The following is a 69922-nucleotide window of genomic DNA, read 5'->3' as shown; positions in this document are numbered from 1 at the left end:
AACTAGGGAATTATTTAAATGGTGCCAAGACTCAAGTGTGTCATTGCTGTGGTCCCCAATTTCTGCTTTTCATAGATCAGAAAAGGAAAGAAACTAAAGTGGTTGTTAAGCCCCAGATTGAAGGAAATTAATAGGTTGCACAAGCTTTATCTTAATAAATATTTTATTCCCCTCCCTCACACCATGTAGGCCAAGTTTGAATTTCATCATGGTGACTATGAAAAACAGTTTCTGCATGTTCTGAGCCGAAAGGACAAGACTGGAATTGTTGTCAACAACCCTAACCAGTCAGTGTTTCTCTTCATTGACAGACAGCACTTGCAGGTAAGCTTCTTTTGTCCTCATCTTAACAAGTGTGTTTTAATCATAAAAAGCTTTTTCTACTTGGGAACATCAGTAATTTTGTTGGAAAATACTCAAGTAGAAAAATGGATCATGCATTTATGATTGCGTTTTGGCAGTTTCAGAGGAAAGTTACGCTATAAATAGGATTCATACATGCAAAAGCTAACTATGGGCCACAGATGCATTCACATAGAATTAATGTTTTTGTATTAAAAATTAAATAAGTTCTAAAATAGACCTAGAAGCATTCTGGAAAAATTAAAACATTGTTTTGATTTGGGTGATAATATAGAAATTATTCAAGTGAAGAATGAACAGAATAGCAAAAACATTTTATTCATTAGAGGTTGCAGACTAATTTTAAGTTCAGGCTGTTTACATGTATGAAACAGTGAATTTTAAACGTCTGTGGGGTCTGCCTGTTAGTCCTGAGTTAACTTTTAGGTTTAATAGCTTTTCTTTGGGTTTTCTTTGCCTCTAGACTCCAAAAAACAAAGCTACAATCTTCAAGTTATGCAGCATCTGCCTGTACCTGCCACAGGAGCAGCTCACTCACTGGACGGTTGGTACCATAGAGGATCACCTCTGTCCTTACATGCCAGAGTAAGATACTGGCCAGCAAAATGGGGAAGATCACAGAGTGCAGCAGTGGATTTTCACTTTCCTCACCACTTTATTCTTTCAGAATTTAGAAGAAAATGGACTCATGTTCAGAACACTATACATTGTGAAACTTGATCATCCTGGATTTTTTTAATCATTTGTATCTCAGAACTTCGCAATTTTTTTTTTAGATGTTTTCTGCATGGACCTTGTGAAAGAAAGGATGCTCTGCACACTTCTGCACTGCATCAGCATCTTGCTAAAATGTGAAATGAAGGGACTCTACATTGAAACAAATGTATCCGAAAGCACAAGGTGATCATTTGTGGTGGTGTTCCCATTTGTGCTGGTCATGCCCCCTAACATCTATAATGTTAACCATCAGTATTTGGAGGGTGAGAAGTGAATGTAACGGGTATAAAAGCCTTATAGCTTTGCTATTAATGATTGTATCGAAGAGCACTATCACTCGTTTTAATGAACGAAAAAGTGGCTATTACAGTAGGACGTAAATGTGGGAAAGAAATCTTTCTTTAAAAAAAATGCATCTCATTTAATGTGTAGGCATTTTTTGCCTCTTTTATTTTGCTTGGCCATGTCTAAGTTTACTGGCACTTTTGTTTTGAATCTCTTTCCCCAAGTTGCTGTATAACTGTATGAAGGTATTCTTTTGAGTTGGATGCGTTTATACAGATGAGGCAGACCTGGAGTCTGAAGTTGCTAAAGCAGCTCAAAAAAAGGTAAAATAATAGCTGCAGAAACAATGTTGGTAGAGGATTATTTTTTTCTTGAGAGTTGAGACTTGTAAACTTGCAGGTGAACTGTGCAGGAAATACTGGTTTCTAAAACATTTCTTATGGAAAACCCATTGAGGTTTTTTTTTCCTTTTGAAATAGACATTATAAACCAATGTAAAATAGTGTTTGGAGTGTCAAAAGTTGGTTCTGGCAGGACATTTTAAGATTGTGCAATTATAAAAGGAAGACTACTGTATAGTTTTGATGACAAAGAAGGCTCTGCTTAAGGGTTGAGTACTTTACTGGAATAAAACTGCATAAGCCTGCTCCCTTTGGATAAAACTAGTGCTTACCTGTTTAAAACTTGTATTTAGCTTTTGTTTGGAATTGGAAAAAAATTGGAATTTAAATAAATTAGGTAAAAGATGACTGGTTTTATTTATGAAAATCCTATGAATTGAATTTCAGTAGTGTCTTACATCTTAAGTGTCCCCCATTGCAAACACTGAAAATGTACAGAATGTAAATGTTTACGAAGATTAGCAAAGATTAGTGGCAAAGGTGTTCTATGTGGGTTCTATGTTTTGAAAGTACCTGCCAGAAATAATGGAATTACTGGCATACTGTTGTATTGGTACATGAGTATTTTTACTTCCTCAGTTATAAGTTCCTACAAGTTAATCTGAAGCACCCTAGAAGAACACCACATGGAAGCTCCAACTTCACTTTCATAGATGCCATAAATTACAAAGAAATATCTTGAAAATGCTGCTCTACAGAATGCTAAGACTTTCTAAAATATTTAGTAACCACCACACCTCCTAAAATCACTGAAAATTTCCCAACTTTAAGTGCTTCTTCTTTGAATGACGTGTAAGATATAATACCAAGGGTCCACACGAAGCTTGAGATAGGAAACAAATTCCAGGCTCCTGAAACTTGAACATTCAAGACCCTACAAAACCTAAATGCCACCCTTTGTTCTTAATTTGTCATTTTGGACATCATCTCACAGCAATGAGAATAGGGCCGTAGTTACCTTGGTTAGGAAAGCAAATGATATAGTTCTTGCATTAGGAATTTTGTTTTTTTTCATTCTGATTTCTCTTAGAAGAAACCTCAAGATGTGTGCCCGCATGGCTGTGTACAGTGTTTTTCGACTGTCAGCAGTGATATGATCCTTAAGTTTAATTTTCTGTATTACAGGAAACAACCCATTCAGTTTAATCACTTTAGTTTTGTATGGGATGCGTAAGACAGGCTGCTCGTTTGTTTCTTGTGACAGTGATCCCAGAGTTCAATAATACCATGCTTTCTTGGGAGAACACAGTTGGAATTAGATGAAACAGAAAATTGGAATACTAATTTTGCTAAATGTCCATTCTACCCAGCTAACAAACATGCTTTTGCTGTGCTATCAGATTGAGTTGATAGCCATCTGTATTGTCTAAGTAGTGGGGGAGAAAAGGTAAAGGGGACCAACGGGCTTCAGAGCATGAGAATCTTGGGGAGTGTGAGTTTGTTCTTGTGTTGTCAGCTTTGAAGTGTCTCTCCCCTTAAACAGAATGGCTTTCAAGGGAAGAGATTAAACTCTTGTTCCCCTCTTCCTCAGTGGAGCTTTCAGTTTGGTCTTAGAATATTCTTCTGATAAGTTACTTCAGCAGAATGCCGTTCAGAAGTGAATGGAAGCAGTTCATAATATCTAGCTTTTGGTTTCAGGCCCTCTTTATATCAGCTTAGTGGCTTTCTGGTAGGCTTTCTTCAAAGTGTAGGTTTTATCTCAAAACTAATGTTTCCAAAGCACAGGTTGTCATGGTGTGCACCTAATTTGGTGTTCAGTGGAGCTGTTTGTAAATATAGAAAGGGCTCTTGTATAAGAAGAATAGTTACTACCTGCTGTCAACTGCTTGTGTGGCTACTTTGGATATGCTAATACCAATAATTGAAATACACTCAATATTGCACCTGAATATGGAGTTTTAAGAGGCTGTTTTCTTGAGGATTTGTCCTGAGAACTTGGTAAGTGCCAGTGGGGCACGGATAAATTAAGTAGATAGAAGCCCGTTAGATTTCTTGCATCTCAATGAATTGTCTCGTGAAGGGAAGCTTGTGTCAGGTGCTTCCTGCATGATGAGGAGAAGCTTCTTAAATGTCATAGTCGGTAAATGTTTCTCACTTTTCAAGCTTCTTCAGCTGCTCAAGAGTTGCCAAAATATGGTAAGGCAGAACTGCTGTCAAAGCATTGCCAAAATGTAATAGGCCTGTAACTAGTTTGCAGTCGATGCCCATTGTCACGTCTGTCTCAAACAAAACAAATTCTTTCTCAAAAACTATTTTGTTACACTAAAATTGATCTGTTAAGTGATAGATCAGATAGTAGAAATACATTGAGATTATTCAGCCTTTCTCTTTAAATTTTTTTTTTTCATCACAAAACGTTAAGCCTATTAGAAACAAAACTGGTGGGGTGGAAAAATGGTAATTTTACAAATTTTAATATTTTAGGTGCTTAAAAAATTGACATTTCTGAAAGACCTATGTGATTTGTACTTAGAAAATACAAAACAGAGAATCACTCTTCACTGGGGGTAGGTGGCCATGGTCCTTGTGAATTACCATGTCTTTATTTGGCACACTAAGATGCACTGTATTAGTTTTGAAATAACTTTAAAACCCGACAGGAGTGCCATAAATTCTTGCTCCTTGCACACAGTCCCAGCTTGTGAACTCTGCAAGCATCCTTTCCTACCCACTCCTGTTCTGCTACTGAGAGAACCCTGCTTTTTCTTGCACTTGTCATGTACTGAGTCATTAGATTACTTGCAGTTATTGAACACCAGGTCGTGTTAAATCTGGATCTCTGGGGGTTGAACAGTGAGAAGAGTCACTGAAGGGTTTTTTGTCTCTTAATGAAGAGATTAGTCTAATGGACTGTTGGAGGCTTCATTTAAGATTACATTAAGGTTCCCGCCATTGAGCATGATAGTTGTTAAAGTCAAGAGTTACTAGAGCATATTTACATGCACTAAGCAGATGGACATGCAGTGTGAGTTTACTTAATTGCTATTTACTTTTATCAGCCGGATTTTTCATTTTTGCACTTATTGCAGAAGCAAATTCACAAGCTGTTTAAGCCTACAGATTCTGGAACAGCCCTTAGGAGTGAAGTAACAAGATAAAACTATTAAAACCCTTTACATGAGGGGGAAAAAAAGGAGCATGGATGTTTGAAGAATGGTACTAGTCTGAGCGGTGTTTATTCTAGAATTCATTCTGTGAATTTTTTCATTTTAGTAATCTTTGCTTATAAGCGACTCTTTCCCAAACCATAAGGCCAATGTTGTAATTTATCCCTTAATATCATTAGCACCCAGAAATGACATTTCTGTGTACAAGTTTTGCCTTCATTTGCACCTGTACTACTTTATGGCCTGCTGTTGTTGTGAGTGCAAGGCTTCAGCTTGTAGGTAGTCTGTACCTGCTAGGCTGTTGCACTTCAGAGGTTGAGACAAGAGCAAGCCTCTACTCTACAACTGGAAGTCCCCTTAGCTTTCCCTGCTGTCATGCACCAGAGCTGGGTGCTTTGTATTACTTTGGTGTTTAAGTCTTCCTTGATGTGGTGGTCTTGGAGTAGAGATGAACCCTGCTGTGAGGAATACCATGGAGGAGGCCACAGTTCTGTCTGCAGCAGTAGGTGCTGTTTCCTGATTTGTGCACCACAGCTGGGAGGGAGCTCATGAGCCTGTCTGGGCAGTGCAGATGCTGTGGAGGGCTGTGTCAGCTCTACAGGTTAACTGAAGCTAAGTGTAATTTCTCTTCTGCATGGCTGACTGAAATGTTTTTCAGGGCTGAAGATATCCATGACCTACTTCTGCTTGGAAAGGATTTACATATGCAAAGGTCCCTTAATTTGAGCACAATTACAGTATACTAGAGCACCCATTCAGCAAACTGCTTTTCTGAACTCCTGAAATCTATTCAAACAGCTACTGCTTTTAAGCAAAAGAAATCAAAGATCTAGAATTTTGCTACAGTGGTACAGCCGCAGGTACTGTCTTGGTGAACAAAAGTAGGGTTTCTGTTGTTGGGTGGGGTTTGTTCGTTTTCCTGAACGGATAGCAAATGTGTCTTTTTTGATGAAAGCTTGCATGTAATTTAACTCTGTTTTAGGCGAGGACTGTACATGCTGCTGTGTCCACAACCACAGCAGCTTGAGACTGGGATCTGGTGGCAGCAGTCATTCAGTGAATGCATTACAGATTCACAAAGGTCATAACTGTCATCATGTTGTCCCTGAGCTCAAGTAGCAAAATAGGAATCTAAGTGCTTTTTTCTTCATTCCCATGGACAATGAGGTAAGGGAGAGGTTTGGGGGTTTCTTTCTACTGGCTAAATGGCCTCTGTAGATAGAGAATTGTAAAATGGTCAGTGATATAATGCAGTTGGAAATTCTTCTGTATCCCGTGGCAGTGGCTCAGAGCCAGTCAATGAAGCTGAACAGATTTGAACTGCTGTTCAGAATAGTTATTTAACTGCCTAATTCTCCTCACATCCCTTCCCTCCCTGCCCCATCCCCTTTAGGTGGTAATGTTTGTCAATTTGAGAATTGTAAACCAACCAGCTAGCTCATCATTAAATTGGCAGATTAACCAGCAGCTCAGCTGTGAGACCCCTGTGATGGGGTGGCTTGACCTGAAGGCGTAAGAAGGAGTCCTGATAGTTTAATGCCTATTTCAGCAGTGATGCCCTTCCTTACCCATTCCTCCCCTCAGTTAATCACTGACAAATTGAGTCTTCCTGAGAGCTGGAATTCTTAATGACTAAACCCCTGCTCACTGCACCTTAATCTGTTGTTGGTATTTGCCCTGATTAGTATTTGGACTCCTGGTTTTAAATACCAGAGGAAAGAAGTCTTTTCTGATACCTCACTTTCTTAAGGCATCTGTAATGTACAGCTGTACATGGTGCAAGCCCCTGGGTGTCAGTCTGAATGCATTCGTGCAAAAGTCATGATGTGAAACCAGCATCAAACGCTTGGCTGGCCAACATATTGTATGAAGTGGGAAGCTGAAGTTATTTTCACTGAGAAAGACAAACTGTTCCACAACATATGGCATACCACTACGTGGCCCTCCATGAGGACAGACGTCTAGACATCAAGTATGGTGTAGGTGTTTGGTATGTTTTAAAAAAAAAACAATGACCCAAACCACAACAAAATACAATATGGGAGGGCTGGTCTCACTTGAAGCTCTAAAATACAGAACTTGCAGTTGTCTGTCAGTTACTGGATATGTAATCTGGTATACTACTAAGACTCACAAGATGATCTCATGAAGTCACTGTATTTGCTTGCTTGTAAGAGAACTGTGCCTAAATCTGCAGTGATGGAACCAGGTCAACTCCACAGGAGATCTGTTTGTTCTGATGCCAGGTGGAGCCAAGTACGATTTGTCCTTATCATGGTAATTTTTTTCCATTGCTTTCTTCAAGACTCAGCTAAGGCAAGATACAGAATTTTCAGTGTGTATGTCGGAGTGAAATCAGCAGAGAATACTTCCAAGTATTAGGTCTGATGTTTGACAGTTTACTCCCAAAGCAAGGCAGCCTCAATGGTGACAATTCCTTCTAAGCTCATCTCTGTGCCTAAGTTGTGAAATAAATTACAAGGTCAACATGCTGGTGGTAGAGGGATAACAGACAAGGATGTCTTAAAATAATCAGTTTAATTAACTTCTTCTAAAATAACTGGCCTGCATATTAATGATGTCCCTCATTAATTAGGCAGCACTAAAATACTATGTTGAATAGTCTGTTGTAAGGGAGAAGAGAAATTCACTTGTTTTTTCAGGGTTTTTTTTCCCATTTCCCTCTTGAACTGAAACAGTCCTTGCCAGGCTCGACTGGGAACAGGAGAGTACTGTTATGTGTTGAGGTTTGCCACTCTCAATTTGCCTGGATGCTTTTCAGTTGTAATTATGTAGATATGATGAATGGTAAGTGATAGAATGAGACCACTTAACTATGGTAAGTTCCTGAGGCAGCCAGTGTTGATTGAAGGAAGTCATGTGAAGTTGCAGTGGGACAGTTAGACAAGGACAGAATCGCCCAAGCACATAGAGCTGAGAGCACTCTCAGTCTTTTGCCACATATTGAATTCGGCACCTCCTTTGTTCTCACCCTCTGCCTTTTATTTCAGGTAATAGTCAAAATCAGTCTTGTGTTCCAGTGAATTGGGGGGGCGGTCATAGCAATTGAGGGAGCAGTTTTAATGTTCACTTTCATTTCCTTACACTCTACATGAGTAGCCTATGGCAGAAAACTGGTAAACTTAAGAATGAGAAAAAAGATGACTGGAGATGCCAGAACATGTTTATAGGAAGATAACCAGATCAGCAATTGCCAAATTCACTAGGTGCGTCCACTTGCTGTGATGAATTCTCTCTGACTGCTCATCCTAGTAATTGTAGAGGAACTGGAGATGCTTGAGACTCGTAACAAAGCTCCAGGCAGAGGGAGCAGTAAAGTGAGAATTTAATACAGTGAAGTATCTAGTTCTGCTGAGTGAAGATTTAAAACAAAAAAGGTTGCTCCTGTAGGAAACATCTTTCCAGAATTACTTTAGCAAAGCATTATGCTCCTTTAAAGAGGATTCAGGGGTGATTCTGAGCATGAGTAACTGCAAGTGCTGAGGAAAAAACAATTTATGAATGTACTGCTGAAGAGAAGATGCTGCTATTAAAAGTTCAACTAGCCACAGGCATGGAAGCAATGTTTGCTTCTGAGACAGCATCAGAGAAAAAGCTTCTGTTGGAAATGTATATACCATGAACAACTGTTCTATTTTTCCTGTGCAGGAAAAATACATGCTGATAGCCTGAGTCCACTGTAGCTATTTTTTTAGAGAACTTCCACTGAAGGGTTAGTTATCAGCTATAACACTCGTTTAAAAGTAATTTTGGAAAGATTGGTAACACATTAGTAAACTTGTCCAACTTTATACTGAAAATCAGTCTGCATGAACAGGTCACCTAACTCATTGAAAATTATTTCTTTAGGTTGAGGAATGCACAGAAAAAAAAACCCAGCTGCACATTTCATCAAAAAAGTCAAATGACTAAAGACAAAAAGTCGAATTCCATGACATGTGCTCTTTACTAGTGTAGATTAGCTTTTTCAAATCTCCCGCTAGGGAAGAAAAATGTGCCCTGCATATGTAGCATTGCTGTCTTTATTGCAGTTTGATAGCCTTGCCATGTATAGTTTGTCATCAGTTAGAAGAAAGCAGTTAAGGCTGTCCAGGACAGTGCATGAGGTGCCCAGTCTTCAGCTATGAACAGCAGCTTAACTACCACATTCAGCCTGAGTCAGACAGCCTACAGCCTCAGCCTGATCAAAGGTCACCAGATTTATTTTGATACATCTCTAACGTGCAGCTGATGAGTTTTAAACAAATATAATCAGAACTTCAGGTAGGTAGAGGTGAAAAGCCCATATGATATAACTGCATTTTCACATTCAGGAATCAGAGGGAGATGATGACATGACTCAAATGAGGTGAGTGTGTACAAAGGTTCCACTACATCCTCTCAAGCACATCATGTTGGCAAACTTTTACTCAGTGCAAAGAGGTTACTAGCCCATGAAATAATCTTTAAAAAGGTAGTTTCAGGAAGCTTTATTGAACACTTTTGAATTTGTTACAGCATCAGTAAATTAACATTTTGCATTAGCCTGCTTTACAGTTTCAAACCAGTTTTGCACTATAAGAACTCTGTACTATCATCTTACAGAACAAGTACAGTTTATAAGCATATATAGTTGTGCTTGTGTGTGACTGTGACAGGTCAGAAGACAGGGCTGCTTTGTCACATGACACCACAGGTAAAGAGAACTGATCTCTCAAAACTCTGTCATGCTGGTAAACCATATGGCTGTTCCAAAGGCTCTTCCCTTCTGCTACCTTGACCAAAAAAAAAGCCAGATGCATCCCTATGCTATCACACTCTGTTGTTCATCCCAAAATAGGCACTAGTTTTAGCCTTGTGGCAATTCTGGTGGTAATTTAAAAATTTGTTCATGATGGAAGTGAGACAAATTCACTTTCTACAGAAAGTAAATAAGTATCTTATTTAAATGAGAAAATAATTCTGTACGGCATTCTGAAGTCCAACATTATTATTTACATTACTTTCTTATATTAATGTTCTAGGAACTTTGTGTGTCTGCCTTGTGCAATTAACTTTCCTGTTGCCTTATTTGTTAAATCCACGGTGGCAAACGCGAGACTTCTTCCTTGCTTCAAAATCTGAGCTGTAATCAATATCTCTTCTCCAATCTTAGCAGCAGAAGTGTATCTTGAAGGAAATAAAAAATGAACTATTAAAAGAGGCTGTATAGAGGACAAATCCAAGAATATTCCTGCATTTTAGATTATTACGAAGGGAATTAGCAAAAGTGGGCAATAAAGACACGTGGCTCTAACTGCCTGCTTGCAAATCCCCACTTCTTAAAGTATTTGAGCTCCTCTAAGTACTGCCAGTGGAAGTAAGTATAAGAGTTCTCTGAAAAAATGGAGGCTAGAAAGAAACCCATTGGCTTGGTTCTGAAGAAAAGTCCATTTTGGAACTGAAACAATCAGTATCCAAGACCTCAGTTAAAAGTTCAGCGCCAAGTCCTATTCCAACCACTGCTGGCTCCCTACAGCCTTTCTGAACTAGTCTGGCTGGTTCAGCTGCAAAATGTTGATACAAAAGCTCCAGAAGGTCATTTCTGTATGGAACCTAAGCATAGGTTAACTGCTTCCCATACCCCGGTTAAAGGGAAGTCATGGAAATCTGGGCAGCCCTCAAATGCTGTTTCCATTCATTAGATAACTCTTTGTTTTTATTTACATGAGCAGGAGGGTGTGCTTTTAAAACACACTTCAGAGAATAGGAAGAAATTCCTCCACAAAAAGCCTGGAAAGGATTAGGAGGAACATGATCCAATCTCCAATCATGACCTGAGGTAAGGGAACAATATTCAAATGTTAGAACTACAGAGCAGAATGTAGAATTGCTGGATATAAATCTTATTGAGATAAATTTCATCAACTAGTCTATTTTTGTACATGACACCATGTCACAAGTATGTCAGTCATGCCTAATGCTGATGTAACACAAGGTCTGTTGGTTGACAAGGGCAGAGTTTCAGCCTTGTCTCTTTCCCAGAGGCTGCTGCTGATCCTCTTGTGGTTACGGAAAAAAAAAATGTTTCTCTGTTTCTCTCTGTTCTTTCCATTACTAAAATAGCTATCTCATGACAACTTTTTTAAAATCTCCTTTCCCAAAACGGAAAAAAGTTGTCTTAAAGCAACCTTCAATATCCAATATTACTTGTTCAATGAAAGCAGTAGTCCAGATTAAACAAAGCTATTAATACTGCTTCACATAACATTGCCTAAAGGTGATTTTGGATCACCTCCAAGAGACAGCACCTTCCTAAGATTTTATCCCTTATGTAAATGGGTGGGCATACTTGATAGTGTAAATAATTCAGATGTCAGATACAGGGAAAACCCCATAATCATAGGGGAATTTCAGGTTTTAATTTCCAGTAAGATCCTAGTCATCACAGTGGTAGTATAAAGCTTAAATAGATGCTTCAGTCCCATCTGCCAGTGGACAAATCAGAAGGTGCTGGGGGAGAAAGCAGAGAACCTTCTAAAGATACAGATCACTCCCCACACAGTTTTAAGGCTTTTTTTTTTTTTTAAGGACAGTTTTGAAGAGGGGTTACTTTTCTAAGATTTTTAATGCTCTAGTTATTCCAAGTAGGATTACTTTAGTTCCAATCAGTCATAATATCTTCATTAAAAGTAATGAAGCAAAGCTGACAAGCTATAATAGCATGATCAAAGAAAGTTTCAGAACAACTATTTTTTAAAGACACTGTGCTTTAAATCTGCATTACAGGAAGAACTGTTCTCAGTATAAAACTACCTTGAAATGACCTAGAGCAAAGGAATCTTCCTCCACTGATAAATTCTGATTCAATCTGTAATTTACCCTCTGTATGAGCACACAAAGGAGCTGAACTGTTTCCTGTTTTAATATTTTTTCTGGTTTAACATTTTATGGACTAATACTAAAAGAGCGTTTATAGAAAGCTGCTCACCCTAGATCTTGGTTTTTGAGGAGGCATTAATGTATCTACACAAGCAAAGTCTGAAGCTGAACCAATTTCTTAAGACTACAGTTGACAACATATCAACATACCTTTACATTCTATGAATGAATGGACACTGTCTCTGAAACACGTGTAATAAAAGCTTAAAAAAGTCCAACTCAACATTTGCAACCAAATGCCAATGTCTCCAAATACACATCTGCTTCCCCTTTATTTATCAAAACAGGACTTCTAAAACCAAAGAAACCACCGGTTTCAAGTGGGTGCCACAGTACAGAAATTAGGTACAGTGGAGTCAATATGGGAAGAAAAGTTAGTATGTTTTAGTAAACATGGTGAATGATACCTACGAGATGTTCATGTCCACACTGACTCCAGGTGCTGCTCTTTCCGTGTACAGCAATGCTGCTGTTGACACCACATCCACGAGTGTGGCTGTCAAACCTCCATGTAATGTGCCAAATCTGTTCGTATGTTCCTCCTCTACTTTCATTTCACAAACAATGTTTCCAGGAGTTGCAGAAACAAGTTTCATCTGTATGACCAAAAAAGGAATAAAAAACTTACTGATCATAGTACCAACACCCAATATCGCCCTGAATCCAAATGAAGGTAGATCTTGTTTAATTCTGGACTCATGAGACAAAAGATGAAAAATACAGTAATTCAACTGTCACATTAGGTATTTCCATAAATTTTGAGCAGAAGACTATTGCCTTAGAAAAATGTGTATTTCTAGTGCACACAGCTTAATAAAACTTCAATACTTTCTATGCTGTCAGGGATCCTTAGGAGGCAACATTCTTCTTAAGTTTTCCTTTAGCTTTAATCTATGAGTGAAAGGCCAGATTAGAGGGAACACGAAACTGCTCTATCTCTGTGTACCACACTTGTGAAGCTGTATTTGTTGGCTCAGAAAATAGGAACAAGACCACCAGTAATTCATTAATCATTATATTAGAGCAATCTCAGAATCAGTATTTTGAAATGAGCACTGGAAATACTAATCAGATGGGCCTCTCTGATCTGAAATTCATACTCTTGCGTAGAAGTATGTATCACAGTGTTACAGCATCATTATTTGCATATACAGTTTTATTCCACCTCATAGGTGTTAAATACACCTATGGTACCATGCTTTCCCCTGTAACCAATACATGAAGCTGCAATTCAGCATTTTAAAATCTCAATTCAAGTTTCCTCAGTTAGTAGCACTATCTTCAAAGTCTGAAAGCAGATGAAAAACTGGGCTAAGTTCAGCATATATATTTATTCCTACAACTTTAGACTATTAAAAGTGAAATGGGGACATATTTATTATAATTCCTACTAATTTGAATTTTTTTAAAAGCTTTTAATTAAACTTCCATATTTCCATACTGTTATCAGCTGAGTTGATCTAAATATTTTTTAATCTTAAAAGGTATTAAGATTGAAATGTCTCCAGTTTCATTATTCCTTATTTATAATGCAGCATAAGAGCTCAGTGTCAGCCAGTGTCCCATTCTGATAAGCCAAAGTTTATTCAAATTTTGCAGAGAAATGATACATCATCAATGATGATGTAGTACACAGTTCTACGAATGGAAAAAGCTGGGATTAAACAGAGGGGAAATCACTGAGGCAATGTTCTAATATAGAAATAGCACCTTGAGCAGTGAAAATCCCAAGTCCTACACCAGGCGTGCAGTGCTGCACGCACTGGAGGCCTAGACTTCTGATAGAATTCCTAATGAGGACTTCACTGACGCTTGACACTGGGAGCAGATGGCTTACACTTCTGTCAGGGAGTGGTGCTCCAATCCACCTGTGAGGCAAGGAAAGCATCCAGTTCCATTTGCCATTGCTCTGATCTGGCACTAGGTGCCTGCTGTCATTGACAAAAATAGTTCAGTACTTGAGTGCTTCCAGGACCTACACAGCTATAACTGCTGGTCTGTACTTCTCACAGCCCTCCTGTGCTTGTCCTCCCACTTGTCTGCCTCAGGAACCAGCATACTGCTTCAGCTTCCAGCCACTATTGCCATGCACTACTTTGCAAAAAGGGCTTTAAAACTCAGTTCTGAGCCCTAGGTAGATACCACACTGGAGTTAAACCAGAAACTAAGTCTAATGTTGGAGCTGAACCAGTTTCAGACTAAAATCTGTCTTCTCCAGGATAGGAAAAATCTTGGCCCATTTAGTTACGGTAAGAAAGACTTCAGGTACCTCCCAGAAAAACAGCAGCTACTTTCAATTCAAACACAATTGTACTTTGATTCTTACTATGATCAGGTTAATGTCATCGTAATTCTAGAAGATTGCAGGAAAAGTCTAAAAGTATTCCAGAGCAAGGAAGGAAGCCTGTCTCCCAAGGCTCACTGTCCTTTATGAGCTGAAATGCTGCATTTGCTCTCCACTTCATAGGATTTTAATGTAAAGGACAGTAAAGATATCACAGGAAAGAGGTGACTAAAAATAACTGGACTCTTTATAAATAAATGAGCTTCTTAAACATAAAGCTTTATACATTTTTTTATAAACTTCATACTCCCCAATATGTCTTGGAGAAACACGACAGTAAGAATTGCTTTGCAAATAGTTGGTTTCTACTGGATGTATCAGACCATGGAGCTGTCAACAAAAGCACTGCTTCCACGATTACATTTGCTCCTCTACAAGGCAAATCATATGAATTTTTACATGGTTGGTTTTCTTAGATATATTTACAGCATCACAGTTACAGTTAGACAAATAAATAGAAATTCAACGGAGAATTGTAGCATTGCAAAATTTAATGAAAACACTGAAGCTGCTCCACAGGACTGCCATACACAGCAGCTACACTACCAAACACTACACAGTTTAAGACAACACAGTAACTTCAACCTTTTTGAGCATAATGTACATGTAATACACATAATTGTACATATGATGTACAATTAATGTACATATAATACACGTAATTGTGTCTATAAGGAGGAGTAAGTCATTACAGCAGCATCAGTCAAATACATTTCTTTATACCAGAAGGTATTATTGTAGGGCCTTGTGTAGAAACTCGGAAAGCACTGAGGTGCTTGTGTTTTCAGCCTGACTTCAGGGTTAGGTGTGAGATGTCATAATTAGCACCCTTTTTAAACAGAGAAGAGTAATCATTTATTTAATAATTTCACAGTTCTGGAGGAAGAATACCAGCTACTGAATGACTCCTGAAGGTTATTCAGCACAGTCCTCACCTTCAGAGAGCTGCTGGAAGGCAGCTGGAGTATCTAACGAGAGTTACTGAAGAACAACTGTGTTTTCTATCCCGTGTTACCACCACGGCACGCGCCCCGTTCCGAGACCTCGAATCCGGGGAAAACACCGCCTGGCCTGCAACACCGGGCTACTGCCGTGCCCCCAGCCCCCCTCCCCCCAACCCAATCCAGCCCGACATTCCAGGAGAGGAGAGAGCGGCGTTTAAACGAGCAGCCCGGCGGGACGCGCTCCCTGCCTCCCGAGTGCCCGTACCTTGCGGAGCACCCGGTCGAAGCCCTGCGACTCCAGCATGTACTTCATGGCCTCCCTCAGGGTTTCCACCGTGAACCCCATGTTGCCGCCCGGCCGATCGCTGCCCGCCCGCGCCCCGGAACGGCAACGCCGGCGGGCGGTGCTTTCCACCGCCTTCCGCCATGGAGGAGACGGCGGCGGCAGAGGGGCGGCGGGAGGAGCTGGTCAAGGCAGCCCGGGACCCACCGCCGGCGGCGCGGGAGGAGGGTGAGGATGAGGAGGAGCTGCACGTCGCCAAACGGAGGAAGGTGCTGTGCTCCGAGTTCGCCGCCATCACCAGCAGCGACGTGGCGGTGGCGCACAGCTTCTTGGCCGGCAGCGACTGGCACATGGAGGTACGGCCGGGAGCGGCGGGGCCTCTGGGATGCCCGGCGGCGGCCCCTCGCTGCCACTGGCCCCTGTGTTTCAGAGGGCGCTGAACGCCTACTTCGAATCGCCGCTGGAGACGGAGGGGGCGGCAGACGGGGCGGCCTCCGCGGGCTCCGGCACCTGGTAGGTGAGATCGGGGCAAGGGGGGATGTGAGAGGAGTAGGTGGGTCCGAGGTGGGGGCAGCGGTGCTTCCCCGTGCCTCCCCGGTGGAGGCAGGTTCCCCTCCGCGGGAAGGCGCTGGGACCCCCTCTCCTGGGGAGGGCCATCCTCGGGTCGTGGCCTAGCCTGGCGAGCATGGCATCGCACTTTGGCTGACGTTCCACAGGTAGTTCTGTGCCTTTTCCGCACTGTTCTCGTCGTTTCCCGACGTTTCTCTGGCCTTGAGAGGCTGCCAGACTTGGGGGATGCACTTTCTCTCTGTGGATGCTTCAGCCACCTTCCGCTAGGCTCGTGGATTGCGAGCCTTTTGGAGAAGGGACAGGCTCATTTTCTTCTCATTGCCTTGTGCAGCAATACATATGCAGATTTTACTGTACACACACACATTTGTATACGTTGAAACAATGCACGTATACATTGCATATATGTATTATACTAGATGTATGGATATTTATATCTTTAAATAAAATCGACATGTGCATGCACACCTTGTTAAATGTACCTGTGGAAGTTAAGATGTAAGATCTGTGTCTTCCATACACAGTCTCACAGCACTTTACCAGGCCATACAAAAGATATCAAACTGCAAGTGAAATTGAATTTTTACACATCCCTACCTGTCATGGTTTAACCCCAGATGCCAACTAAGTGGCATACACCCATTCACTTGGACACCCTCAGTGGGGTGGGAAGGAGAATTGGGAAAAAAAAAAGGTAAAACCAATGTGTTGCAATAAAAACAGTTTTATGGTTGAAATAAAATAAAATAAATAATATAATATTAATTGTAATGAAAAGGGAGACAACCAAAAGAGAGAGAGAAATAAAACCCAAGAAAGACAAGTAAGGCAAAATACAGTTGCTCAGCCACCCACTGACTGATACCCAGCCCATCTCCAAGCAGCAGTTGGCCCCCCCTGGCCAATTCCCACCAGTTGATACACTGAACATGATGCTCTGTGGAGTGGAATATCACTTTGGCCAGTTTAGGTTAGCTGTCTTGGCCATGTTTTCCCCCAGCTTCTTATGCACCTGCTCGCTGGCAGAGCACGGGAAGCCGAACGGTCCTCGTCTTGGGGAAAGTGCTAGCTAGCAACAACCACAACATCAGTGTGTTATCAGTGTTATTCTGTACTGGATTTGCGTGGCAAGGTTTTGATTGTGGGGGGCTGCAGGAGTGGCTTCTATGAGAAGGTGCCCGAAGCTTCCCCTACATCTGACAGAGCCAATGCCAGCTAACTCCAAGATGAACCTGCCATGGAACAAGCCCAAGCCCATCAGTGATGGTGGTAGCGCCTCTGGCATAATGTATTTAAGAAGGTTAAAAAGCTGCTGCACGACAGTAATTGCAGCAGAAGAGAGAACTGAGAATATGTGAGAGAAACAGCGCTTCAGACTGTTCAGTGAAGAAGGAGGGACAGGAGGTGCTCCAGGCATTGGAGCAGAGATTCCCCTGCAGCCCATGGTGAAGACCATGATGATGCAGCTGTGCCTCTGTAGCCCGTGGAGGATCACGGTGGAGCAGAGATCCACCTGCAGCCCTGGAAGGACCCTACGCTGGAGCAGATGGATGCCTGAAGGAGGCTGTGACCCCAATGGAAACCTGTGCTGGAGCAGGCTCCTGGCAGCACCTGTGCACCCATGGAGAGAGGAGACCATGCTGAAGCAGGTTTGCTGGCAGGACTTATGACCCTGTGGGGAGTCCACTGGGGAGCAGCCTGTTCCTGAAGGATATGGGGAAAGAGTGGGAGCAGGAGGAAAGAGTTGAACTACTCAAGTGCTTTGGATTACATTGGTTGTCATCTGATTAATTTAAATCAGAATGATAAATGTTATTTTGTGTCTGTAAGGAGGAGGAAGAACCACTTACTTCACCTGCGTACTACAGCTCTGTATGACTGGAGTCTGTATGTTTTAATTACTGCGGTTTTAAATTATATCGAGATCAATACATGGTTTAGAAGATAAGGGAGGTGATTGCAGAAAGAACAGTATTATGCATGTTGACAAACAAGTAAACTCTCTCTTTAGTATTGACCTCACAGCAGATGCAACTACTAGTAATGCCGGTGTCAATAGTGCGGACCCAGAGCAAAAAGAAGATGACAGTAACTTCTCACTGATAACCTGGAACATTGATGGGCTGGATCTAGGAAATCTGAAAGAACGAGCTAGAGGGGTCTGTACATACCTGGCATTGTAAGTATAGCTTCGTCTTTGTATTGTCATGTACCTGGATTTAAAGGGAAAGAAAAAGCTTCTTGATTTAGGTATTTACAAATCTTCATGCCCAAATTATCTTAATGTTAGATGCACAGTACAATCACTTTATAAACCCTAAGTAGCTGAAAGTTGGTATACTGACTGGAAGAGGTATGAACCTATGCAGATCCCAAAGGTTAAGCGTTCTGCAATGGCTACTTTAAAAATCTGTTAATGAACAATATTGTTCAAGTTGAAGTCACACATCAGGAACATACTTCATACTTGCGTCCTGTGCATAAGAAGAGTAAAACTGCGAGAGGCTTTCTTGTCATGTTCCAGTAGTATGAACAACTTCACACGAGAGCAAACTGTTTGAAACAACAAAGATTTTTGTAGTGAAATTTTTTCTCTTGCTAGACAATGTTTAGTTGTCTATCAAAAAAGCAAATATGCAAGATAAGAGCAATAGAATCTGTGATTATCTTTTATAGTTCTATCAGTGAAAGCCTACCTTGAATATATTTATGAGCAATTTAAAAGTTCATTGAGTTATCTTAGTACAGTAACTTATCAGTGTAAATGAAATTATTTAAACATGTAATTTCCTCTCAAAAGAGCAGAAATCCCTTAACTAAATCAAGTGAAAATTGATTTAGTTAACTGGGGTGACAGTATTTTTCTTCTGTAAGTAAGGCCTTAGGTTTGTCCTTCACCTGCTTAGAGGAGGACTATTCGGCAGCGTAGCAAAAATAGGGACAGCTGTAAAGTCATGTCTAAATCAGCATTTTCAGGACTGCTGCCCCATGTGAACTGTTACTGATAGCACAGCTCTAAGAAATAAAAGAACTTGTCATCATTGAGACTGGGACAAAATGAATTGAAGGTTACCTGAGGGGATCTGTTGTAAGGGAGTAAGGTGGTGGTTGCAATCTTACGGAGAAAATGTCCCAGAGCTGCTTTGCAGCAGCTTGAGTTGAATTCCTCATGTATATAGCATATGAAGCCCGTGCAAACATTTGCGAAGTCATGGTATATAATGGTGATGTGTCTACATGCTGCTAAATATGATGGAAATTTTTTTTTCTTTATTTAAAGAACAGATTCTTACAATATCTAGGAAAATGAGGGCAAGGTGCACCTGAAATCCCTGACCCTGTTCTATTTGGCCTCACAGTGTAGCAGTACTACCTTTTAGTAATTAATTGAAAATCTTGCCTTGCTGATTTCAGATACAATCCAGATGTTGTGTTTTTACAAGAGGTCATCCCACCACATCTCTGTCTTCTACAGATGAAAGCAGGCAGTTACACTATTATTCCAGGTAAGAAAAAACCCCTCAGTTTCTAAAGACAAAAACCAGAAAATGAAGTTTGGTTTTATTCTGTCTCCCTTGCCAAACCCTCCAATGATTTGTAGGAATATAAAGAATGAAGTGAAGAAGGAAGTACTTAAATTATTTTCTGTGTTTTCATACCAGCATATAGCTTGATGCAAATTACACATGTCTAAAGCTTGCTTGCCTGGTGGTTTCCTTTATATTTTTTTCTGCATTTTAAAGCCTGGTAGCAAGTGTAGCCAAAAAGTACCATAGATAACTAATTTCGTAAAAATGTACATTTAAAAAATCCGAAAAATTCAGACCACTATTATGCAACATTTCACTAGTGACTTTGTACAAATTAATGTTGATTCTCACAAGTCGTGGTAATAAAGTCTGTTTCAGAATGTTAACTTATTTATGATACAGCATAAGATATCCTCGAACATTCCTTTCCCTGGTTCTCTTTAGGTAACATGGATGAGTATTTCACTGTCATAATGTTAAAGAAATCAAGAGTGAAGCTACTGAAACATGAGATAATACCTTTTCCAACAACTGCCATGAAGAGGAACCTTTTGGTTGTGCATGTGAGTGAGTCAGTATGTACTAAACAGCTGTACTTCTGCCTTCCAAACAAAAAATCCCAGGAAATGCTGGACTGGCTTTTTCTCTATGACAGTCTCAAACAGCAGAAAAACTGCTTCTCCAAACGTACGAACCCAGTTGCATTTGATACCAGCAAACTTAAATCTTTTATCAAAGTTACTTACTGTACTTTGATTTCAAGTCTCATAATCTCTGAAAATAAAACTAAAAGCCTGTGTTCCTCCTGTAAGCCACTTTTCTTCAATGTGAAACTAATATTAACCAGAGCTCTGTCATTCAGTAATTTGCTTTGTGATTAGATTTTGTCTTTGAACTTCTTATCGTGGTTTGGATAGTAACATTGCCTCTTTGTTTCACACATAGGTGAGCATATCTGGTAATAAACTCTGCCTTATGACCTCTCATCTGGAGAGCACTAAAGATCACTCTAAGGAACGTACAAAGCAGCTGCAAATAGTGTTAAACAAAATGCAGGAGGAGTCTGAGTCCACCACTGTTATATTTGGAGGGGATACAAACCTCAGAGACAGCGAGGTAAGTAGAAATAAACAACCATGTTATTTAGAGAAGGTATTCTGACAAAATCTTCTAATCTTCTCAGGCTTTTCTGTTGTCCTGATGAGAAATTAGCTGCTTAAGCAGAACAGAGACATTCAACACTTATTCTTAAAAAGTGAAAGGGTGGCTAAGTGGAGATAAGCACTGCTGTGCTGAGGCATTGTTATGGCTGAGGTGATTTATATGGACAATAACAAAATGCTTTATTGACAATATTTACATCTGAGCAGATGCAGGGAGAGTTGATGAAGTTTTGACTTCGAAAACATCTCATTTTGAGAACCTAATCTTTACTTGCCCAACTTGCTGATTCTCAGCTTGTAGAACCAATGAAAGAAAAGGGTGCTCTGGAGAAATAGATCTTGGGATTTTAATCCCCAATAATCAAGACATTCAAAATTAGAGGTAATTTTTGGCTTTTGATACTAGAGGTCGAATTTGTGCGTTATTAGTAGAACGTCAGAGTTTCATCTCTCCCTGTCATGAAATTCCATTGCAGTGAATTGGAGTGACATTGGTTTAGAGAACAGAGTGTTGACCCCTATACCTCAACAATTCAGAGCTGAACATTTATTTTGTAACATGTTTTGGTCTTAGACAGTACTACAAGAATTGGTCAGGCTTTAGAGTATCCTGAGAAATACTACAGTTTAGAAACATCTCCAAGATCTTTGTTCTTAACAACTTAATGTTTTGCAGAAAAAAACAATGCTGTGACAACTCAGTTCTATTTTTGAAGGTAAAACTTGTGAATTCAGTATGTTGTGGGTTTGTTTTTTTTTTCCCCTCTTCTACCTTCAGGTTGCTAAACTTGGTGACTTACCTAAAAACATTACGGATATCTGGGAGTTTTTGGGTAAACCACAACACTGCCGCTATACTTGGGACACCCACTCCAATACCAACTTAAATGCACCGTACAAGTGCAAGATGAGATTTGACCGTGTTTACTTTCGGCCTGCAGCGGAAGGGGGAAATATTATTCCTCGAAGTATGGACTTAATTGGCTTGGAAAAACTAGACTGTGGCAGATTCCCTAGTGATCACTGGGGTGTTCTGTGTAATTTTGATGTGATATTATAAAAACGTAAAAAGGCTTGCATCGTTAGTTTTTATGTGACTTATTCTTGTTTTTACAAAATTTTACCTTCTCAGTTTAAGTAGAGTGTATTTAAATTTTCAGCTCTAACATATGCTCTACTCTTGACTTTGGCAGGAATGGCTTAATTTCAGGCTAGGGTTCCCTCTTCCTTATTGTTTGCATCTGCTCTTGAATCACGTTTTTAAATATTTATTTTTAAGAATATCCGCAAATACTAAACCAAATTCTAGTTTTAAAATGGGAGGAGAAACCTGTAAATACAAACATACTTGGTGGTTTAAAAAGCACTTTTATTTTGGCATGTATTATGATCTTATAATAAAACCTACTTTTTTATTTTAAAGCTACTTTTATTGTGCCTACTGTGTTTATTTTATAACCATTTCCATCATCCTTTACAACCTTGTCTTTTGTAGGGTGTTTTGTATTAGCTTCTGAAGTTTGTGTTGAATTTACATACCCCTTCAGGCAAGACAATAAGGGAGCCGAGGAAAGAATGAGTAGATTCTCACAGAATAAGGGTTTCTTAAGTAGGAATTAAACTACTGTTGAACAGATTTAAGAACAATATGCCTTCTATTTGACAAGAAAAGATTATAGGCAGTTGCATGGAAGTTGTTCACTTGGGATAGTATATACCTTCCGTTATGTTTATTGATGTGGATATAAGTTGCAGATTAAAACGTGTTGTCTTTCAGTGTACTTCTAGAAGCTCTTGTAAACTGCTGTGCAAAGCCTGAGCAGCAAGGTCTCACTGACTTTGCAAAAGATCAAACAGAATTTCTTACTCTAGGAACTGTGTAATCATTCTTGTAGAATGGAAGGGACCTACAAGGACCATCTACTCCAGCTGCCTGACCAATTCAGGGCAGACCAAAAGTTAAAGCACGTTGTGAGGGCACTGTCCAAATGCCTCTTAAACACTGATAAGCTTGGGGCATTGACCACCTCTCTAGGAAGCTTGTTCCGGTGTTTGACCACCCTCTTGGTAAAGAAGTGCTTCCTAATGTTCAGTCTAAATCTCTCCTCAAAAGGTTAACCTTAACCAGCTCCTCCCTTTATCACAGGAACAGGGAGGCCTGAGGTAGGTGTGGTTTTCCTTTGATTCAGCAGGAGGCCCAGGTGACCGTACTAAACAAGCAAATAAACCTCAGGACATTAATTCATCTCCAGAGAAATCAGCTGCGGAAGTCTCTTGTTCTGCTTTTGCTTCTTTAAACATCAAAACCCAAATTCCTTTTACGAAAGGTAAAAAGAACAGCCTGTTTTGGGAAGGATGTCCAAATCCTTGTATCCTGATTGCTCTCAACATATTCCATTATTTTATAATAATTCAGCTTCCAAAAAAGGAGGGAGGAGTCACTGATATATTTTTTAACTCACGTCGAGCCTATGATCTCTTCTTTCTATTCCCAAATAAACAGTTATATAAGAAAGTGAAAAATATCTACAACTGCCAGGATTTTCCTTTTAGGCTTAAAATGGGGCTGGCACAGGTCACACATTCTGACTTGCTCCATGATCTCTTCTTCCTCACCAAGAGCCTTTGAATAAATGTCATGGGGTTTGTTTCCAGGACTTAAATCTCCTCCTCCTCCTCTCTGGTAGTTATAGCCAAAGGATTTGTGGGGAAGGTGAAGGCGTGGAATAACAGTGACTTTTCTAAAGGTGTTGGAGAAGGGGAAAGCACAATAAACTTATGTTTCGTCACAATAAACGCCAGATTATGTGGCTTCTGTATTAGGGCTGCTTTTGTTTTTGGGGCTGCATCTTCTGGACTATTTTGGGAGACATGAAAACTCCTAATGTTCTAGAATAGGCTTTTAACTTGGGGAAGAAAGAACAGAAAGAAGGAGAAAAGATTCAAAAAAAGAAAATATTCATAACAGTGTGTGTCTTAGCTTAGATGCCTAAACTCCAGACCCATTTTTAGCATTGACTGATCCCTCCTCTGATGAACAGTCTTTCTTAAACTTTGGAATAGATAATGAGGGGCTACGTAAGATTTTTAATAGGAACAAGCAAAGACATAACACTTTGTAAGGGCCAATTCATTTTTGTAATTATAAACGGTGGGTAAGAGTAAGACTATAGTCAGTGCAATTAGTGGTTAGTCATGCTTTCAGATGAGGAAATTATGCCTACGTCTTTTAAAACTCTTACTGAGTTTTTCTACGGAAAAAGTGATAATACTTAAATAAATTTAAGAAGACATAAATGCTACATGTTTTACCAACTACTGGATATGAAGCAATACATCTTTAATTAAATGTACTTTAACCACTTAATAAGCATCCAAATTGCTGACAATCAAGAGCACTCAGAGTCCTTAAATTAATTTGTCTCTTAATTTAATCAGTGATGTAAAAGGTAAAATATCTGCTGAATACAGCAACTAAAACCTAAAGGGGTAGAAACAGCAAAATTAAACCAAGCAAAAGATGTCTTGGCCTGCAATTTGTAATTTGATTTATTTTCCTTATTCAGTAGCATAATCTTATGGCACCTATATAGCCCAAAGGACTTATACAAACATGTGAATGTGAGAAAGTGCAATTGTTCTCTCATGTACTGTTGGAGGCATTATTTTATTAATTCTTTGATTCAGGTATCAAGAGAAGCAATTTTTCCTGAGAATCCAGCCAGTCTTACACATTTTTACATCAAAAGAGCTTGAATTTGCTAAAAGAGAAGAGATATACCTAGAATAAAACAAAGAAATGTTAAACATCTAGGGAGGCAAATAGATGGATTGCAGAAAAAAAAAAAAGGGAAAAAATAGCAGCAGACAAAACCACAGTAACAGCAGAAAACTCCCTAATCATTATTGAAACTGGATATGTAAAGAATATCTATGCTCTTGACTGTAGGGAGTAATCTGAAACTCTAACTAATAAAAAATTGTTTTACAAAGAGGAAGTGTATGGAAGATTAAAACAATAAACATCACACATCATATGCTGGTTTCAAAGTTAAGTTCATGCAATAACAGACAAGACATATTCAAAATTACTAGATCAAAATACAAACATGATAATCTATATTATGTCAACACCCGCAGACCTTATTGTTATGGATGCTGTATAAAATAAAAGACAAGAATATTTACACAGAAACAGATGGGCTGTGTTTTGATGAGCTAATAGCATGGTTTTCAGTTGTTTCAGCTCAGTATAGTTGAAAAACTCCATAAAGGTCATGTTTTCACTTCTGCATATCTTAACAGGTTTTCCCCCAGAGGCAGCCAATCCTGTACAAAATCCTGCTGATGACACAGTGCCTGTGGGTGCTGTATTGGAATACCGAGGGCAGGTTAACCCCATACAGGGGCTACAGAGTGAGTTCACTTAACTTCATTAGAGTAAATTTTCCAGGTTTTTGTTCACTAAGAGTATAATAAATACTAATTAATGAAGCTTCAAAAATAGCATGTTTTTATTTCTTGGAGACAAGGCTTGTTGTGTGACATGAGCTCAGAGGAAACAAGAGTCCCAGTGACTGAGAAGCCATCAGTGTAACACTGCTGTTTTGGTAATGGCTGAGAGGTGAGGAGGCTTAAACAGGAGGCACAGTAGGCAGAAATGCTGCTTAATTACAACGACTGAAATGAAAGTTATACTGTATCTGCAACAACCCACAGAAAAATCACTAGTGTTATCTTACGTATTTATGCTCATATGACAAGAAATTGGCCTACTAACATATTGTAGATCTACAGTTTTGACCAAGGAAAAGGGTGAGAGCATTTGTTCATCTTGTTGAAGGATAACACTTAAATGAAAGGCAAAAAGTAAGGATTACACCATGCCATTATAATATTTTAAACTATTCTATTTTCTGATACTGCTACTATTGGGACAGAGATGCTAGCAAAAACCTACTCAAAAATCATTCATTGAGACAGAAGCTTTACCTGGACCTGGTAGTAGATGCATGCAAGTACAACTGACAAGGCTGAACAAATATGTCCAAGAAAGGGAGCTCACTTCCTTGTGGCTTTCAAAAATTTTTCCAATGATTGAAGAATCAGAAAAAAATCTGCCTTGGAGATGAATACAACCCTCCTTTTCAGTGTTGGCAGACATTTCCTTTAACTGAAACAGGTCAAAATTTTTATCCATTTAAGATGAGAGGTGGGGAAGAAGGGTCTTTCTGGAAAAGCATAGCACAGTCTCACCAAGGTGTGGTAATCAAACCAGTGCCTCTTCCAGACCTCTTTGGAACAGGTGTCACATGACAAACTTCCAAACAGCTGGTTGATTTGTGAACAAGGCAGATAAGAAGGGGAAGGCAGGGTTCAGGGTGCTGAGAGGGCTGCACCAGCTCCCTGCAATGAGTGAAACCTCCCAGTAATGCCATGCCTTGAGTCAGGGCTTCCTGCTACCAGCATCAACTGAGTGGCGGAAGGTCCATTTGGTGGTGATGGGATGGGTGCTTGCCAGGTATCCAAACTACCTCTGGATGTCTGGCAGTGAGTTAGTTGTCCTGATTGATGACAGCTTCACAGGACTTTTGTCTGCCCAGCTGAATGCACTTACTGCAGAAAGGAGATGGACAGATCAACATTTGTTTAGTAAGCTACTTTTTAAAGCTTTAGTGGTCTTTAGATAGCTTACAGCACACTCAGCCTATTATATCATCAGTGTTAAACTTCTAGCTCTTCAGTGTTATGAAAGGCAAGAATTGGCTCAGCTAGAAAATACCATCTTAGCCTCAGCCATCTGCTTTCTTGGTCTGCTCCTCAGTTTCATAGAATTTCTGGAGTTAAAAGGCAGTGAGTAGGCAATATAAGCTGCTGCTAGAGTTCATGAGTGAGAGATGTTTGCTTTGATGCCTTTGTGTTTGCATAGGACTGTTTGCATCCTGTTTGTTCAATGAATAAGGAAAGTCTGTCTGTGAGAAAACCAAGGGCACTGGACCAGCTACTGCCATGCAGGGAAAGCAAAGAGAAGCAGTTGCTACTTTCATCCTTTTCCCCCTACTTTCACTAAGATGTCTCCTCCTGACAGGATGAGAAGAGGCCTTATCTCCTTACGCCTGCACAGCACCATGGAGCCTTTTGCATACTGGCACAGGTGGTTCAAAAAGCTCTAGCACTGAACTGAGTATCTAAATGAATATTCTTTCCTGCAGAAGAAATAATAATAAAAAAAAATCTGCAGTTATATCTGGTGCTTTTCCAATCAGTAAAATTAGGAACTCACAAGCATACAATGCATTGGAGGACAATCATCGTCCCTCACTGGCTCTGAAAATCAACCCTGACAGGAAGGCTGCAGGGTATGGGAAATGGGGGTGCCTCACAAAGGAGAGATAGCCAGGCTTCCTCTCTCCACACACACTTCCTTTTCAAAGCCGAGCAGTCTCTGGAAACATCAAAAAATTGCAACATTCTCATTGATCTTTTTTTGTGTTATTATTAGAATAATTATTTTTACACCAAATACGCAGATTTCAGCCTCCCTAACTGTAGCCTAAACATGGAAATCACAGAAACTGAGGAATCAAAATTGACATAACAACACAGTATGAAAAAAATATTTTAAATGCAGTCGGACAATTTCTTTAGGCTCCTTTGTATATACCCACAAGAAATCCAGTATAACAGTTCAGAGATTAATATCCTCATTTACAGATCAAGTGCATAAGTTACTGGCTCCTTGTACAAGGGAAGATTTTAGTAGCTTCAGGAAATGTCATACAGCCTATTGTTAAAAAAAATGGGTAAGGTGGGAAGCAGAGGAAGAGCAAAAAGACAAGGAAAAAAACTTATATGCTGAAGGGATGACATTTTTACATCTTTAGAACACCTTTTGTTCCAGTCATCCTGTAGCACCTGACGCATTTTCCTGTGTCAAGAATTATCAATTTATCAAAGAGTAGGCAGAACTCAACACTGATGGGAGCAGCCATAAAGGCGACCTGGTTATAAAGGGAAAAATACAGAATAGAAGAAGATACCTGCTGAAATACTTACAGGGAAAATGCCTGCCTATCTGGGAAACATGAGCATCCTTGAGAAGCGAAGCTGGCATCTTTGAAGTGCAGCTGAGTACAGAGAAACTGGAAACGTCCTGACACACCATTGATAAGTGCAGAACTAAGGAACTAAGGAATACATATAGGTGTATACTGTTGGGTAGGTTAGGAAAATATGAGCATCTTTGAACCATTCTACTAATAGTTTAGCAAACTGTCCACTGTTTATTGCATGTATTACAATATTTTTATACCCTCCACTCATTCTGACACAGAAATTCCATGGCTCTGCTCCTAGATCTGTGCTGACATTCTCCATTGTGCAGCTTCCATACAAAGCTGTTTTGACAAGCAAGACAGGCCATGATGACAAAAATACCATTCCCTCCCTTCACAGTAGTGAGTAGAATGCAATGTCCTCGAGTGTTGTGCTCCTTGTGCCAGGGCCTGCAGAGAGACTTTAAATCACGAGACTGGCCAAACTCAGCCTCAGGAGTTTGTGCCTCAGCAGCATCCTTGCCATAAATGTGCTCAGGTGCATGTGTGGGTTCTGTATGGGGCTTTGAATATGGCTTATGGAGTTTGTCCTTTCATTGAGTTAACTGGCTTTTGGGTTTATCTTCAGAGTTCAAAGAGATTGTTTGGACTGCCAACCTTAAGGAGATCAATAATATGAATATATTTAGAAATCTGGACAGAGTATAAACACTGTCAAGGTACCCAAAATTAAAATCTGCAGTGCTGTGCATCCTCAAAATACAACATCTGGGCTGCGTTTATTGTCTTTTTAAAATCAGTAATTAGCTTTTGATGAGTTTTTTGAGGTCTTAGCAGTAGCTGGAATATAGCTGTGAAAAATAAATATTTTTCAAATATTTATTTAATAGGTTAGGCCTGACTTGACTCTTGACTGTGTTGCATTCTCTAATCCTGCTATACCCTTTTTGAATGGGTGATGTTAGTCAACACAGTGATGTAACAGCATTTTTATTTTACTTCCACTACTATCCAATAATTTCTAACAATTCTCTTTGCCTTTTTGACAAATGATGAAAATTGAACTGATTTTTTTTCAAAAACCTAATTACACTGACTCCCATATTGCTAAATTAGTCCAGCACTGCAGAGACACGAGGGCACTATTTGCAACATGTCCTAGTTTTGGTCTATGCGATAAGAAAAAAAAGCTTATCTGATGGGCAGTGAAAAAGGAACAAGCCAGGGAGAAGACCTTTTTGCTAGAGCAAGCTTTCCCATTGCATGCCAGCAGCTTTCACTTCTTCGCTGACTCCTGAGTGACAATACTAGGGAAGAAACAAATTCTATGTCCCACACATCTCTCCTCTTCATCTAACTACTGCACTTCAGTACAGAATTTCCACAATCAGAGCATAAATGATCTTGTGCTTTTGTTTTTGAGGAAAATTCTACCTTGTTGACATCTTTCCGTAAGGGGTGCCCATAAGCACAGGGAAAGGGTCAGGTCCGTGAAAACTTGGGAAGTAGGTTTTGGAGCAGGGTTGGAGAAATTTCCTTCTGCAAGGAACAGATTACAACTTGCCACTGCAAGGCTGTCACCTTTCTGGGTTTTAGAGAGTGGAGGAACCATTGTTTGCATATTTCCTTATTTTACAGAAGAGTAACTGGTAAAGTAACACTATGTGTGTGATGTGTTTTCCACAGACCACCTGCTGCACTGATTTGCAGTCTGGGATGAAAGTTTAAAACTTACTCATCTACCTAAAAGTTCCCTCACATCTGTATGGCTTAGCTGGGCGCTTGGCATGCTCCATATTGTAGTATTATCTGCTATTGCAAAACATTCTGAGAACAGAGGCACTGACTGAAGTGCAACATTTTTCATTTTATTGCAAGGAAGGGGAGTTTATCAGGACTGTGATGTCAGTCTGGCAAAGAAAATAACTTTCTGTGTTATTACCTGTGTTTATTAATTTTCTGTTAATAAACTTGGCATGTCTTCTCCCTTTCAAGCATGAGGCAAGGAGAAAAGAGGGATTCTTTTGTTGCAGTTATTTGCAGTCTAATTTTTCAGGCCAAATGATATTCTGAATGACCTGAATTATCAATATACTACAGGACCAAGATGAAGTACAAATCCTAGAGGATCCAATGATTCTGTTTCAATCAATTAGTTTCTCAGGCAGTATCCTTTGGTTGAGGCTTTCCAGAGAATTAACTAGGGTGAAAACAAAATGTTCCTTTCACAAGGTCTGAAAGGAGATGGGTAGCTTTCTGATGTCTGCTTGAAGCCTGCTGAGCTGCGTGTACTGTACTCTCTCAAAGCTCGGTTCTTTGCAGCTCTGAAAATAAAATACTGCAGTTTCTCCCGTTGACTGACTCAAATAAAGTAATCTATGATGCATGAACAAGTCTAAATGAAATAATAATATCCTTAGCAGTGAAAACTGGATTGGTAATACAATAATTGAGCAGATTTATTTTCATCTCCTTGGACTAGCCTGCTGAAACAGCCTGCTATTTTATTTAATCTCATATCAGAGGAATTACTGGCTGGTAATCCATCATTAAACATAATTTAGAATGATGGATGAAAATGTCAGCTTTTCCAACATAATCAATCCATGTCTCATTAGCACATATTATTTATGATTCTTATAATGGAACCTGAAGGAGTTTCCAGGGGGAAATGGAGACATCAGCTGTTGTTGAAATGAGATGAGATATACTGTAGTTTATGAATTAAAACTGCATATAAAAAATACCTACAGTATCAATCATCCTTTACCATTTTACAAATGAATTGAGTGCCTTGGCTTTCCTCTTCTTGTGTTCTGTTCATTTTGTTAGTTATAATTCTGTGAGAAAAATATTAAAAAACATATAAGAAAGACCACTTTGCAAATTATTTCTAAGATACAGTGTGGGGAAAAGCCCTTGAATGTAAATTAGTAAGAAACACTTTACTGCTCTGTTGCTGTTTGCTAAGGACTTTGGACACCTTTCCCCCCCCCTTAGTCCCTATGCAGACAAATCAATACATCTCTTCAACTACAGCACAATTCTCTTTTAAGGATACTTTCTACTGTATTTTACCTCAAAGATGAATGAAATCTAGATTCATGCAGTTGTTGTGCAGTGAGAGTCATGGTCACAATGTCGACTGTTACCTCAGTTTAACTACATTTGAGAATCATTTTATACTTCAACTCTTACCCATCGATAAAGGGAAATAAGCAGTAAATGACTGTCTAGAGTACAAAAGACCAATTCATATTTCAGATGAAAATGAAGATAAAATGTAGCTTTGATTTGCCTGTGGAATTCCCATTAGCTGCACCACTGGCAGAAGGGAGTTGGATCACTAGTTGGCTGGCCACAGGAAACAGGTTCTGTCTATTCAGCAGCCAATGCAAAAGCAAAACTGTCATAGAGCGATCCTTATCAGATCATCATCATATTCTGGTCAGCTAGAGGCTCATTGAATTCCTGGTCCTATTTTGGCTCTGAGCACAATGCACTTACAAATTATTTGTTCGTAGTCATGAAAACCATCAGTGTCAATCTCTCTTGTTCTTTTTATAGGTAACGTACTCACTCAAATTGTTTAAGAGCTGTATCAAAACTAATCTTTTTTCCTGCTGAAGAAAAATATGCTAGCATATTTTCTGGTTGTTGTTGAAGCTTGACTTAAAGGATTTACAACGTGTCCTTCAGTAAGTTCTTGGAGGGTATTTCTACTTTACGACAAACATTTCTGAGTTTATTTGATCAAAAGATCAAATGCTGGCTGTGTAGGAAAAACAAACACTCTCTACAAGCTCTTAGCTTTCCAGAGGATAGCTTGTGCACATGACAAATGAGACACAATACATAGTGATCTTAATGTTTTTCCCCATCCTAGACCTGCAGAGCAGAGATATTTTATTTCTTTTCAATGTTCTTTAATTCATAGAGTTTCAAATTACTGTGTGTGAGGTGAGGATTTGCATACACAACAGAGCAATTTTGGCTTGGTTGATGTATGGTTCTTGAAAGAATAGGTTTTGAGAGCACAGCACCAATTTAAAAAATGTTACTATCTGCTTATCATAAAGTAATAGGAAAAAATCACTTCTTCATGCAATGATGGCATAAATTACATTACCAAATCCTCTAGCCTAATCCTAAAAGTAACCACAATGTTTTTACACTTATTCAAAAATTTATCATTGAGCTACAACAAAACTGGTTATGCAGATTTTATGTCTTCAGAAATTACAATGATATTGTCTGAAGATTGCCTTTTTTGACAGTTGAAGGAGTCACACACTGGAAGGCAGAAAAGACATCTAACTAAGAACTGTTTACAGTTTTTAAATTGCAGAAAACAAATATTTTCATATTACTACAGTATAATCAATATTTTAATATCATTATAGCCCCAAAATTTTTAAATGAAGTAAATATTCCCATTTATTAATGGTGTTTTTGTTGTTACTATTAATATTATTACTACTATTATTATTATTATGGTGAAGTTTTGAAAAATCTTGGCAGTCAAGTGAAGTCCTGGGTGACTGGAAAAGTGGAAACATTGTATTCATCTTTAAAAAGGATAGAAAGGAACACCCTGGAAACTACTGACCTGTCAACCTCACCTCTGTGCCTAGGAAGATTACGGAACAGATCCTCCTAAAAGGTATGCTAAGGCATATGGGGGACAGGGAGGTGACTTGAGACAGACAGCATGGCTTCACTAAAGACAAGTCCTGCCTGTCAAACCTAGAAGCCTTCTATGATGGAGTGACTACATCAGTGGACAAGGGAAGCGGAAGGGCTAAAGATATCATTTATCTGGACTGCTCTAAGGCCTTTGACATGGTCCCCCACAACATCCTTCTCTCTAAATTGCAGAGAGAAGGATTTGATGAATGGACTGTTAGACGGATAAGAAACTGGTTGGATGGTTGCACCTGGAGGGTAGTGGTCCATGTCTCTGAGTCCCAGTGGATATCATGACAAGTGGTGTCCCTCAGGAGTCCATACTGGGACCAGTGTTATTTAATATCTTCATTAATGACATAGATGAAAGGATTGAGAGCACCCTCAGCAAATTTTCAGATGACACCAAGCTGAGTGGTGGTGGTGGCACACCTGAAGGATGGGATGCCATCCAGAGGGACCTGGACAAGCTCTAGAATTGAATCCATGAGAATCTGATGAGGTTTAACAAGACCAAGTGGAAGGTGCTGCACTTGGATTGGGGCAACCCCAATACAGGCTGGGGTATGAGCAGATCAAGAGGAGTCCTGCCAAGAAAGACTTGGAGGTGCTGGTGGATGAGAAACTAAATAGGAGCCAGCAATGGACGCTTGCCACCCAGAAAGCCAAACATGTTCTGGGCTGCATCAAAAACAGCATGGCCAGCAGGTTGAGGAAGGGGATTCTGCCCCTCTGCTCTGCTTTGCTGAGACCCCACTTGGAGTGCTGTGTCCAGCTCTGGGGTCCCCACCACAGGAAGGACATTGACCTGTTGGAGTGAGTCCAGAGGGCCACCAATATGATTAAAGTGATGAAGCACCTCTCTTACAAGGAAAGACTCAAAATTGTATTTGTTCAGCCTGGAAAAGAAAAGGCTTTGGGGTGACCTAATTCCAGCTTTCCACTACCTGAAGGGAGCCTACAAGAAAGATGGAGGGGGACATTTTACAAGAGCATATAGTGACAGAACAAGGGGGAATGGATTCAAACTGAAAGAGGACAGATTCGGATTAGAAATTAGGAGGAAATTCTATGCCGTGACAGAGGTGAGGCACTGGAACAGGTTGCTCATAGAAGTTGTGGATGCCCCATCCCTGGAAGTGTTCAAGGCCAGACTGGATGGAGCTCTGAGAAACCTGATCTAGTGAAAGGTGTCCCTGTCCATGGGGTGGGGGTGGAACTAGGTGATCTTTCAACCCAGGCCATTCTGTAAGTCTCGGTTTTTCCTTATAGAATGTGGAGATTTGGTTGAAGAATCTCTATCTAGGTGAAGTTATCTGTGATAACTCTACTACAGAGAAATATGTAATCTAACATATAGCAAAAGGACTGCATTTTGTATATGCCTACACTGATAAAGAGAGAATATTTTGCGCAAAATTCCAGACTGGAAAAAAGTTCATAGATATATTAACACATTAGACTGTAGATGAAGACTCCTACAAAATTAAGGGTTTTAAGGTAGCATTTTAATTTCTGTCCAAATCTTAGCAGTGAACTCCAGAACAGAAATGGGAATATATGTTATAAAAAAAATTATAGACATGAGAAAACAATGTTGGTTTGTGTCAATAAACCAGAAAACATGCACATATCTGGTTTAGTTTTCTGAAGAGCACACATACATCACAAAATGTGTGAAAGTGATGTTTGGAGAATTTATCATTCTTCTCAGGGGAGAGAAAAGAGAATGAAAGGTTGTATTTTATATTACATTTTCTCCCACATAACAACAGTTTTCTAGAGAAAAAAATTCTTTAAGATTAATCCCTATGGAATTGTTCATTCACATTCATGGAAACAGAGGGACTGATAGCCCCTATAAGATGGCTATAAAAGTATTAGATGAGGCCATCTTGCTTAGCTAGCCATTTTTGGTAAGACTACTGCCAGGCTCTATTATATCGAAAAAGAAATGTATCGGCAAGAGGAGACACACAGTCTACCTTTTCTAGCAATCATAATACTTTTCCACAAACACTCAGATTTTTTGAAAAGGAATGTTTATCTTTCCTCCAAGTTTAATTCTAACAATATTGTAGACTTCTAAGCAACCTGACGGTTCAGTAGAGTTGTTCTTGTCTCTTTCACACTATTGTGCTTTGCCAGTGAATGAGTCACTTTCGGTAAGTATTCCATTCAACTCCAAAAAAAAAGGGAATAATGTTAGTCTGATTCTTTCAGTTGAATTTTGTTTGTTTTTCTAAGCACAGGACAAATAAAAAAGCACCAGCAGTGTGTGGCTTTTGGAAAGAAAAATCTGGGCAGCACCGATAACAGTGAGACAATTATTGAAGCCAAAATTCATTCTGCTGCAGAGAGGCAAGGTTTTAAATTACTACAAATTGAAAACATACGGCAATCAAAAGCTGTGTCTGAAATGAGAAAAAAAATGCTGAGAATCAGCAGGTATCAATGGTCTTTGTATATGTTAATATTTCACTTCTAGTGAATGAGAATTAGGTTTAGTTAACCAAAATGCATTCTTGAGAAAAGATGGCACTGAGAAAGGGAAATTTTAGTGTTTATTGTTAGTAAACTAAGTATAAGTTTTAAACAGAGCGACCAGACAGATTTTTTTATTGTTGTTGTTGTTGTTTGTTTGTTTGTTTTGGTTTGTTTTGGTTTTGTGGGGTTTTTGGAGGGGGAGGTTGTTTTTTTTTTTAATAGTCCTAGGGAAATTAGAACTTAAAAAAAAGGGCCACTGAATAAAAGCAAAGAGGAAGTGGGACAGAAGATCCAAGGAGCAGAGAGATTGCAATATATTGGGGGTGAGAGGTCTGCCAGATGCAATTAGATAATGTCTTATTCCCCTGTGGGATGTTATTTGGTGATAAATACTTCAAGGTTTTGCAGTTTTACTTAATTTACTGTATGGTTTATAATTAAAGCTGGGCTACTACTTTATCATTAGACTGCAGACGTAAAGGAACACCCTTCTTCTTTTATAGCAATGACTGATATTTTAATTCACTTTTGAAAAAGTGGATGGTAAAAGAAGAACTGGATGGTGAGCTTTGAGACTACTAAAATGCTGCCACAAACATATTCAGTGCACAGCTATGATACAGATGAGCATCATTTTAAGGCATATTTAATGTGGTAAAGCTTTAATAAATATTTTACAAGTTTTTGAAGAGTTTAGTAGTATTTGACTAAATATTTGCACATTATTTTCTGGAGTAAGATAAACAAATACTATAGCACCCACTTTGAGAATAATATTCATTATATGCGTTATCTATATGAACCCATGATACTCTAGATCCAATGTAGGATGAGTGTCTTTTATATGATTGATTTTACAAAGAAACATTCTAAGTAAAAATATTAAATATAAATATTTACTATTCCTTACTCTCCATATAAATTAGTTTCTGACTTATTTTGCTAGGAAGAAACCATCTGCCTTTGGCTCTTAGTGGGTATGTAGTTTGTAATACTGAATGAAAGCACCAGCATGCACTGTTTTATGCTATGACCTATCAATTACATGTACCTAATATATTGTATTGAATGGAAGACTTCATAAATCAGCTATACAATGCTCTTAGTGAATTTACAGGTCATAAAACTTACAAAATCAATGTATGTTTAATTAATCAACTCATAATGTCAGAGTTTTTTATTAATTCTGTTTGCCCGTGCAAGATTACAGTAATGATGTGCTTTGAATGTTTGGGATTTTAAAAAAAAACTTCCAAATTACATCTTTAATGCATATAATGGTAAAAGATAACTACTAGTGATACTGTGCATCCACAATGTGCCAAACTAGTTTGATTTAAAGCTGAAGTCTCTGGAATTTTTACATCACTTACCAGCATATTTATGTAAAGCAGTGTAAATATATAGACTGAAAATATTCAATACAATTTTTTTTTATTTTACTACATACAAGAAAACAGCATTGAAACTTGAGGTTTTTTAAGAAGCTATTGCCTGGTTACTATCATGTGCTGAAGGTCACCAGTATTGGCTGCTTCTCGAAACAACTTTGAGATATCAAAAATGCTGAAGCCCTTAGAGATTTGAGATGCTTCCACTTGAAATTCTATCCAAATACCATCTGATTATTGGTTATTTCAAGAGTGCAAACAACGTTCTTATGACTTAATAAATACCTATCAGTAAAAGTCAGGTTTTACACTGCAATCTGAGCCAGTGATTCACAATATACCACATGTGCTTTATTATCACAATCACTAGGAAAGATACTCTTCATTAAATCAAAATATCACTTTTATTGTAATAGTAAGTCCATGATTTATTTATGGAATCTCAGATATTTTCATTTGTTTGTATTATTTTGCATTGAATAAAACAATTCCATGTTATATCTGTTCATGCTGTGTTTCCAGCTCATGGAAACTCATTCTCGACCTTTTGTCAGCTGTTTGTTGGTTTTTTAGAGAAAAATTGAGATAATTCCATTACCAGGTTGAAAAGCCCCTGGGTGCAGCTCTGCTCCCCTTTGTCAGCCCAATGCTGTCATCACATGGTCCATGGATGGGGCACTGTGTGGGGAAGAGGCAGGTCCCAATCTGACACAGCAGCACTCCAAGTACTCAGTTGTATAGACTCTTACGATAGGTATAAATATATAACAGCTAGGTACAATTATGCCTATCGTGAATCTAGTAAGAAAAGTTAATGAGTTCCAACTTTACCAGATCAGCTTGCAGGTCTTTGTGCACTGTCTCTGCTTGAACATGGTGCGCTATGATGAGCACAACAGACCCTGTGCTTCTGATGCTTTTTAAGAAGCCTTTGCAATAATGTGTTATGGAAACCCAAAAAGTCAAACGCTGCACGTCTAAAGAGGAAGTTACACACACCTCTGCAGTACACCTGTGTATGAAACCACTGTTACCTGAACAGATATAATCCATGCAGTTTCTCCTCCTGAAAATATTCTGGATGTTAGGATCACAGTATAGGAAAATCTGATAACACATAACAGAAGCCTTGCCATTGGCATAGACCTTGACAGGAATTTCACCCAGGAGAACCTTCTTATGTTCGAGCATTTGCAGGGACAGGATACTGGGTAATAGATGTGTTACTCTTTCTCACAGTAGTGTGGAATGAATGCTTTTGTTCTCAGCTATAATCTTGGATGTAAGAAAGTCTAATGGGAACATTGTATACTTTCAGTCTTCCAGTCTTACTCAAAGTAAGTATTGCTTTTCTGTTCTTGCCTTTCAGAACATCCTGAATAGTTACCAGATGCAAAAACACTGGTAACACAATCTTGCTGAGTTTATAAGATATTTAGAAAAAAGTCCTGTAATGGTAGCAGTTTAAAAGCTTTGACTGTTACTATAAGTACCACTTTTGGATTAAATTTGGTATCACTTTTTCAAAATAAATATTTTCAGCAGGCTCTGCAGTTAAGTGCATCATTATGATTAATTTATGCAGAATGAAGCAGCCTTTTTAATTGATAATGATTAGTGAACTTTCTAAATCTGTAAAACTTCAGCATGCTTAAGCTTCCAATAAATAGCACTGTCTATTTTTACATCACAGCTTCCATTTAACAGAACAGGAAATATCTCATCCTGAAACTGCTGATGATTCAAGCTCAAAAAAAAAGGCTTTTATTTCATCTACAGCACGAGTGTGGGCTCATATCAGTTTTTATAAGGCCTGCTCCAACCAGAAAGCAAAACCTAAGAATTCAAGAAGTGAGGGTTAGTAGAGGTTAGTTTATCTTTTTGTTTTCTGCCATCTGATTATGACCACTGCTTGTTTTGTACTTAAAATTGATTAAATATTTCTTGTGGAAGGTACAGTAATTTTACCAGTTTCTTTGCCCAAACTCTGGAATTTTGGAAAGTAGATACATATGAATTATGTAACACCACTATGGTCTCAGCTGGAGCTCTTGGCTAGGCCGAGTGCAAATGCACTGAAATGCTCAGGAGGAAACTGGTGTGACACCAGTGTAAAAGGCAAGAGAATTAAAACTTTTTGTTTAAAGTGCTTTCATATTCTGACCACAGACTTGTCTCCTCATACCTGCTCTGCATCATCTCTTTTTCTGAGCAAACTTAGGTCAACTTGAAAGTAAAGCTGCCACCTAAAGTTTATATGCATATGAGAGACTAAACACCACTGTTCTAAACTGCTGTGAGACTTCAAAGCCGTGTTCTCCAGTGCTGTATTTGTGAGCTGCAGAGTCTTTATGTGTTATAACTGCATAAGATTAACTCAAAATCCATTTTTTAGTCAACGGATAAAAATTAGTTGGTGTTGTACTTGTCAGGTTTCTCATGGCAGCAGGGCAGCTGCATAGGGGAGGTCAGACACACCCTCCTCACAAGACAGTTGGCAAAGAAGAATCTGAAAAACCTATTCCCATTCTTAAAGAAGATTACTCTTGATATAATGACAACTTCACTTTCACCCACAATGTTGACTTCATAATCATCTATAAATGTAGTTTACTGTGCCCAAAATGTATAATTTATTTCTTTTTTACTTTGTGAGAAAAGAGCAAACTTATGTCCCATACAAGACATCGCAAGTCCATCTAAGTCTATCTAAGAAAAAAACTTTGTGGATTCTAGTTCAAGTCTAGTTCAGCTTTATTCCTAAAGCTTGCAATACACCTAACATAAATCCATATAAAAGAACACCATGTCCAAGTTATTTCTATGTCTTTTGCCCTCTAGTGCCTAGGATAACAAAAACCATGAAACTGTGAGATGCGTCATGAGCCGATTGCTTATATCTGAAACATTGCTGTCCCCAGAATAGCTACTTAAACCTATATTGGCAAATTGTGATTTGCACATGACTGTTCCTGTAATTAGAAGGGAAGCTACTGATAAAAAAAAAAGAAAATGATTGCAGAAGTAGCAAGCAGTAAGAATAATGTTTCCATTTAACTTTGTTTAGTACAAACAATGTAAAATGACAACAACATTCAAATGCTATTTGTGTACATGGCCCAATCAAGGGTAGTTTGTCTCTCAGATTAACTCCTTTAGTCTGTTTTGGAAAGATGCTACATAGAAGCATTTCTTTTCCTCTTTCTCCACCAATGTTTGTTCTCACTGAGGAAGGTCAGTGTTAACAGCCAGACACCAATATCCACAGAAAGTGCACTAGCAAGACAAGCATGGACTTGGTGTAATTGAGTTTCTTTCCTGTCATCTCAAACGGTACTTTTATGTGGGTGAATACCAGTGACAATTACACCCTGAACTGCTGTCTGCTGAAGTGAAAATGAGGCAGACTTTATGCAGTCCACTCAGTGAAATGACTCCTGCTTATGACACGTCATGTGCAAAAGGAATTATTTGATCAAAGTGGTCCTGCTTTGCAAGATACCTGACAGTGAATGGAGAGAAGAAAGGACTGCATTTTTGCCAATTATCAAGCATTAATAGAAATCTACTTGATTAGAAGTGGAACTGCTTAACTGAACATGATTATTACAGTTCATAGGGCTGGGTTTTTTAGTTCCTCCCTTCAATGTGATCTCTCTGACTACTTAATAAGAGTTACCTTCTTCCCCAGTTGCTTCTCTTGCCTGACCTTGGCCTACAGATAGGCTTTGGCAGTTAATGATATTGTGGCTTATGGTAGCAGAAACTGCAAAACAGGCAGTTTTGCAGGCCCAATGGCCTCAAGCCTAAGTGGTACTTGTTAGCTAACAGTTAGAATGGAATGGTGATAGCAATGGGTGAAAAAAAATCTGACACTTTGCACTTCTGTTATCTTGAAATGTTAATGAAAAACTACAGTAAAAATAGCTGTATACTTGCAATTTTTTTTTGATTCTGCAAAGCATGCCTTTGTATGATTGCAGTAAAAATTTATTCAAATATTTTTGTCCATGTATCTTAACATTCATTGATGTCTCAGTTGTGGAAGTATGGAAAGCGTTCCTTCTAGGGAAAAAAATGACAGCTTAATCATAAGTTCATATTTTTCTTTACCCTAGCATCATTTCACTAAAAAAAAATCTTTTAGGGAAGGTAGGGAGTCAATTTTTGCCACAGATGCAATCATTCACTGAAATAGATAGAGTCATAGAAGGAAAAACTGAGAGCAGACTTTGACCTGTCTGTAAAACAGCTTTTCTTCTAGCAAGTCAATAAAGTGAAATATGTAGTCAGTTATAGTCAAAGTACACCCTTCACTCTGCATAATACCTTGCATAATTTCTCAGGTAAGAAAAGGCATGTCTCTGCTACACATAATTTTGACCATGCAAACTTTAATTGTTGATATGATGATGCAACCTGATACTTTCATTAAGCTTTTGGTGCCTCACTGTAGTAGCCTCACTTTCCACATTGAATTTTATGATCTGGTCATCATTTTCCAGTCAAAAATTTCTCATCACATACACAGCTAGCATACAGATGATTCCAGTCTTAGGCCTTAGTCATTAGAATGAGATCCATTGCTGTTTTAATACACTGAAGATAATGATGACAAGGCAAGTGTGGTAAAGTCTGAGTCTGCCTGGAAGGGTTGTTGCCCATTCTCAGACAGTGTGGTACCACTGCATTGGGTACCCTGGGGTTGACCTACCTTAAAGATGCTTTCTGGACACAGGTCCTTTATGACTACACAACATTGCACTGGTAATCTATTAGTACATGGTTGTAGGTCTTTTTTAAGATAATGTTATCAGTTTGCTAACTGAGAATGAGAAGAAATTTTATGGGAGGAGGACATCTAGTGATCTGATATGTATTTACAGGCTGAGCTATTTTCCTCTCACAGCTGAGTCAGACAACTAACCAGCTACAGGACCTTTTGAAGAGTAGTGAAGAGGGGGGTAGGTATGCTTTGCTATAAAGCTATAGGCTTGGGGTTTTGCTAAGACAATATCCAAAACAACAACAGCCTTTTAACCACCTAATTTTCAAATCAAGCCTCTTGAAATTAAATGTTGCATAGATTAGTGATTATGGCTACACTTCTTGTCTACAGCCACGACATTTCCCAGTCTGTATTTTGCTGACAGTAATGACCACTTCCACATTTCTTGCAGAATAGCCATTAAAATCCTGATACATTTAATCTTAAAGCTTTCAAGTGAACTGTACAACTGCTCAGCATAGCAGTATCTCTGAAACACACTGACAGTTCTTTAAAGACTTTTAAAAACACTTCTTTTAAAAAATTTTCCTGAAAGCATGATTTATTACATCTCAGATTGATGAAGATTAGTTATTCAGCGTTGTAACTGCAATAGGAGGATATCTCCATACTTAATACTATTGGCCCCTGACAGACTGGATTTCTCCTGCCACATTTCATCTTGGAAAAGACCCTGCTAATGACATACAGCTTTTCATGAGTGTGTTTGTACCAAAGTAGTAAATGATGGGGTTGAATGTCTGTGTGTATGTTACAGGCAAACACCAATATGAGCAATTCTCTAAGTCACAGGGCACATCGAGAGAGATTAAAAAATCCATTCAAACCATATTAAGAAATCACACCCCTGATTCAGGACTGAATCCCACCCATTCACACCAGAATTCATACAGAATAAAACCCAAACACAGAATCTACTTTTTGAAGAATAGCTTATACTGGCAAATCCAATATAGTATGGAAATTCTAAATCTTCTTTGACTTTGAGAGGAATCAGTCCTGCCTTATGTAGTCTTAGACTTGTTATGCTGTATGATGCTTGGAGGTAGAATCCTCTCACCTTCCTAATACAAATATTCCTCTGAATCTGATTTTTCTGGGAAAGTAACAGCAGATGATAGATGATAGCACAAAGCACTGCTCAAGGCAATTTTCCTTTTTATCTCACTGTCTTTCTCATTACTGAAGTAATGCTAACTTGTATAACCTCCTCCGTAAAACCACTGTCCTCCTCGCTGAAATGAACTATTTGGGGGGTGGAAGGAGCAGTAGTGATCCCCTCCTGCCCCCCCTTGCAGGAGCTCTGGGGCTCTGAAAGTGTTGATCCAGAGCCAGGAACAGAGAATTTGAGGGAAGGCAAGTCCCAGCAGTGCTGAGCTGGTGAGGCTGCTCAGGAAAGAATGCAGCAGAGCACAGAAATGATGCGCTTCTGGCAGCATGACAATGTTAACAACTAAGGTTGTTTGCTTTGCCTATTGCATTTACCGTGACAATAAGACACGTTAGTCTGAGAACATGTGGAAATCGTGAACTTTGGAGGATTTGGATAGTAAAGAGAATAAATATGAAGTAGATTGATTTTCAACATACTCTTTATCTATTGTTTTACTGCTTTCATTTTTTTGTCCTTATATTCGGAAACCTTCTGTTTCCATTAAGACCAAATGTTTAACTGGAACAGAAAAAAGATCTTGTACTTTAATTCAGGTCGTACACTCATGAAGAATTAGAAAATAATTTCAGTGGCAATAAAGTTAGAAAGGAGGGTTTCCTCCTTTCACCTCATTACAGAACACAAAGTGAGATACCGAAGTTATTTTTAGGGAAATAGATTGAATTCTGTACTAAAGTTTGTTGTAGCATTTTCTCAATCACTAATAGTGGTATATAAAGCATATGACTATTTTATATATATAGAAAATTACTTAATCTTCTTTTATTTTAGCCAACATAACCCACGGAAGTTGGCAGGAGCAAGAATACTGAGTAACTTTTTATGGAAAAATAATTCTGGATGCCTTTCAGCCTTATTACCATGACTTTTCCTTAAACTCCATTGATTATTGCACTAATAGTTTAAATTTCCCTGCACATGGACAATTTCTCTCAGGCATGAAGGAGATTTCTTTGTTACGCATAAAATTTTCATTCCAAAGTCTGATAAACAAAAATGTCATTAACATTGTTGTGATTATTAACCAAGCTTCTAATTTTTAACATTTTCAACATGACAGATACTTTTTATTCTTAAATAAAGAAAAATCCTTCTCAGAATAAAAATATATAAAAATATATCACTTCCTTCTATTTCCTGATTCTGAAAATTAGCAGGTCCCAAGCTCTGAACATAATGAAATTGTAGACCCTTGAGGGTGACTTGAAGAACCATAAAGGTGAAGAATTGTGATATGGTGGTTTAGCCAATTTCATTGCGTCTGCTCAACCCTAGAAAAATGAGAATTGAGTTTTCTGTTGCTAAATATAATGAATTCCTTTTCTGTCCTGTTCTGTCACAAATTGTCAAACTTCATCAGTGAAAAGAAAGATGTGGTGCATGCACATATAGAAGGTAATATGAACATACATATTTTAAATGGAGAAATGCTGCATATTGCCACAAGAAGATTTTTTTGAGTCAGATATCACATAATTCTTCTAAGTAAGTATTTTAAAATTAGCAGATAGAGTGATGTAACACAACTTCCATATCTTCAGAACAATTTTCTACTATTTGCAAACATGGCTACATATTCAAGAACATAAATACAGCTAAGCAACTTAATTTCGGGATAACTTTTAAGCTACATTTACTTTAAATCTGTGGGTATGCAATAGGACAAGGCAATCACTTTTAGTTAGAATTAAACACCTTACTGAATCAGAGCATGAAGCACTCATCATTTAATAGTAACACAACTTACACTTTTAACTGTATTTGCAATTTTATTAAATTCAATGTGGCTCAGCTTGATTTTGAGGACAGTAATAGGTGTCATTTTTGTTTTATGCCACATATGAATGTACTGTCAGAAAAAAGATGGTCAGATTTCTCTTGATGATCACTCTAAAATGCTCATAATTACAATTTCATTCAGTTATGACAATATTAAAACTGGAAATTTGCCACCTTAGGCAAATTTCAATTTATCTCCAGCCTCTGGCCTAGGCTTTTGCTAGTCAGGGGATACAGTAAGAGTCACTGGAATCCCCCAGGACCCTCCATCTGCATATTCCATAAAGCTCTTTTAACCCAGCACATATTCTGAGGGACCTTATGGGTTCATACCCAGGATGAGTTCCCCTGTAAGCCAAAAGAGTCTTTCTGACATGACTCAACTTGCATTTCTCAACTCTAGTGATAAAAAATTATACCGAAACTTTCTAGAATGCGTAAGAATGTTTATACATTTAGTAAAGTCTTCTGCAACTACAGAAATTATATGTTGTTCACTTTTATGGTCCTTGTTGGCAAGTGAAACACAATAGATTTTTTCTGTACAAAATTGAAGGGATGCTGGAAGTCATCAAGCAACTTGAGCACTTACTCTCATGTTAGAACCAGTGCTTCCTGGTAATTCCAAATATCCTTTGGATTTGAAACTTATTGTGGATTAACCACAGCTAAGTACCACATAGCTGCTCACTCATTCCCCTCCCTGCCCTGCTGTGGTGGGATGGGAAGGAGACTGAGGGAAAATAGAAAAAGTAAGACAAGCAGTTTAATAGTGGAAACAAATTAAAATATAATAATAGTAATAACAATAATGATAATTATAGTAATAAAGAGGAGAGGAAGAGAGACATAAAACCCAAGAGAAATAACTGATGCGTAATACAATTGCTCATCACCTTCTGCCCAATGCTCAGCCTGTCCCGGAGCAGCAATCAATGGGATCACCGGATGTGCTTTCTTTAAGCAAATGAATCAAGCATAGGATTTGTTTGCAGAACAATTCCTTCAATATTTGGTGGGTGAAGACCTTGCAGTCTTCCCTAAGCATGACCCATCTTGGCTGCACTATGACCTCTAGCGATAATAAGGGTCCCTGTTATAAGGGAAATGTCCGGTGAGAGCAGTATAGGCTCCATCATTTGGACCTTTGCCGCGGTCCGAAGAGGGGATGGGACACGAGGAAGGGTGCAAGTAGAATGCCCCATTCACGCGTGCACACTGTCTTTTTGTCAGCTCGGGCGGGGAAAGGGCCAGAACATAGGGCGGAGCATGAGACAGACAAGCAGGGGAACAAACCAGGATCGGGACATGGACAAAAGGGGGAGGAGTGGAGGAAGCAGGGAGCAGGCAAACTCATGGCAAGCCTGGGCACGACCAGGTTGTGCACTGTGTAGTGTGAATACAATGAAACCACATAATAACAGTAAAGTCCATATGATAACTGTAAGGTCCATATAATAAAGTCCTGCCAATTGCTGTATGCTTTTCTCCATGCCTGGGAACTGTTCCCATCCTGAACCTTGCTCCTTCACAGACCATTACTGTCAAGTACAAGTGTTTTTGTGGGGCAACAGACAACCAAAGGGTGACGTCTGTAAGACTTTGCTGCTTCTGGGCTACTTTCAGCTATTAAGTGAATTTTAATTATCAGCCTGCCAGTTCCAGTGTCTTTTTCCAGTTATACAAATGTGAATAAAAAGGAGACCACACACATTTCTATACTAGTGCACTAAATGTGCATCTCATCAGTTTTAGAACATAGAAGACTTTCTAGGAGCAGGCATATTTTTATGCATTTTTATGCTTGTGCTATGCACTATACTCCTATGAACAGCTTGAAGGTCATGTTGAAATCATCTAGTAGACTGTACATTTTCCACTCAGAAACAGGAGCACAGTGAGAAATAACTTTGTTTTGAAAAGGCAAGAGAAGGTGTTGAGACAGCCTAAAGCAACAAATCCCCTTCCTCCCTGTAAACAGCATTGGTGCCAACAGAGTAGTAACTGTTCAAAATATCAATACTAGAATACAAATTCTTTATTAGAATGTAGAGAACAGTTTTGCATAAGACTCAAGAGTAACAAGCCAATAACTAATTTACACTGTCATGCTTATTTAGGCTGTATTTTTTGTTTCTTGGGGACACAACATAACTTGGATAACACTTACTGACAAATGACAGATTGTCTCCATAGCTTTATGGAACCTATGCTATTCAAAATACTGTTCGCTACCAGCAAAATCAGTGCTTAGGATAAAAACTGATGAAAACATTTATTTTCTCTTTTGTCAAGGTACTCATGTTAAAATATCCCAATTCAGCACAGTTACTTTGAAGCAAGTAATCTAAATTCAGTATTATAATATTATACAGAATTAATACTCAATCAGGTGCCAAAAGATGGAACACAGATTCTACTTCTTCTGGTAATAAACATTTAAACTCTTCTCATCAAGCGTAGTGTAACCCCAGGATATAACAAAAATGAGTTTCACATTATAGAAACTCAGGTAAGTAATAAACTCCCTCGTTCAGAATTGAGTGGTTGTATCTCATTTTAGTCAGCATGATAAAAGGAAGAAACCTATGGGGATTTTTAGCAGAATGGAATCTTAATAACAGTTAAATGTTGCACAGGTCTTGCCCCAGATTTTCTTGTTTGTTGTTTTTGTTTGTTTTGATTTGTTTTTTGTTTTGGTTTGTTTTTTTAATTGTTTTTAGAGAGTGGTGTGTTTCACGCATCAATTATCATAAACTCAGGTCCAGGTTACCTGAAGACTCCATAGAATCTTTCCTCTGCTGTCTCACCTGAGCATGGGGGACTTCTTCAAGACATGGGGTTATTTCTGCTGAGCAATAGGCTGGTAATCTTAGCTGCACCAAGAGTATAAAATAATCTTTTATGAGTGAGAGGCAATGAGTGGGTAGAGGCAAAGCAGTTTCTTATAGGAGCAGTCAGCCTCAGGAGGAACAAGACTGATGGTTGGTATTAACAGCAAAGATAAACCCAAGGCAGGGTGCCAAGTGTTACAGAACTCACATGACATGTATTTGGTAGCCCTGTCCTGAAGGCCACCTGAGATCTCATATGTCTTGCTGGGATGTGGGCAGATGGCTGCAGTTTTTCTCCTGTCTCACATCCCCAGTGGGCAGAGTTTTTGAACAGGTAACATTTGCTTGTGTTTGCCTGTGGAAAAACAGCCCAGGAATCAATTGTAATTTTGGGCTGGGAGACATCCAATATAAAGTAAAGAGAGACTGGGGAGACACTGGTAAAACAAATGAAATCATCCCAAATTTATTTATGCCACGGGTTAATATTTCAGAGGGTAGACAGAAATGTTATATTCCTGCAATATCAGATGTATTCACTCAACAGTCTCATCTAGTAGGTGGCTGTTCTATACAGGGTTGAGTGTGGATTGAATGAGGGTTGCTGTTTGTTTGGAAAATGAGTGTTGTACCACTCAGGGAGAACCAAGTCTCCTATTTATTTATTTATTTAATTTTAATCTATTGTTTATTTATCATTAAGTGTTTATTTTCAGGGATCCCAAAGTCTAACCTGTCCCTGAGAAGTCTGCTATGTGATGAATCCAACTCTCTCAGGACTTGGAGGCCTTCCCAAAGCAAGAAAAAGCCTGAAATGTTCAATAAAGTTACCACAAGATACATCACACAAACATAGATCTACTCAATTATATGTTTGTATAGCATACAACAGTACTTCAGTAAGTCCTAAACATGAAACATGACATGTCAATCAGTACAATACAAATGAAAAAAATTACATTACTTCCAGGTAATCACTCTGAAAATTCTCAGAAGTAGAGAATGTAACAAAAGCTTACATCAGCCTTCCTCACAACTTAAATTAAAGGAGTATAATTTTGCTGTGCTTATAAAATGATGTTAACCTACTTTCTGGGAGTCAAATATGTAAATGGTGAAGAACTAGAATATGATATGTACAGGACACCATAGGTGAATGAATCATCCCTGAAGAATTTCAGTTCGCTATGTATTTCAAACCTTAAACCTTGTTGGTTCACACAAGCATTTTGTTTAGTATTGGTGTGTCTTTGTGTCATGTTCCATAAGATGGCAGTTGTCCCATGGTATTTTATGGGTATATAACAGCTGTTTTCTCTTCATATGGACTGTGGTTTCTTTACTGCTGACTTTCTCTATTTTACCAGTTAAGGAGTGGTAAATTAGCATTACTTCAGTGCTAGCATATAATTTGTACCTGAATTTTTTTAGCATCTATTCACTGTTTGCTTTTAAGATTTTTTTAAATTTCTAAATAAAACTAAAATGAAAATAAAAACATTTGTATTAAAATACATTATTAAAGGCCATCTAAAAAAACATGCAATACTATATATCTACTACTTGACTCTAGTCAAGTCTGTTCTGTCTCAGATTGAAGAGCAGAAATCTCTGCTGTCAGCTCCAGCTTGGGCTAAGGCATTATTTAGCCAATGATAGTTAAAACAGATTTAATTGCATCCAAGAGCAATGAGAAAACTTAACCATTTGAGCAAACGTTATCTGTGCCTGCTGATGCATAAACTGAGGTACAGAGGAAAGCTTTTCTATTTTCATGTTTGTGTTGCTAATTCTCCATTTCATTACAAATCTTGCATTTATTATTCTTTTAGACTCCGTAAGGTGGAATTGTAACACAGTAAAAGTGTTAGCTTCATTTTTTGAGCTTATCATACTGTTGTTGCAGCCAAAACTGAAGATATAAATGTTCAGAACTTGATGCCAGATGGCAATGGCAACGATGGTATCTGCATATCTCTGTAGGCAGTACCATCATATTTTGGAGATCACTGGCGAGGTTTGAGGTTTAGCATGACTACAAATCCCATATGAGACCGCACAAGGTCATGGATGGATTCTTTCCAACAGACAGTGCCTGATGCATTTATGGTCTCTTGCTTACTGCAGAAGTTCTTGAGTTGCATGTGCATTACTAGGTTTACAATGCTGTATCTGGCATCTCAAAACCTCAAGGAGAGCTGCCTCTGTGTGTTTCACTGAGACTATGTCCTGTTTCTTTGTGTGAATTTTCTCAGTACTTTACATAAAAAACCACTTGAGTTTGATGGGAACATTTGGATCTTATTTGATTAAAAGTAATATATTACTTTAATACCATCTCCAGTATTCCTGAAGGTCAGTTTGTTCCTGAGTGTCTTTTAGAGTCTCTAGTTTCTATTTCTTTTAATCTAGGAGCAAGCAATTCATTCCATTGTGATTAATATGTTTTTGCCCTACTTGCTGCACAAACTGCAGAATACATGGGAGTTATTTTGAGGACAATAGATGAATTGTAAAGCCGCATTTGTGAAATTACTGTGGTAAAATCCTAGCAAGTTCTTCTCTCTTCTTACTCTCCTCCTCTTTCTCTGTTCTCTGAAAACAGTTGAGTTCCCGTTGTGATGACTTGAGACTACTTCAAGGATGAGTAAAGAATGATTTAATAAATCAATAATCTCTCTTGACCTTGTTCCTGTGGGAAAAGGAAAATGTGTTAAGAATAATTCCAAGTCCTTCCCCTCTATTTCAGCTGCCAGGAGCTGAATAGACCTTCATTATCTATGAAAAAATGACTGAAAGGCCCAATTTCCCTCTCCAAATCCTCTTGAATGCCTACCACAGCACTGAACTACAATAAGGATCATATAAGGTATTAGAGACTTGTGCAAAATCATGAGGAGAGAGATGATCCCAGTTTCAAAAGTCTAATAGTTTCAGGTCCCTAAACCATTACCAATGGATGAGGATGATCTGGTGGGATATGAATTTACACCTCGTGCCTATGACAAGCTGTAATTAACTTCACTAATTACCATCTTTAAAGTAAGGACAAACTTAATGCTTCATGATCAAAAGATGATGGTGTCTGGTTTAAGTTGGACTTGAAACTGCCTTTGATGCAACTGTGTGGCCCTGTGGCTCTGGCCACAGGAAGAGAGCTGCTGCGTGTGTAAGGTGGCAGTTTAGGAGACAGTAAAGGCACTGACAAAGCTGCTAGAGAAAGAAATGAGTAAAACAAGACTGCAGCAAGGGAACAAAATTAAGCATTCACCTAAACATTTAGAAGAACTAGTGAAGGCTCTAGAGCAGCACAAGGCTGTCTGGTCTAATCATTTAGATTGGCTCTACTAGCAGAAGAGACTGCCAAAGTCCAGATTCAGACCTGTCAGGCTGACAGCAGGCAGAATGAACCTCAGCTTCAACAGATCTGGCAGTGGGAATGGATGAACAGAGCCAGGCTGCAGTCTCAGCAAGTACAAAGCCAGAGCATTAAGCCCTTGTTCCCCCAAGTGAACATTATCCACTGCATTGTACCTTGGTGCAGAGCGGGTGGAACAAGTAGTACCATAGAACCATAGCGTGGTTTGGGTTGGAAGGGGCTTAAAGATCATCCCAGTCAATGCTTCTGCCACAGGCAGGGATGCCTTCCACTAGACCAGGTTGCTCAAAGCCCCATTCCTTATGTGTTTATTAGTAGTGTTTTGGGTGAATAATTGCTGAAGTTTCCTTTACTTCCTTATGAGCAGAAAAAGGACACCATCCTTTCATGAAAACGCAGGGAACTACAGACTAGTTTTGGTTGCCTGGAAGGTTATGGAGAAAATCTTCCTGGACCTCATGTACAAGGACAAGAAGAAAAAGAAAGTGATTGGGAACATCCCAATTCCATTTACTAAAGGCAAGTTTGATCTGATCAACTATGAAGAAGAAAGTGACAGGTTCTGGTGATTAGAGGACAGGAGTGGCTGCTTTCTCACCTCAACTATTGCAAGGTTTTTTACAGTTTCGTATGATAACTTTACAACCAAATTGCTGAAATAAGGTGTTTGATAGGTAGACGGAAAATCAACCTGCCTCCCAGGCTCCAAGGGCTGAAGCCAGTAACTCACACCAGCAGCCAGCCCTCAGTGGTGTCTCTCAGGGGTTAATACTGGCACCAGTATCTAAGACATCTTTATTAAGGACCTGGACAATGGGATGTAGCACAACATCAGCATGTTTACAGATACCAAACTGCAGGTAGCAGTTGATAAGCAGGAGAACAAAGCTTATGTATAAAGAGGCAAATCTTATAAGAAATCTCAAAAGTTAATGCAAGGTCCTGCATCTGGGATAGACTAATCCCATGCAACAGAACAGGCTAGGGGCGGCTGGATGGAAAGAAATTTCACAGAGGAGGTCCTGGTTGACAGCAAGTTGGGCATGAGCCAAGTGTGCCCTTGCAGGCCAGCTGTGTCCTGGAATGTGTGAGCATGAGCATAGCCATTGTTGCTCGCTAATTCACTGCTAACCCTCGCTATCACCTCCCCTCTATTAGGCATTTGAAGTCACCTCTGAAGTACTGCCTCCAGTTTAGCTTCCTCAGACCAAGAAAAACTGATATACTGGAGTGAGTCTAGTAGGTAGGCAGGTGCATTTGATATGACTTCTATGCAATTTCCTTTTTCTCTAAAATAAATGGATTATGCGGAAATGCAGAGGAGGTCACTTTGAAACTCTGTGGAAATTAACAGCTAATACCTAGATTTGAATCTAGCTGCATATATTAAGGGAAGAATTTTCAGCTGTTTTTAACCAGCCTGTAACACCTAGAAATACCAGCATTCTCTGTTAAACAACTAGGTCTTATTCTTTTTATTGAAAATTCACGTACATTGAAGAATACAGCAGCCTGGTCAGTAAGGAAATACGGGGATTCTTAGTTCCTCCCCCATAGTAGGAGTTTAGGGTTTGAAGGTGAAGATCCACACACTAATATGAGCACCATACAAGGATAAGGGGAAACAGAGGCACATCATGAAAGTGAGATGCTTCCAGCAACAGTAAATCGTAGGGCACACCGTGCCTGTTAGATAGAGTCAACAAACATCACATCACTCTCTGAAGAGTAAAGCAATGCCACAGCCGTAACTAGAAGTTATAACTAAGAGTGGTATCAATAAGAAGCAATTATTAAAACCTAACTGGTTTTAACATACGCTTTCAGCTTCTGCCTTCATTTCTTAACTCCCTATAATACCCGCCACGGCTTTTCTGAGACAACTGAATCCTAAAATCTATGCTAGGGATGACAAACAGTAACTGTTAACATTATTTCCTTTCCAGCACCCTGTTCTTTGCCTTAAATGAACTTGCACTGGTAATAAGTGACAGAACATATTTCTTTTCAAACACATTCAAAATAATGTTAGAAAAAGTTAGGAAAACTCTTTCCCCCTTTCACTTTTAGCAATCTGTATTTAATTTAGAGGTGAAAAAACCTAATCCAAAACTGCATGCTGTCTCATCTTGCCTTGGATACCTTCTTTGACCTTGTAGAGTGGCCTTCATAAAGCAGTAGAACTGAGATGATGAGGTAATAAGAGTTGAATTTACACTTATTTGCTAGTATATAAGCACATGGAGCTTTTTTAAATTTACTGGGTTTAACAATTACAATATTTTGTTTCTTTCATAAACAAGAATCAGCCAAGGGAATGCTTTTTTATTCCCTTCATGTTCTCAGTGTGTACCTATTTATAACAATGAAACAAAAACTATGTGGGAAGCCATGCTAGGTCTAAAAATCCATGTGAGTTAATTGGCCACAAATTTAAAAGGATTGAAGTTTTCTGCTTAAGCTGCTCCAAAACATTAGTGCATGGATGTTTTTACCAGAAGAAGATTTTTGTTAAGGAAAGTGCACACAAGTAGATGTGAAACTCATTGACGTATGTCCTTCAAAATTATTTCCATTTTCCTTGTCTGAAAGATATTTTCCCAGTGCATGCTAAATTGCTGCAGATAAATATTTCTCTCAAGACACTTAATTTTTATCTTTGCTTTCACTCTGCTCAAGAAAATGAAGTAAGACTGACTCATAGAAATTATGTTCTCCCTACACAATTAAAGCAGCTAGAACATGGGAAAAGGATAATAATAACTTTGAGGTGGCCGTTCCCTTTTTGCCAGCTTAATGCCACCTGTGGCTTTCAGTTTTCCTCACATTGCAGTAGTTCAAGGAAAATACAGCATAGGACTGGATCCAACACAATAAACCTTGCAATATTTTTTCCTGTGAAGTGACATCAACGCTGACTGATGTTATCAGAAACTCATGAGGTTGTATTATCTGTATAATTTAGGCTCAAAGCAAAAACATAAGTATTAATAGTCAACTGATACTTGGAATTTTCCAGAGTAGGATACAAAATGTCCCCTAAAAAATACATCACAAATTGCAATGGGAGCCTGCTGCAGGACAATGCTGTTGTGAAAGCAATGCAAACATCAGTGCACAGAACCTCAATCCTGAATTGTCACCTCCTTCTAATCCTGACCTGATTGCATGTGTCTTCACAAATCATTTCACCTCTGTTCCTGCCACTCTATTCACATGGCCTACAGAGGTTGTAAATTTTCTTTTAAGTGAAGGAGCTTATTAGAAGGAAGATGTATGTTTTCTGTAAATTTTTATAGAAAGACAAGTAGCTGATGAAGCTGTCACTACTGATAGGAAATAAATACTTTATGGTGACAAACAACACAGTGGGTGAAGAGAGAACACAGCCAAGAGAAGACCTGAAAGAAATGACAAGTACTTTATATTTACATCATGCCTTTGATTTAATGAGACTGCTTACAAGCTTCTATTTCAAGGTGCACTTTTGTGAATTACGGGAATGACACTACAGTACCGGGTTGGATCATTTACTGAATAGTGTTGATCAAGACACGGGAAAATGGTGGGAGCTGGATACTCCGGGAGCCTGGTATTTATCAAGGCTAACAGCAGTCCTTCTTGCTTATCATCTGCTCTGTTCCTCCTGATTATCTTCTAGCTTGCAAGTTACACAAATGGGAATCCTGGACTTGTAAGCAGAATTCTCAGGAACACTAATTTTTATTATCTTCTATTTTCATTCTTTTATCCTAATTGTTTCCTATTAAACAGCAAAGTCCTCACTTACAACTATTGAAACAAACCTTTTAGAAATGTCTCTATGTTTAGGTGTTTCAACAATGTATGCAATGCTAATATTCTTCCCTTAACTGATGCGAGCTAAGTTATTAGAGAGACAGATGTAAAATTGTTCGAAAAACAGCAGGCTCCTGGTACAACAGATTTTAAAAAAAGCCCAACAGTTTTGTTGTTTAAATAGGTTCCTTAATGTCTTACTTCATCCTAGCAAGAAGCAAGCACTGTGGAGTATGATGGGTGCACTAAAGGCTATAGGGGCATTCCAAGGGAACACTAGGATAAAGTAAAGGAGGGGATCACAGATTATTGTGTGGTATTCTTCAGTATTTTCACTGACAACTTGGATAACAAATCAAAGATCACTGTTACTCAGTTAGTAAGCAGCTTCAAACTGGAAAAAAGAATTGGAATTGAAAATAACCCTGACTAATAATAATGGCCAGTCTTCGCGAACGAAGATTTTTGGGAAAGGTCTTTTACCTTTCAAGCCTGCGCAATGGATTTTTTAGGTGAGACACAGCCTGCGCTGAACTGAGCCCACCCTTTAATCCTAAGGGTTCATCTGCCGGGGCCAAGCAAGCTTGGACAATGGCAGTGAGGTCCTCAGGACGTAGGTTTGTTTAGAGTGACCTTCTCATAGATGGATGGCCTCACAGGGCTAACGGGCTCCATCCGCCCGGGGGGACCGAGGAATCGAACCTGGGTCGCAGCAGTGAGAGTCCTGCTTGCTAACCACTAGGCCACCAGGGGTCCCAACCCTAACTAACTGGAGCTGAAATAAAAGTTAATACAACACAACTAAAAAGAACGAGTCATAGTTCAAGATAAGCAAAATGTAAATGTAAATGTGAAAACTGTTGTGTTATATACAAAAAATATCCTTGAAAACTGTTGTGTTATATACAAAAAATATCCTTGATGTCACTGCCTGTACAACCCTCCAATTAACTAGCTTATTTTGTGAAGAATTAGCACTAAGTCAGCGGCGATTCTATCTTTCTATGTCATACTTTCGTATGTTTCAACACCAACAGGGTGGCAGTACTTTATTAAGGGTCCTGACATGAATCTAACTTTTAGCAGGTAAAACTAACCAATGGCTTCTGAGACATATTTAGGGTGCAGGTCCTTAAGGTATATGCCCCTGGGCTCCCTTGTTGTCTCCTCAGTATCAACGATGCCACCTATCTAGAAGATGGAACTACAAGCTCATCTAGTTGCATGGCAGATGTAGATGTTTAGATGTAAAAATGTGCAGTGCACTAATTGTATTTAAAAAAGCTTTTATTGAAAAACAAATGGGTTTTGATTCAGAGTATTTAAAAATAGAAAGCCATCAAGTTTGTATAATTGTTATGACAACCAAACAGCTGTTGGTATGCTTGGTACTACTCCAGCAGTATTCCTAAACTTCAGATAAAACCTGCAAAATCCTAATTTCAGTGCTCATGGACCTTGAAGCCTAAGAATTTCTGGCAAGATACCTAATGTTTCAAGTCTTGCTTGATCATTACTAATAAACACCAGGCACAACCATCACAAATCATTTACTACAGATAAAAACATGACATTGACAAAGGTGCTCAGTGTTGCTTCAACAAAAGTACACATCAAAAAAAGTTTTTAAATAAAAATAAATTCAGAATTTATCCTAAATACTTGATACTTAAATCATACATCACCTGCAACTTTATAATATATTAGGATCAATTAGATTCGGCTCCCAAATCAGAGTGAAAACACCATCCACATCTTGACTACCTTTGTTCCAGTTTAAAGAAAAGTCCCAGTTTTGTAAATAGATGGATGAGTCAGGACCTTTATGCTAGGCTGTAATAGCTGTGTTATCTTTGCCCAGCTCTGTGTTGTGACAAGCAGACTCTCCTATCAAGAATTACATTCAAATCTCTTAATGAGTTTGTCTCCTGTGTGCTTTGTTATGTGCCATAGCATTTGGAGCCATATTCTCGCTCTCTAACAGGACAGCCAACTTCAGAACAACAGCACCTTGCGCTGATTAAACCCTCCCCTGCACCCCACATCAACTTTTCATTTGCGAGCAATTGAAGACTATTGCTGTAACTGCATGCCAGACCAGATTACTGCTGTCAGGATTTCTGGTGAGTTCTTTATTTCAAAAAGAATTTTTAAAATTCAGTTATTGCAATTCCTTCACCAAATACAAATTCTTAACTGATTATTGTTGCCAAATACACAAGCAGCTCTCAAACACCAGAGGGGAGATATACTGGAGATGGCAACCAGACAGAAATACTTCACAAAATAGTAGTTTTGCAGAACAAATAGAAACCAAATAGTCACCGAGCGTAAATTAAATATTCTTCCATATTCTACCTGAAAGGAGGAGTGCAGATGGAGGATGTGTTTCTGAAGGAAGAGTGCCTGCTCCCCACAGATGAAGGTCTATGCCTTAAAACTCTTGGCTCCACCAGAATTCTTCTTCCCACATGACTGGGTGCTGTGATGGCATGGTAGATTGGCAGAAAGGCAACTGTAAGTTTTATGTCACTGCTGAGGTGTACTTTGAAGTGCCTAAAACCATGCACTTCTTTTCTAGACCTTTGCTGAGAATTTTTATACCAGCATCAATGACTTCCTTGCTTAAAATTTCATTATTTCTCATAGAAAACAGAGAATCAGCTATCTCCTAGAGATACATATATGAGTAGTCCAAACATAAGGAAAATGTTCATAGGGTGCTCAGTGTACATTTACGGGCACATTTCTGACATACTGTTAGATCTGGGGTGGGACTAGAAGACCCTTAAGGGTCTTTTCAAACCCAAACTATTCTATGATCCTATTCTATGATTTAAGGCATTTAAATTCTTTTGACATCACTGTGAGTGACATAGAATGACTAAATTATAATAGATTTTAAGTTGCTGGCTAGAAAGTGTCCCAAATACCTGACTTAAGCTTAAGTAAAAGGAAAATGATAGCTGAAGATTGTTATCAAATGGCAAAAATAGAAGGTATTTTACTTAAGGTAATATTATGGTCCAGTGTAATAATTACTCTTGAATGCTAAAAGAACAAAACAAAAAAAGTGCAATTCCATGACATTATATTCCAACAGCTGCTTGTATTTCAGTTCTGAAGAGCAACTATAGCAAAAGAGGTCAACTATATGAAAAGGTGATAAAAGGTTACGACATGTTTGCAAAATCTGGGTTATGTTGTGCGCAGCCAGTAATTTATATTTAATACACTAAAAGCTAGAGTCTTTCAAGGGGGAGAGGGTATGGTTATAAAACTGGATGCTAATCAGTTATAGTTTAACAGACTGGATTTTTCTAACTTCCCTCACTCTGGAAGGAGCCCTCAGATGTCTCACCTGTGTCCTGGCACCAGATTGTTATGAACTGTCCCTGAAGGCAGGGTAACTGAGATTCCCTTGGAGTGGATTAGAGCAAAATGACACTGTATGACTGGTGTTTACATATATATGTGTAGCAGGTTTCTTTTAGAACAATTTGGTTGCAATGGAAAGGTATGTCATTGTTTTGGTTATTATCTATAGAAATATAGCAATATAAAAGCATAAGAATAACACTTAAGAAAATGTATAAGAAAAAGAAAGAAAGAGAAAGAAAGGTTATGAGTAGATAGGGGAGAGGAAAGATATCACCACCTGTGGATCCAGCAACGAGACTTGATTGTCATGATTTAGATGTCCATTTGTTGAAGTGGTGGTGACAGTCTTGTGACCATCGCGGTCAGGAAAGCCCACACATCATAGAGTTCAATAGGTTAGTAGTCTATGTTCAGGTTCAGATGGGAACTCCCAGGCACCTCCCCTGCAAGAGGGAGTTTTACAGTGTCTGATATAACACTGTGGATTACGCGCAGTGAAAGGCCTCAGAAATGAGTCTGGGGGCACTTCTGAGGTCTTTGATGGTTTATGACACCTAAGACATGACAGCTGCGTCTCACACCAGGGTAGTTGAGCCAGTTACTCTCCATGAGAAGGGATGAATACCTTCAGACCTGCATGTGAATGTTCTGACAGCTCCCCTGGGTAAGTTTTACACCTGAGTCAGTTGCGTAAGGGAGCACATTGGCATGATAAAAAAGCATTATCCCACTTGCAGCATTTTCTTCTTCTCCATCTTTTCCCTTATCTGGCTCAAATCCCAGCTTGTTGCCAAACAAAGGCGGGTTTGTTGCACTCATCCTCTGATGGTGCTCACCCCCTCTGCACCCGGGCTGTTCTTATGCAGATCAAAGCTTCACCACCACACCCCCAAAACCTCTCCTCCTCCCCTTTGGTTGCAGGGTGGAAACCTGGCCAACCTGGATTCAGCAAAGCACCCTGCTGCTTTTGCAAATGACCAACTGTTTGAGTCATTAAGCCTCAACATTTCAGTCTCTCAAGTAGGTACCTTCAGCATTTCTGCACATCAGCTCCTGAGTTAGCTGAGCCTGAGATAGGTGTGTGCTTCAAGACCAGTCCTTCCAGTATGTGCCTCACATCAAATACATCCCAAATACAGCAAACCCCAGATCGAGCAGGTGACTCTCCCTTCTGGCCCTCTCCAAATCTTTCTGTGGCCAGTGCCCACAAGGCTGATGCCACACTCACCCAGTAGACATCCAGGGAGTTTGAAGCTTGGCAGTGTGTACCCACAAAAGCCAGGTGATGATTAGGACCTTGGGCAGAGCCCAGCCTCCAAGGCTTCTTGAAGTCCCAATCCGTGCTCAGTGGTTGTGACTTCTCTCAAAAGCGGGAGGTCAGGCTTAAGATCTACCTTTAGTGAGCAATTATTTACTTACAAAAAGCTTGTGCATCCTCAGGCTTGGTAGAAGTTTATTGTTGTAGGTTTGTAGATTTTATTATCTTGAAAAGATTGTCAGTATTAGGGGGTGATTCATGCAACAGAAGAGAAATTGGTTTTATTTTGATTCAGTATATAAACTGAAGTTGAGACCCTCATTTAAAAGCAAAAAAGTAGGATGTGAATTAGTGGATTTGTAGAAGCATGACACAGGCCAAATGATATTCACTGCGCAGGCATTTCTGCTTGTGCTAAGAGCCTTCTTGACAAAGAAAGAAGTGTACTTGAAAAGTAAAATGCCAAGGAGAGGCAGGAGACATCTTAGTAATGTTTTATGCTTTGCTTTAAGTTTGGAAGTTAATTGAAGATTACTTTTTCTCAAATCTGAGGTTTTAGTGCAGTCTAGACTAATGCATAGATCTCTATTTGAATTCAGGGCTCTATTGGCTTTCATGATGTTGATAAAGCATCTGTGTAATTTTTCAACTTCAAGCATTTTTATCCATGCACTGCTGTCTGGACTCTTTTTTGTTTTATTTTCTAAGTGATAGTCACTCAAAAAAACTAATAGCAGCCATATCACCATAACTATAGTCTTATGTTATGCCTAGTAACATCACTCTTGATTCTTCTGCATTTTATTAAGAAGGACATTTCCTCCCAAGAACTTGGGAGTCACTGAACATTTGAATAAGGAGAACAGTTTTTTGTTTGCACTCAATAATTCACCTTTTTAAACTTGCACCATTAACAGATACATTCATAACAATACCTCCATTTCAAAAACATAACAGGTACCTCGTATGTTATATATCTGTAAATTTGCATCTGCTCATAATAGGGAGTTCTCTCAGTATGATATACTTTTGCATAACAGGTCAATATATTCTTTGGATGCCAAACATTCACAATTAAAACTTATTATCCAGTATGGCATTATGGATGTGAATGTGGCTAATTTAGAAAATGTTTATGACAACTACTTTAAACCACTGTTTTGCACTATCTCTGCTATGTAGGAAAAGGACTTCATTTCAAGGGACCTTACACAGATGTGTTCTTAAATGTTCCCTAATGGGCCTGCATTCAGGATTGTGTAAAGCAAAGGGTGACCGTAATCTTTTCTTCAAAAATGGAATGTGCTACAGGTATGCCAGGACTACCTTCTCAAAGCTTAGAAACAAAACCAGAGTAATAAAAAAAGATCACAGCAGTGCTCTCTAGAGGTGTCCTGAAGCCATAAACTGAACAGAAATCTGAGAATCAGTGTTTGGAAGAGGCAAGATATGATTTAATGTTCTGTACATTTTAGTAAGATAGTGCATAAAAGAAGCATTCTTCTTAGTCTCATTGGGAGAATGAATATGTTTCATTTCAATTAAGTTTGCGGAGTATTTTGGGGTATTGTATATTACAAATAATTCAAAAGTTATTGAGTTATATTGCTATTTTTTTAATTTCACTGATATTAATTTTAAAAACGTTAATGATTCTGTTTAACTCAGTTAGGAATATTGATCTTAATGTAATAGACTTTAGTCATCATAGAAAGAAATGGTATCAGATAGAAAGGGTTCCAACTAGCTGCATCAAAAAGCCACATCTTAACAAAGAAGGATGCAAATCCTTTAGTGGGAAGATGTATCATATAATTGCTGCAGTGCATTGGAATGATGTAATATAGTGTAGATTACCATTGTCTTAAATATTCTGTGACTCATTTGGGGTTTCATGAAATCTTTTTGTTAGAAGTTTCATCATAATTTTTTTTCATTTGTTTCAAAGAAAGGTAAAGAATAAAATAAATATTAAAATTAATTACTGGATTCCTTAAGGAATAAATCAAGTGAGTTTGATATCAGAAGTGGAGCCTACCCATTGTGGTGGAAATAAAACTAAAACTGGATAAAATCCTGCCCTTACTTGGCACAGTGACAAAGTTTCCATTGTGTTTTAAAACCAAGAGTCTACATTCTAATTTCAATAACCAGGACAAGAGGGTGTAAACAGCGGAATTTCAGTAGAATTGTTAGGGATTTATCAGTGTTAATCAGAGTAGAATTTGGCTCAATAGCTCCACGCTATTTTGGAGAATGTTTACATTTACCATTTTTAATATTTTCTTTTTACATGCTCCTATACAGCTCCAGCAGTGTCTTCAAAACAGTGGAATGGAAATTGTTAACAGGATTTTAATGCATCATGAATAGCAAAATATAAACCTGGAATCTGGAAACAGAAATGTAATGAAATGTGTACCTGAATTCATTGAGCCCAGTCATTGCAATAAGTTAGAAAAATAAAGGGGGCTCAAAAAGCGGTCACTTCAAACAGAGGCAATATGGTGTCCAGAAATCTCTTTGTAGTGACACATCTTAGTAGCCCAGCTGAAAATATGACTTCTGCTTCAAATACTGTGTAAGATTTAATTTCAGTCAGCAGATGTATGGTTATAAATCTGTATTTCTAGTAGGCTGCAGATCTAAATGACAGGAATGAGGAGCAATAGCTGCTTCAGTGGTGACATTAACATGCCTGTCTTTGTCTGTTCCTTTGTCCACTTTGTAAAGCATGCATCTCCCTCGTAAAATGATTTTAAAGCTTACTTTTCCCCCTAATTTTAATCTTTTTTTCCTTGGAAAAGAGTGTTCAGTCTTCCATATCTAAGTCACTCTTTGTCCTTACAGTGCCTCCTACCCAACAAGTGGAAACAGCCAACTGCTCCAAGCTAACACATGCCTTTTACAAAATAATAAACTTTCACTAGATCTTTACGCTCTGCCAGAAATGTGAACTAGTGATGATCTAGGCCAAATATTAAAATTTAGTGCTGTGGGAAGATAGGAAAGCAAGGGTTGAGGACCCTTTGTTCAAAATGGCCAAATCATACGATGCAGCCTGGACAATAAACATGTAAAAGGCTTTCTGCTAGAGGTGAGCAGGGTTTGAACTGATGCCCTACAACTGGCTTTCTCATCCTGTAGGTGAAGTCCATGGCACTGAAGTCAGTGGAGACTGGCAGGTAAGACAAAGCAGAAATTACATAAATCTAGAAGCATCTTCCCTCTGCCCAGCTGTAGGTAAGAAGATATATGTCTATGCAATGAGGGTAAATGACCATGGGGATATAGCATATTCTCCACTTCAGCTTTCACATTAAGAAGAGAGGAACATGATGTGATTCTTGGGGTTGTCCTGTGCAGGATCAGCAGCTGAACTCTATGATCCTTGTGGGTCCCTTCCAACTCAGGATATTCAACAATTCTATAATTTCAGAGATTTAGACCATCTCAGAGTTCTGTCAGAATGCTATGCAGCAGAGCTGGATGTCCTTCCACACTTACCCAATACACAATCTGTATTTGCTTTCAGTTACTCAGGTGGGAAAAGTTTGTAGGGAGTAGTGATATCTTCAATTAATTTTAGTCATAGAGATTGGAAGAAGGAGCTTTCAGCATAGCAGCCTTTCTCCCAGCCTGAAAAAAATGTTTCTTACTTCTGTTTTAGACCAGAACAACTTGTGCCCCATCCTCAGACATCATCTAATTTTTTTTTCCGAGCTACAGTAATTTAACTTAAAGATGTTTTTTTATTTCCTTAGACCATCATAGTAACAAAACCAATGCTGGTTTTCAATCCAGAATAACTGCAGAGGGCAGCATAAACTCATTATTTAAACTCCACAATACCAGGAAAGATCAGAGTCCCTTGAAAATCCCAAATAATATTTTGTATGTAAATAACACACTGCTCTGATAAGCAACTTCAGCATGTTGCCAAGAGCAAATATGAGAGAATTTTATGATAGATTATACCTTGAAGAAGTGCATATCACATTACATTAAATTTTTCTGATTCTAAACAGATGGAATAGGATGTATGCTCTGTAAGTACCTATTTTGCTTATGCTTTATTATGATTTGTTATAATACAGAAGCACTTACCAACAGCTTTTTACAATATGAATAAAACCACAAAAGAAAGGTTGTCAAGAAAACAAATTTGGCATTGCTCTTTTTTGTCCCTGGTGGATTTCAAGTTATTAAGACTTATTTGAAACTAATTCTTTTTAATGTGATATTTATATACATGGATATCCAATTTTCAGTAGTAGTAAAGTAATTATTCTCTTTGTAATTCCTAGGACTATAAGACATTACACAGGGCAAATGTGAATCTTTGGCAATGATGGATAGTCTTGTAAGCACACGCTCCATGAAAAAGGGTTCAAAATATGTTTCCCCTTTGCATATAAAATAAGATACAGGTTTTTTATCATCTTCCACTGTTAATCCCAGAGCTCACTAATAACATTTGCATCCTCATTTGCAAGTATTTGGTTCTATGGGCCTCAAAATTTTGTGGAGCTTCTCAGCAAACTTTCAGTGCAGAAAAGGAGCAATAATGCAAGCCCCAATTCACATAGGCACCTATGGGTTTCTCAATCTTGCTCAGTAGATCATTGTTTTTCTAGTAGTCTTTCCAGAGTACCACCATACTTTGGAGAACTCATCCGCCAAACCTTCCTTTCCAGTCTTCTAGTACTGTTCATTCAGTTTAATCCGATCTTGACTTCTCCCTTTCATTACTGTCTGACCTTGTGTGCAGACTAGGTATTCTCTGGTTAATAGCATTAGGATATGTAGTTGCACATTTTTCAGTGTCATATCTATGTGAATTTGATCTTCCATTTCAGTAAAAAAAACCAACTTCTGCTTATGTATGTACAGGGAATCGGTTTTGTGTATACACATCACGGTCCGTCTGAAATCACTCCTCCAATTGCTTATCTTTGTGGATTCAGATTATAAAAGTTTGATGGTAAATCACCTTTTCTTCTGAGTATACTTTACAGCAGCTACTTGCAGCTGGCCTATCTGCTCCAGTTTTAAGTTTTTCATGGAGAAATTTAAATTTAATTTGTCTTCCATTTGAAAAACTCTAAAGCAGGCACTGAATCTTACCACTAAACTACTATTTAAGAAACAAACTGCACCAAGATAGTCTTCTCTGTTTCACTTGCAGCACCAAGTGGCCCGTCTTTAGCCTCTGACAATATTGTTTAAAATTTATGGCCCTCCCCCATCTGCATTTTGTAGTTCATGGTGGAGAGAGAGAGAGAGAAATTCCTCCTAATGTTTATTTTAATAGAAAAGTTCACTGTTTAAATAGAAGTTAATACAGAGTTTTACTTAGAATTTAGTTTATAAAAAGATAAAGATCCACAGATGCAAGCAGATGCTAATTGCCTGCTGCTATAACAATATGTCCTCTAGCCTGAATAATATGCCTAACCAAGCCACAACAACAGCCAGCAGCATGTTAACTAACACTGTTTCAGCCTGCATGCTGTGTAGAGACTGATTACACTGGGGCATGAAGATAAGCATGGGAACAGATCTAAATGGCAGCCAGAAACTTTATTAACATATCACTGGGAAAGAAGCTATAGCTTTTCTGCTTTCTAAAGTTGTCACTTATCAACTATGGAAGTGCATACAACATGGAAACAATGCAGATGTCAATACTATGATATTTGTTGTTGTTTTCAAAGTCTTTTGTCACAATGCATAGGGGAGTAGATTTTAGGATTTGAGAGAATTAGCTTTATGGTTTCTAACAACAGGTATAAGACTGTTTGGATGTAAATGTTAGGGAAGTCCTTATCAATGTACTACATAATAATAATAATGGCCCATCTTCGCGAACGAAGATTTGGGGAAAGGTCTTTTTACCTTTCCAGCCTGCGCAATGGATTTTTTAGGTGAGACACAGCCTGCGCTGAACTGAGCCCACCCTTTAATCCTAAGGTTCATCTGCCGGGGCCAAGCAAGCTTGGACAATGGCAGTGAGGTCCTCAGGACGTAGGTTTGTTTAGAGTGTCCTTCTCATAGATGGATGGCCACACAGGGCTAACGACCTCCATCAGGCCAGGAGACCGGGATTTGAACCCGTGTCACAGCAGTGAGAGTCCTGCACGCTAACCACTAGGCCACCAGGGGTCTCAATGTACTACATGTATAGATGATATATATACAAAGAAAGGTTATGTGATTCATGTTAATGGCATAACAGCAGCATCCCACTGCTGGGTATTCATGTTAGGTTTGAAACATATGCAAACTAGGTAGTGAATCTATTTCACCACCAATGGTCCTTATAGACATTTGAGGCATCTTCAAAGTCACTATTTGATGACAATAATGATCCTCACAACAATAAAAGGAACATTTAAGAGCATTTTTTTAAAAGAAAAAGATAAAAGATATATTCTGTGTTATTTATGGGTAAAACACATAAATAAGTGATTAGATGGATTGTGGAATAAAAAGTGCAATTTTTACTTTTTTATTTTGATGAAGAAATAGCTCATTTGCTAAGGGCAGGTAGATGCTGTTCATTTGGTCCTTTCTCGACAAAGCCAGATAGACTCTAAGCATAGTAACAAACTGTTAGGATAATGTTATCACCATAATGTTGTAACAAAATGATAATTGCAATGTTGTAAGAAGGGATGTTAAAATATATCTTGCTGTTTTTACTGTACACTAATTTCTGAAATTATTTTGTCCAGTCTCATGTGACTGCTTCAAAAGAGAAACCTAAAAGATTAAGGACAGGGGAATCTGCTCCAACACCTGGAGCACCTCCTACTCCTCCTTCATCACTAGCCTTGGTGTCTGCAGAGCTGTTTTTGTAACATATTCTCACCTCTCTCTCTGGTTGCAGTTGCTGTTTTGCAGTAACCATTTCCCCCTTCTTAAATCTGTTATCCCAAAGGTACCACCACTGCTCCTGATGGGCTCAGCCTTGGACAGCAGCTGGTCTGTCTTGAGATGACTGGTATTGGCTCTATTGAACATGGGGAAGCTTCTAGCAGCTTCTCACAGAAGTCACTCCTGTAGCCCCTCTGTTATCAAAACCCTTGCCATGCAATCCTAACATAGGCTTTACTTCAGAAATTTCCCAACACCTTCTCTGCGAACTTCCTCTGCAGTGCTCACCTGACCTGACCAGGCTGAGACCACTGGGGCTGTGAGAGCATCACAGTGAAACCCCTTTGTACAAGACCTATCCATGGGGTATAACATATGGAGCTATTCAGGATCTGATTCTCTGAGATGTGTTGTCACAGTAATCCAAGTGAAGGTGAATAAGGCTCTGGTGCGTGCATTGGAAGGGAGGCAGTATTTTAAAGCAATTTTGTCAGTAAATTAATCTGTAGCCATGGTGCTAATGGAGTGCATGTCACACCTGTAAGAAGCAGTAGTGAAGCAGGAGCAGCGTGAGGGCAATGGTAGTGGTTAGTGAGTCAGTGCCGAAGGCAGAGCCGCAGCACAGTGCGTGGGTGGGAGTCTGAGTTCCCCATTGCTAGAAGAGGAAAACAGATGCTGTGTTCACATTAAACAACAAATATGCGTCTTGTTCTGCTTCAAAACCTACTCTGTGAGATAACAGAGTGAAGCCTGTAAATCACTTCCTTTGTGTCATTGCTGGATGACTTGCTATTACCATTGTAATGAGACATACCTTTTGGTGATGGGAGCATGGGCATAGAGTCAAACATCAAAGCTTTTTCTGTGATTGGATTCACCTTCCTCAACTCTATTGGCAAGATTAACTCAGAGGCTTTCAGGAATGCTGGAAGGTCTGTATACACCTTGGAGATTAAATAAAATCATAGAATCATAGAATCATTTAGTATGGAAAATGTCTCTAAGACAATCAAATCTAACCACTAACCCAATACTTCTGTGTTCATCACTAAATCATGTCCCTAAGTGCCACATCTATGTGTCTTTTAAATATCTCCAGGGAGGGTGACTCCTCCACTTCCCTCAGCATCCTGTTCCAGTGCTCGAAAACCTTTTCTGTGAAGAAATTTTTCCTAATATCCAACCTAAACCTCCCCTGGTGCAACTTGAGGATGTTTCCTCTTGTCATATCTTGTTACTTGGGAGAAGAGACAAAGTCCTACCTTGTTACAACCTCCTTTCAGGTAGCTGCAGAGAGTGGTAGGGTTCCCCCTGAGCCACCTCTTCAGCTGGCTAAAGAATCCCAGCTCCCTTAGCCTCTCATCATAAGACTTGTTCTCCACATCCTTCATCAGCTTTGTTGCCCTTCTCTGGACACACTCCGGCACTCAGTGACTCGCTTGTAGTGAGGGGCCCAAAACTGAAAACAGGATTCGAGGTGTAGCCTCACCAGTGCTTACTGCAGGGGGATTTCAGCATCACCTGTGTGAGATAGGCCTTCCCAAATGCTCTTGGTGCACTTCACGTGTCATTACTATCCATTAGGCAGAGGAAAAAGCCCAAGCACTACTAAGCTGTACCCAGTCATGCCTCCTCTTCTTGCTTTCTAAAACCTGCAAATAGTTGCGATCCTATTATTTCAGGCCTAAAGCAGAAATGCTATTTGGGGAAAGGGTCAGCTTGCTTTAGTTCAGTGGTTACTGGATTGATGATGGATTTTCAGTGAAAAAATGAAGTATTGAAAATATATGAATTGTGTTTGCTTCTGTTAAACTCTTTTCTCTCTTCTAGAAGTCTCCTCCCTCCCCTTCCTCCTGTTACTTTCTTTAAACGGGAGGGAGCACTGCAAAACTGTAGATATCTATAAATCCTAAGAATTTTACCTGTCTTACTTGCTATGAAGGAATAATTCTCAATATGTTTTAGTCAAATATTTCTGAGGTACAAGTGATGTATCCAAAGATGTCAAAGAGGTCCTAGGCATTTTCAATATGTGTTTTAACTATCAGGCTATTCTTTTCTGGAAAGTGTAGTTCCAGTTATTTAAAATGAGTGTTCATGACACCAGAAAACATCAGGATGGCATTAAATCAGAAGATTTTAGAAAAATAAATATATATCAGAAAGTTAATTTAGTAATGAATCATCAGTAATCTTCTGAAATGGACCTTCACAATTTGCCATTCCATATAGACATTAGCTCTTTTTGAAATAGCCAGGTAATTTTTATCTGTTGTGTAACCTTGGAGTTGCAATGCAGAAGAAAAATTAATATTTTTGTATTGAAGAGTGTCAGTACCCAATATTTTAAAGGACAAGCATACTGTATTACTGTTGTTTAAATGCCCTTGGTAAGTAGAGATAGTTGAATAAAGGATTGCAGATGTAATATTGTTAAGGAAAGATGGAACGGGAATATTTTGTACTTGGAAATGTGAGACAAGAATGCTGCCACCTAAGAGTGCCAGGTGGCCCTATGGGCATTGGTTTAAATGTTGGAGCTGTATAAGGATGGGAAATTGAATACCTGTCTTGACAGAAGAGTGTGAAAAATAAACGTAATTTTGAGAAGGGAGGAAACAATCGCAATGAAAACAAACTCAAACACACCCAGTATATAAAAACAACCCTTTAATGTCTCAGTTATTTTGCTGGCAAAACAACTGTTGTTAAATCAATCGCATTGCACAGACAGCAACTTTAGGCATGATGCAGCATGTCAGGGTGTGATGTAGCATTGCAGATGCAACAAGCCACAGCACAGAAAGTGTAATAGCAACACATGAACAGAAGGGTGTCTCCAAAGTGATTCTGAATTTTGGGTGTTTCCCATTGCTTCCTTTGAGCTTGTAAACCATGAAGGGAGTGGAAGCAAAATATTTTAGCTGTAGCTCTCTCTTGTTAACACATAGTTATATTTTTGCTACCATAGAAGGAACTTCTGAAAGGTCTAAATGCTGACCTGTGGGACTGGATAGCACCGTGGATGGGAAACTCAGTGACGACTCTGGCGCAGTTTAGCTTTGTAGAACTAAACACCAAAGATTTAAGATAAATCAGGACCTCATCCAAGTTTTTTTCCTGGTTCCAGGATATTAACTTTGTATTGTTTTTATGGACACTGAAGATTATATTGCATTTATATATGTAATTGATATCAACGGAGAATTTCCAGATTTTATGGCCATTGAGCAACCTTACTCATGGTTGACAGCTTTATCTCTGTCATTCTCCAGCTATCCGATAAATAGCGTACATTTGTTTGATCAGCTGTTATGGCAACAGAACATGGTCCTTAAATTTATGCTTATTTTCTGTAGCAGGTGCTTCTATGAAATATCTATATAGCTACAATTGTCAGTGGTTTGTTGCTATCATCCATGAGTAAAAATGTCCAGGTACACAAAGGACAAATAAACTTCTTATTTTCATAATCTTCATAGCTGAAACAAGCAGTAGGATCCAATACATTAGTTGTAGTTATTGAAAGAAAAAAACAAATCACCAAAATGTGAAATAAAAGAAGTTGTGAGAAATTAATAAGACGGTTTTATTACAAGCAGGGATTTCCATGGTTACGTCACGTTGGGATACCTGGAGGTCATTTTGTTTGGAGAGATTGAAGAACCGTTTTGTGGTCAGGAGCCTCGTGTGTTGTATGTTGTTCTGCTCACTGTTACTGACTGCTTTGCTTACTGTTCTTATTGTTCTGGCCACTGCTTTGCTTGTTGTTCTTGTTCTGATCACTCTTAGGTGAATCGGAAAGCATGTAAGGCAGTAAGACCAATTTGGGTTTGCTGCCAAGGGACCATGAGGCCGGGGGCAGGGAAACAACCTCATAGGTGGATGAGGATAACCAATGGACTGCATCAGAAAGCAAAGATTGCCTTTTAAGGAAGAAAAGAGCGAGGTCTGGCATGGGAGCTGCAAGGGAATGGTTATGTAAATCAAGAGACCTTGAAAAGTCTTGACCCCTCCGAGTCAGGTGTGTTCGAACCAGGTCACGAGTTCGGTGCACCCAGCGCTGTTAATAAAGTTCTTTGTTTCACTTTATTTGACTGTCTCTGAAATTTTAATTAGAGATATTTCTCACAAAGTGAACCTAGTTAATGTGCCCACTATACCAAAAATTAAGATTCTTGTTCTGGATATTACTGATGATACTAAGACTTTAGGTGTTAGCAAAGCACCACAGCGTAATCTTTATATTCTCCATGATGTCAATAATTCCCTTTATTAATGAATGCTTGATAACAAATATTTTAGCCAAGTTGTAGATGAATACAAGACAAAGGATCACCCTTAGTTAGGACTATTGATTGAATTTGACAGTAGAGGTAATCAGGGTAGGATGAAGCACCGTAA

General features: G+C 38.8%; 3 protein-coding genes and 1 long non-coding RNA gene across 5 annotated transcripts in view; 2 read left to right on the top strand and 2 right to left on the bottom strand.

Moving 5' to 3' along the window:
* The window catches only part of CUNH6orf62 (chromosome unknown C6orf62 homolog), a 6828-nt gene extending 4714 nt beyond the window's left edge, over positions 1-2114 (top strand). Inside the window, exons 4-5 of the mRNA XM_027678764.1 lie at positions 190-324; positions 827-2114. Of these exons, the coding sequence (XP_027534565.1) occupies positions 190-324; positions 827-952 (261 nt within the window). The 3' untranslated portion in view covers positions 953-2114. The remainder of the gene's footprint in view (positions 1-189; positions 325-826) is intronic.
* Positions 2115-9338: 7224 nt separating this feature from the next.
* On the bottom strand, positions 9339-15507 carry ACOT13 (acyl-CoA thioesterase 13). Of its 2 annotated transcripts, none has more exons than XM_027678690.1 (3): positions 15348-15507; positions 12206-12390; positions 9339-10042 (listed from the first exon to the last, which is right to left on the bottom strand). In XM_027678690.1, exons 1-3 carry the CDS (start codon positions 15426-15428, stop codon positions 9886-9888), a joined length of 423 nt encoding a protein of 140 aa, XP_027534491.1. In that variant the 5' UTR covers positions 15429-15507; the 3' UTR covers positions 9339-9885. The 2 variants fall into 2 exon arrangements, with proteins under 2 accessions (XP_027534491.1, XP_027534501.1); XM_027678700.1 differs by lacking the exon at positions 15348-15507 and adding an exon at positions 13505-13525.
* On the top strand, positions 15433-22054 carry TDP2 (tyrosyl-DNA phosphodiesterase 2). Its single transcript, XM_027678677.1, has 7 exons — positions 15433-15721; positions 15796-15878; positions 17947-18114; positions 19350-19441; positions 19910-20028; positions 20411-20581; positions 21407-22054. Exons 1-7 carry the CDS (start codon positions 15509-15511, stop codon positions 21686-21688), a joined length of 1128 nt encoding a protein of 375 aa, XP_027534478.1. The 5' UTR covers positions 15433-15508; the 3' UTR covers positions 21689-22054.
* Positions 22055-30430: 8376 nt separating this feature from the next.
* Positions 30431-48109, bottom strand: LOC113965376. The gene is made up of 3 exons (XR_003533534.1): positions 47964-48109; positions 47557-47632; positions 30431-30523 (listed from the first exon to the last, which is right to left on the bottom strand). It is a non-coding gene; the product is annotated as an uncharacterized LOC113965376 (long non-coding RNA).
* Positions 48110-69922: the final 21813 nt, after the last annotated feature.

Source organism: Neopelma chrysocephalum, unplaced genomic scaffold (genome assembly GCF_003984885.1).
Source record: "Neopelma chrysocephalum unplaced genomic scaffold, ASM398488v2 Primary Assembly neopelma1_22b, whole genome shotgun sequence".
Classification (NCBI taxonomy): domain Eukaryota; kingdom Metazoa; phylum Chordata; class Aves; order Passeriformes; family Pipridae; genus Neopelma; species Neopelma chrysocephalum.
Note: the sequence above shows the minus strand (reverse complement) of the source record. Positions and strands in the feature narration are given on the sequence as shown.

Bases quoted from the DNA above. Each gene is read 5' to 3' on its own strand.
- ACOT13 (XM_027678690.1), bottom strand. From the start codon at position 15,428: ATGGGGTTCACGGTGGAAACCCTGAGGGAGGCCATGAAGTACATGCTG. The intron at 12,391-15,347 runs GTACGGGCACTC...TTGGTCATACAG, and splicing joins TCGACCGGGTGCTCCGCAAG to ATGAAACTTGTTTCTGCAAC. The intron at 10,043-12,205 runs GTAGGTATCATT...ATTTCCTTCAAG, and splicing joins AGTGTGGACATGAACATCTC to ATACACTTCTGCTGCTAAGA.
- TDP2 (XM_027678677.1), top strand. From the start codon at position 15,509: ATGGAGGAGACGGCGGCGGCAGAGGGGCGGCGGGAGGAGCTGGTCAAG. The intron at 15,722-15,795 runs GTACGGCCGGGA...CCTGTGTTTCAG, and splicing joins GCAGCGACTGGCACATGGAG to AGGGCGCTGAACGCCTACTT. The intron at 19,442-19,909 runs GTAAGAAAAAAC...GGTTCTCTTTAG, and splicing joins CAGTTACACTATTATTCCAG to GTAACATGGATGAGTATTTC.